This window comes from Zalophus californianus, chromosome 4 (assembly GCF_009762305.2).
Source record: "Zalophus californianus isolate mZalCal1 chromosome 4, mZalCal1.pri.v2, whole genome shotgun sequence".
NCBI classification, from domain to species: Eukaryota; Metazoa; Chordata; class Mammalia; order Carnivora; family Otariidae; genus Zalophus; species Zalophus californianus.
Window position 1 is genome coordinate 119,210,224 of NC_045598.1, and position 60,948 is coordinate 119,271,171.

Here is a 60,948-nt window from a genome sequence, read left to right on the forward strand (position 1 = left end):
TACACATGATAATACATTAAAACCAAAGTCAATTACAAAACAAGAAAACTAAACTCTACAACCTGAAAAGGATAATTTTCTGGGAAAACATAATTTATTACAACCGATCTCAGAATATAGCAAAAATATAAACTCACTATTTTTCATAGAAGAATAAAGGAAATTGTCAAAGGATTCCTCCCCATCAAAAAGCATCAGGTCCAGATGTGTTCACAAGAGAATTCTGCAAACCATATAGATAATTTTAACTGTTTAACTGAGTTTAAACTGTTCCTGCATATACTGTAAAGGGGACTTTCCCAATTATTTTAAGGAAAGTATTTTATTTAAACCTTGATACCCAAATTCATAAGAGACAATGCTGGAAAAGAAATCTAGAGATCAACCTCACTTAAAATGTTTATGAATGGGGCATGTGGGTGGCTCAGTCAGTTAAGCGTCTGCCTTCCGCCCAGGTCATGATCCCAGGGTCCTGGGATCGAGCCCAGCATCAAGCCCCATGTAGGGCTCCCTGCCCAGTGGAGAGTCTGCTTCCTCTCTCCCTCTGCCCCTCCCTGTTGCTTGTGCTCTCTCGAGTGTTCTCTCTCTCTCAGATAAATAAATAAAATCTTTAAAAATATATTTATGAAAAAATACTAATAAAATATATTTAACCAAAAGAATCCATGCATACTATAAAACAATATTGCATTCGATTAAGCAGGGTTTATGCTAGTAATACAGGGTTGGTTTAACATTAGGAATCACCCAAATAGATGCTGGCTATGAAAACATTTTGTAAAAAATTAATATCCATTTTTAATATTTTTTAAGTCTTAAGGTAAGTATAAGTGTAATTTTACTTAAGATGAATAAATGACTGTGTATACACACACGTCACAAAAGGTTTAGTGGAGAATAGTAGATACATTTCTATTACACCAGCAGCAAGACTGCAATGTCTACTCCTACCATTATTATTTAACAGTGCTAGTAGATACTAGCTAAAGCAATTAAAAAGAAAACAAATAAGATATATAAAACTGGAAAAGCATAAATAAAATTGTCATTATTGTAGATAATTTGGTTGTAAAACTGAAAAATACTTGAGAATAATTTTTAAATAATAACAAAAATAAAGTTTAGTAAGATGTCAGGGTACAACTTTAGTACCCTGGAAATTGGTACAATCTCCGTACATAGAAATTTGGTAATTGCTACTGAAATTTAAAATGTCGATGACTTTGGACCCAGAAATTTTGCCTCCCTGGAAATTTGTCCCTCAAATACACAAGGCATATATAAGGTCGTTCAATGACCAATTATTTATGATAGTAAAAGGTTGAAAATAACTTAAACATTCAACAACATGGGTTATTGAAACAACATCTGCATAGCTATAAAACATACTCCTTTAACAGCTCAAAAGAAAGAAATTGGTTTATTTATATATTTTTGTAATGGAACAATCCTCAAGATATATTGTTAAGTGAAAAAGAAAATGCAAACCATTCATGTAAGGTAAAAAGAATACGTTTTACATGCTTGTATAAGCATTGATTACCTCTTGATATGAAAGAAGTTGATAATCATGAGTGTATCTAGAGAGGGATCCTGGTGGCTGGTGTTATGAGAGATACTTTCTTTCTATGCTGTGAATTTTTAATGTCTGTACTATGAACATGTTGATAAATGTGTTGGTGGAATACAGGACCACTTATCTCAGTGGTAATAACCACAGTTGTTATGGTAACTACTCTTGGTTCATCCAACTGAATAACCGCAGAAAAAAAAAATCACTTAAACTGTGGGAGATAAAATTAAACTTCCCATGGGACTAATTTATGCAAATTTATACTAATTTTCATTTTTTGAAAATACTTTTTGAATTCTCTCACCAAGTGTACAAAACAAAAATATACTAAGAAAATACAAATCTTATTATCCAAAATAATTGTTAATGTAATAATGTTACCAGTTAATTTAATAAGAAGGATTTTTTAAGTAACTATTCAATTTTCAATAGAATTAAGTACTGCTAGTAGGTACTAACCCATGGCCTAATGGCCTTTATTTCCCAATTATACAGAAAAGTAGTTCATCTCTCCCAAATAAGAAACACAATCATAAAGAGACCACACAAAGACTCTGGGCTTTGACATATTCAAGGAAATATTTCCAAGTGTCTTATTAATCAGTTTGAAATGGATAACCTATTTGTTTCTATAGCCAAATAAACCTAATGAGACTGTTGCGTTACAACAGACTTTTACTAAGATTTCACATCTTACCATCTTATGGCCAGTGTATGAAACTTGCAGTTACCTGTGCTAGGTAACTGCTAAGCCCCCAAAACTTGGAGCCTCAGAGGTGGAAAAAGTGAGACAGAAAAAAAATGTTAACTTTTTTGTTTCATGAACAAGAGATGGATCTCAAATAATAATGTTCAGTTACAAAACTCAAACCTTGTGCAAACTACTTCTTCCCTCTGAGTCCTTCCTCATTAATGGTCTACTAATAACACAGCACTCACAGCTAGACCTTGGTGTTTTTCCTTTGAACAGCAACAACTTCACAGAACATTGACATCAGAGAAGGTCATTCTGTGACCATGATAAAGTAGTAAAAAAAACAAAAACACTTCATAATTTTATCTAAGGACAGACAAAAACAAGGTCACTGTGCAAACTACAAAACCACCACCCTCTCCTAATATAAGTGATGGCTACTTCTTTCCTAATGACAACATTGACCTCACTCAAGTCGCCCAGCTCTGTTGATAAGCTTTATTAAGATAGCCAGTCATAGGATTATCTCTGCTTCCAGACAGTTCCAATCCAGAGCAAAGATCCAGTTACTTACACCTTCCCCCAAATTACCAAACATCTTGCTGAAATGCCCACCATTCTCCATGGTGTGTGGTCTCCTCACTGTAATGAGCAACAAACCCAGCTTGCTCACAGTATATTCTTGGCGGTCTCTGGCTGGAGAAGCAAGAAAGAGTTGCCTCACCCAGTGACTTACATTATTCTTCAATTCTCTCTTAAATGCACACCAATCAGTCTTTCAACCATACCAAACCACTGAAACTGCTCTTCAGTGTCACCAGCGACTTCTAGGTGATCGGATCCAATGGTCAATTTCCAGTGCTCATGTTACTTGACCAATCAGTAGCATTTGCTGCAGATTACTTCCTCCTACTGGTAATCATTCGCTTGGCATCCATAACACTTGATTTTACTCCTCTTTGGCCTGCCACTCTTCATTACTCTTTTTTCTAGATTCTGCCTCATCTCTCCAACTCCTAAGCATGCTATACCAAGGGCTTAGGTCTCTGACTTCTATCTGTACTTATTCCCTTCACAACCTCTGGTCTCATGCTTGTGAATATCATTTATGCTGATGACTTGTGTGTGTGTGTGTTCATTACTCCATCCTAAAATACGTATATCCTGAAATACAGAAGTCTGACTAAACTGGAATAAATATGTATTCATTATATATTCATTCAGTTCAACTCCATTTACTCTGATCTCCACATAATGGCTCTCTGTATTCAGCATTTAAAAACATAAGTCAGATATCTCAAACCCCTGCAGTGGCTTTCATCTCACTGGTAGAAAAAGCCAAAGTCTATACAAGGATCTACATGATCCACTCCCCTCACACACATACACTGATCTACCTCTAAAGCACTGTTCAAGTTCTTCAAGGCAGAATTCAATTATTCAAATGCATTCAAAAGATTGCAATTCAAACACAAAGTTTTAGGACAAAAAAATTTTTTATTCAAATCAATGAGCACGATGTAGGATTTTTTATTTAGATGTTCTTATGAAGCTAGGATTAATGAATGACTGCCAGACATACTGGTAAGCTTAAAATATGTCAGGGCTCTTGGGATTATGGTGTCCTTCCCACTCCAGATGTTTGATGAATCATCTTCTTCCAGGATCCTGAGAGCCTCCCACAACCTACCCACTCCCCTTCTTCTTCCTCCGGCTACTCAGGTGTCATCTGATACACCTCTACCACACCTTCCCAGAAACAGATCAGCAAACCCTCACCAGGTTCACTTCCAGGGTTAATGTCTAACAGCTGCTTTGCACCGACTTAATCTAGCAAACGTGAAATGAAATTTCCCGAGCACAGCATTTTCTTTATTCAACAAAAAATATGTTAGTTAAAGCAACAAGAATGATAAAGGATCACAAAATGTTAGATCTACATTAGCTCTTAGATATGATCTAGCCCGGGGTTTTGTCTGTGAAGGGCCAGATAATAAATATTGTAGGCTTTGTGGCCCATGCAGCCTCTGCTATACTGACTCAGCACGGCCAGTGTAGAGCAAAAGTCACAGAAAACATGTAAACAAACGGCTGTGGCAATGTTCCAATAAAACTTTATTTACAAAGCTATACATCAGGCTGAATTGGGCCTTGGGGATATAGTTTACAGACTCCTGATTTAAACCAACTCGGTCATTTCATAAATATAGACAAAGTAATTTGACACAAAGAATAAGGGTGACCCCTGCTCCTATTGACAAGGATAATCTCAGTATGTGCTTGTTGTCTCGATATCATTATTAATATGCCCCTTATCACTCTCAAAAATCATTCTGGTTTGGATAATAAATTATACAGTCACCTTTTATAATATCATGTCCTTCAACTTATGTAAATCTCCATGTTTCTGGTGTATTACTAGTTCCTCAAAAATGATTTAAAACTGAGTAAACATATAGCACAGATAACACTGTTTAAAAAACCACTAAAGTTAGGTCGAGGGACTGCCCGCCTCACCTATTCCCGGCGCGGGCCGCGGCGCGGTGGGCCCCACAGCCAATGGGCGGGGGCGGGGGGAGCCCGCAGCCGTGGGACGCGGCGGGAGGAGGGGGCGGGCTCCCAATCCGGTTCCATCCGGTTCTCCCACCGCCCCTGCGGCGGGTCGCAGCAGCTCCGGCGGCGGGAGGAGCGGTAGCGGCCAGGCAGCCCAGCTTCGCGAAGGCTCTCGGCGCGCGGCGGCCCGCAGGCACCCGGCACGCGCCCGCCCCGCCGCCACTATGCCCAAGAGGAAGGTCAGCTCCGCCAAGGGGGCGGCGAAGGAGGAGCCCAAGAAGATGTCGGCGAGGTTGTCAGCTAACCCTGCTCTTGCAAAAGTGGAAACGAAGCCAAAAAAGGCGGCAGGAAAGGATAAATCTTCAGACGAAAAAGTGCAAACAAAGGGGAAAGGGGGAGCAAAGGGAAACCAGGCTGAAGTGGCCAACCAAGAAACGAAAGAAGATTTACCTGCAGAAAACGGAGAAACTAAAAATGAGGAGAGTCCAGCCTCCGATGAAGCAGGAGAGAAAGAAGCCAAGTCTGATTAATACCATAAACCATGTCTTATCAGTGGTCCCTGTCGTCCTTCTTGTACAATCCAGAGGGATATTTTTATCAACTATTTTGTAAATGCAAGTTTTTTAGTAGCTCTAGAAACATTTTTAAGAAGGAGGGAATCCCGCCTCATCCCATTTTTTTTAAGTGTAAATGCTTTTTTTTAAGAAATCATTTGCTGGTTGTTTATTTTTTGGTACAACCAGGAAATAGTGGGATATTGAATGTGGGAGGCTTTGATTGTCTTGGGTGTCAGCTCAACATTCCATAGATGGGGTAGTTTTTATATCCTATAATACTAAATGGTAATTTGGAGTCGGTCGTGCATTTACTATGTCTTGAATATTTTAAATTACTTCTATTCCCATGTTATTTTTGGTAGAATTGTTTCCGAAAGAAAACCACTCCTAGATCTTGGCTCTCCCGGTCAGAATTCTTGGGCACTCTGTAACATCTTGGTCGTGGTAGTACAGTTTTCCTAGTAACTCTGGTAATGTACTGTGCAAGATTGAGAATTTGAGTATGTAGTGTATGATATTAAATCGCGAAGTAATGGGACTTAACAATGTAACAGTGTATCAGCATTTGAAGATCTTGGTACTTGATATACTGTTAAGGAAAATTTGCCTCCAAATTTTAAGCTGGAAGGTCACTGGAATAACTTTTAGAAAAGAATCACAACTACATGGTTTTTTTTTAGATTTTCAGTACCTACGTTAAGAATTGTGTACAAATTGAAATGTTTGTACTGACCCTCAAAACAACCAATAAAAACTCAATTAAGGAAAAAAAACTACTAAAGTTAGTTGAAGAGGTCCAATTTTTAATAGCTCAATGGGAATCTATTTCTAAAACTCAATAAGTAATACTGGATAATAGAACGAAAGATTCAATATTTGTTATATGTTATTTAAAAATAATGTAATTATAACTATTCAAGAAAGTTTTAGTTTTCTTGGAAATGTACAAACCATCTTTCAAAATACTAATAGCATTAAATATTTAGAAAACTCTATGCCTGATATTTGCCAAGTTATCTTAAGTTATAACTTCAAATTCTACCCTTTGACATATTCCGTGAGTTTGCTTCTTCCTGTTGGACACTCTTCCTTGATGTTCTAACATGGCCTCAGAGTCAGGCATGGCCATGGATGGAAACACTTTCTAGTTTTGAATGCTAGAGCAAGGCAATCAGCTCTGAGAATTAAAGAGAAGCAGAAATTTTGTGGGATTGCATTTCTTTCCTGTGCCCCTGACTCTTCCACCAGCCTGATACAGGCTTTTAGATTGGGTCCAGAGTCTCAAAGACTCAACACAAGATGTGGTAAACCCATGATTATGGACTGAATGTTTGTATCTCCCCACCCCAAATTCATATGTTGAATCCTTAGCCCCAAATGTGATGGTATGTGAAGATGGGGCCTTTGGGTAAGAATTAGGTCTAGATGAGGTCATGAAGATGGGTCTTCATGATGAGATTAGAGCCTTTATAAGGAAATACCAGAGAACTCTTTCTCTCCCTCTCTCTCCCCCCCCCTCTCCCCCCCTTACCATGTGAGGATACAGCAAGAAGGAAGCCATCTGTAAGCCAGGAAGAGGATTCTCACCTGGAACAGAATCTGCTGGTACCTTGATCTTGGACTTCCTAACCTCCCAGACTGTAAGGAATAAATGTCTTTCACTTAAGCCCCAGGTCTATGGTATTGTTACAGTAGCCTGAGCTAAGATAGCCAGCTTTCCACCAACAGCATCTGTGAATGAGCTTACCACAACCCATTCTCTGGCAGATGTAGGATGGATTTTGTCCTTACTGATAAAGCATGCGGTTTGAGTTGGGACATTCAGTGATAACATACCTGTAGGCATTTTTTTAAGGTCCCAGAGGAATTACAGTTTTAAACAGTTTTGAAAAGTGTGCTGATTTATGTTTTTAGAAGAAATTGTGTTTTAGAAAGTGATTTTACTCCTAGATAAAATATTTTCTTTTCATAACAGAGATATATGGAATAAGCTCGGGGTATCATTCCAAATAAAATGATAAAAGTTTTTTTCACAGTTTAAAATATTGTCAACATTTTTAGCCTATCCTATTAAACTTGGGCCTGAGGCTTGCACATCATTCAGTTGTCATCTGCCCAAAATAAAATCTTATCTTTCAAGACATCTGTGTAAGTGGCTAAAATGCTGAAGGACATGCAGTTATTCATCGCTATTGTTCCCAAGTTTGAAGAGGAAGGGAGAAGCAAGATAGCCTCCTTTAAGATCATCAGGTAGGGGCAGATTATGTACTGTATAATTTCTAAAACAGGCTGTTTTTTCACATTTTCTAGAAACCACTCTTTTTTAATTCCATGCTAATTTCCATGCTAAGCTACTTGAGAGCAAGATCATATTTTGGATTAAAAGTTTATCAGTAGGGGCACCTGGGTGGCTCAATGAGTTAAGCATCTAATAACTCTTGGTTTTGGCTCAGGTCACGATATCACGGTCATGGGATCAAGCCCCGAGTGGGGCTCTGTGTTCAGTGCAGAGTCGGCTTCATAGTCTTTCTCCCTCTCCCTCTACCCCTCCCCGCTCCCAGGTGTGTGATAGTCTCTCTTTCTCGAATAAATAAATAAAATCTTTTTAAAAAGTAAAAAATAAAATAAGTAAAATTTGTCAGTAGCTCCCTAGTTATGCCAAGAATACTGGTTGGCAATGACTGCCTAGCATAATTCTCTGAAATTCTTTTTTTTTTTTTTTTAAAGATTTTATTTATTTGACAGAGAGAGACACAGCAAGAGCAGGAACACAAGCAGGGGGAGTGGGAGAGGGAGAAGCAGGCTTCCTGCGGAGCAGGGAGCCCAATGCTGGGCTCGATCCCAGGACCCTGAGATCATGACCTGAGCCGAAGGCAGATGCTTAACGACTGAGCCACCCAGGTGCCCCAATTCTCGGAAATTCTTAACTACCAAAGGTTTTATTTAAATTAGCCAGCTCTCAGTGAATCTGTTCAAGTGCATTAGAAGGTCAATGCACACTTCTTAGCTCCGCCAGGAATTTTCATACCTAACAAATATGCCACAACTTAATTGTGAGGGGATTTACTCAAGGCACTGGACATTTCTAGACCACATCTGTGTGGGTTAAGGGGAGAAAAATGAGAAAGGGCTAGCAGGTCTATCAAATATAACCTTTGCCCCTCTAACACTAGTCAGTGAAACAGAGCCATGACGTAGCAACAGCATCCTCTGGTTTACATCATCCCCAACCTGGGAGCAGTATGGAAACTACCTAAGATTCAAAGGGAGAAAAAGCAATCCTTTGTTTCCTCTCCCTACATTACTACTCTTGTATTTACTAAAGGGAGATTCAGAAGAGTTAATCAATGCTCAGGGAAAAGGACGGTGTTATGGAGTCAGTTGAGTGTCCAACCAAAATCTGTCTTGCTTTGAGCATATTTCCAGGCTATATTATACAGTCTTCTTTTCAGTTATGGGTGACGGTGTGGCTAGGTTCTCCACAATTCCACTAAAAAAGTGAGATATGCTATTTCTATGGAGTCTGAACCTTACTTCTTTTTCCTTTGTGAAAACTGGAAACTACTAGAAGGATTAATGTGAGTAGAAGAGGTAATCAACCCCAATCCCAGCCCATACACTTAGGACTTCTGCTTCTTCATGAGTTATTATAAAGGAAACCTCCATTCTTTCTCTACTTCTCACAGGTTTTTCCAAATGGAAGGGGAGTGATTCATCTGACTAGTCAAATTGAGCACAAGATTCACTCTCTATGTCTGGCCTGGTCTGGTGGCTCTTATTCTGGATACTGTGCTATCCTCAAAGTGTTAATTTTCTTTTTAGTTCCTTCTATTCCTAGCTAATAAATATACCTGGGTAAAGAGAATCAGCCTCCCTGGGAAGACCAGGAAGCCCATCTTTTTTGGCTTCTGCTTTCCTGGGCTTGATGAGTACAACATAGGCTACCACTTTCAGGGCAGCTATCTGGGTAAGTCCCCTTATAAACCACGCTCTTTAGACACAGCCCTTTCCAGTAGCAAGCCACCAGTACAGATTGGGAAGGAGCGGGGGAATCATTGAAAGTTCTTTTTTGACTTCAGACCCAAACACAGTCTCTGTTCAACTCATGGGATTTCCAATATTATGTTCACCAACTGATTTCTGGGTGTACTTCTCAATTTGTTTCAGAACTTTCAGAGAAAAAAAGGATGTAATTGTTTGGCACCTTTAAACCCCAAAACGAGAGGGCAACACCTCAAAGAAATATTACAAGGCCCAATAATTATTTATTTTATTACATTGCCTCTGTTGTGAGAAGTATGAATTTTGACTCATTAGGTACGTGAACAAAATCATTCTGGATGATTTTCTAGCATGATCTATGAACAGTATTAAAAATGTGCTATGGCTAAGAGAGCTACAGGTCCACCACAGATTCATGTGTCCCTTCACCTAGGGAGGAGTGACTAAGGTAGGCAGGGTCATTTCCAATCCCTCTACCATCTGAATGAGGCCATGGGACTCACTTTCACCAGTGGAACATAAGCGGGTGAGAGGAGCATCATTTCTTTGCCACACAGGTTAGGGGGTGTGCTTTCCCCATCTTTTATTTCTCCTTCCACTGGCTGGAGCAGACTTGTGCAATAACCCTAGAGGGCTTGTCTGGAAGATGGTGGAACTCAGTACCACCAGAGGAGAGAGGCACATCAACACCCACGTTGAGTACTGAGTAAGAAATAAACTGTATTTGAGCCATCACAAGTTTTTTAGTCTACTTACTACAGCAGGTAGCCCACTCTGAAAATGGTATTGAAGCCACAATTCTACCTACAGGCAGTGGACCAAGGAAATAATCACAGATGCACAAAAAAGTCATGTCCAACCATGTTACTACAGTATTTTATGATCATGAAGCCACTTGGAAGCAACCAAAAGGTCAAACAGAAGTCAGTAAGTAAATTTATTTATGATGGGATATTTTTATCATTTAATGTAAATTTTAATTTCAGGTCAAAGGATATAATAATAATAATTCTAAAAACAGCTGATTAATACCTATGAAGTAGTTGCCACATTTCAGGCACTGTTCTAACCATTTTAATCTTTACAAGAACCCTGCTGTGTGCTTTTTATGGATGAGAACACTGGGGCACATAGGCTAAATAATTTAACTCAGGTCACACAGCCAATACATGGGGGAGCTAAGAAATGCACATAAAATAATATGTGAAAATATTTATTGGATACGAAGATTAAGAGGCAGAGAACAAAATAGGTGTACATTCTTGACTATTTTGTATGAGTGGGTCAGGTGAGTTGGGGTCATTCATGTATTCATTCATTTATTCATTCATCCATCCATTCAAAAATATTTCTTGAGTGCTTGCTACTTGTCAGGCACTGCTCTTGAGCAGCACATGACACTGACTTCATAAGCCTTCCATTCAAGTAGGAGAAACATAAGAAACAAATAAATACGTAATAAAAATGTTGGCTTGAGAATCGCTGTGAAGTGAAGCCGGGAAAGGAGACTGATGGGTGAGCAGGACACTCTCTTTAGGAAGGGTGGTCAGAAAAGGCCTGAGAGAGAAGGAAGTAGGTCATGCAGAATTCTGGGGGACAATTCTGTTCTGGGCAGAAGGAAATGCAAAAACCCTAAGGACAGAACAAACCTGCAGTGTCTGAGGAAAACCAAGGGTGGCTGTAATGGAATGCATGGAAAGGACCAAATGGGAAGAGGAGGATGGAGTCAGGCAGGTCTAATCTGCACATGGTTTTGCCGGGAGGGAGTCTGAATGGGTTTTGAAATGGGAAGTATGGCAGGTTGAGTTCCCTGAAATAGACTCCGAGGTGGAAATGCATTGGGCAGGATGTTTCTGGGAAGGGATCTTAGGCATCTATAGCTACAGAAGAGTGAAAGAAGCAGGACTGGCAGAGGGAGAAGTCAAACTGTGATGTAGCCTATTCCACTGGGAGCTTGAAGCTAGAAAGGCTAAAAACACAGGCTCGGTATGCCTGCATCAACCATCAATGGACGCAGGTGGCCATGAGGGGGGCTTGGATGAGGTAACACTCTTCAGCAGAGCAATTCCTAAAGAGACCCAGCAGAGGGTTGTCAGCTGCCACCCATCCCAGAATCTGAGGAAATTAGTACTTCAATCCTGGGGAGGCGTATCTGGGCGGTGCAACAGAGCATCCACTCCAGGAAGCCATTGGAAGGTTTTGATTGGAATTATGTTTCTAAGGGTCACTCAGGCTGCTGTGAGAAATTATTGTGGGAGTAAGAGAAGAAGCATGGAGACCAGTTAAAAGGTAAGTGGCCACTTTGGGCATCTGGTCTTGCACATTCTAAAAAATAAACCAGGAAGCAGTATGAAGCCTAATAGGCATCCAGAGTAATTTTTTTTAAGAGCACTTTTTTTTTTGAGACTTATTTTTTCATCCTAGAAAGAGAGAGAATGCGCACACCAGTGTGGGCATGAGCCAGGGCAGGGCAGGCAGACAGAAAGGGCGAGAGAGAATCCTCAAGCAGACTCCCCACTGAGCATGGAGACAACACAGGGCTGGATCCCAGGACCCCGAGATCATGGCCTGAGCCAAAACCAAGAGTCCGCTGCTCCACCGACTGAGCCACCCAGGCATCCCAGCAGTTTCTTGATTAGTCATATCAGAGAATCAGAACATCCTTTGGAGAATTCCACTTATACTTTTGACATGAGCAACAAAGTCTGAAGAAAGTTACGTGGATCTCAGGAGGCAACAGCAGTCCCACTTCAGAGAGAGACAATGGCATAATCACTTTCTACAATTGTAATAATAAATTGGCTCAGAAAACTGATGATCTTAAAAAAGAAGGACCTGAACCATAAGGGTGACTTTGCTATATCCCATTAGGAAAGTTGGGAAATGGTGTGGCTGTTAACTGAAATTGACAATACAGACAAAACAGGAATTTCACACCCTGTGGAGGTGCCATCTCTTGTCCAAGCTACAGAAAACTTTACTGCAATAGGTATATATATGCAAAACTCCAGACCAAAAATTTATGTGAAATCATATGCTATATGAACTTATCAGATCATAGACTTAATTAGTCAATATTTTGCCAATTTGGATCTTAAAATATCTCTCATTAAGGGAGGAAAAAATGAATCAAAACAAAACTGGAGAGGGAGACAAACCATAAGAGACTCTTAATCTCAGGAAACAAACTGAGTGTTGCTGGAGTGGTGGGGGATGGGAGGGTTGGGGGGCTGGGTGATAGACATTGGGGAGGGTATGTGCTATGGTGAGCGCTGTGAATTGTGTCAGACTAATGAATCACAGACCTGTACCCCTGAAACAAATAATACATTATATGTTAGTTAAAAAAAATCTCATCAAGAAAATGGTCTGAAACTTTTCTGTGCCTGAGAGCCACCTCAGATGCTTGTTTAAAATACAAGCTCCAGGGGCACCTAGGTGGCTCAGTCCCCTAAGCATCTGCCTTTGAGTCCTGGGATCAAACCCCACATCGGGCTCCCTGCTCAGCGGGGAGTCTGCTTCTCCCTCTCCCTCTACACCACCCCCCACTTGTGTATGCTTTCTCTCATGCTCTGTTCTCCCTCTCAAATAAATAAATAATCTTTAAAAATAAAAATAAAAATAAGTAAAATGCAAGCTCCAGGCTTCAACCCTGAACACTTGATACAGGTCTAGGTGTGGCTCAAACACCCAGGATGATTTTGATGGAGGTGGTTGATGTGGTGTCTTCGAGAAACTGTCTAAGGGAACATTCACCAAAAACAGAGGGCAACTAGCATTCTAATGTGGTCAGGTTATCTTGGTAAGTAGAGCAATGATACACAGTTGTGAATGGATTTATGGCCATTGTCACCATAAATATCCTCTGCCCAACACAGTAGTATGTCACCTTTCAACATGCCTGAGTTTAAAATAGTCCTCAGCCACAAAATCCTGTAAACCCAAGTTCATAATGTTAGTGCCAGAAAATAGCTCAGCTGAAAGCCATTAGCCAAAGGAAGTGCCACAGACAAAATCACAGGAAGACAGGTAATCACTTGTACTTATCACTACATCTGCCACATTGCATAAGAAAGTTTTGGGTTCACACCCACAGTGAAAGAAAAACTTGAAATCCCATAAATAATACATTGAAGAGAGCAAAGTTGTTCTAATGCAGTGTCTGGAGAGGCCCTGCTAAGATAAAAGGCTCTGTTCAGTGTTTATCTTGCTGGCAGAGAACAAGGCAGGCAGTGAGGCAGACTTGTAATTGACCCAAAAGTGTATATGAGAAATGAACCAAGGAGAGTGTGGATTTCAAAGCTTCATAATAGAAAGAGTGCAGTAAGATAAAAGTCCAGCAAATCTGCAATTCAATGATATGAAAACACATTTCATTCAATATTCTGATGCACTGAATTTGTATGAAATTCGACCTTTCATCCTAGGGTATATGGCAAGGTACAAAAATAAATTTGAGGTTAAAGTTTTAGCATCCTTTTTCTCTGAGAGACACTAAAGGATACAATTAACCAGAACAGCTGGTTACAAGCTTTATTGGACCCTCTAGGAAGCCAGTACATTCCACTACTAAACCTAGAAGCTGAAATCTACAATAAATATTGAATTTGTAAGCCAAGATGCTTATTAATTCTGATCAACAGTCTTCTGATAAGACCATACTATTAGTGTTAGAGCATCTCTTTGATGATTCTTATATGAACAGATATTTAAATCTGCCTTATGACCAAAGTCCTATTATCAAACATAAAAAAAAGAAATTGTTATTTGATAAAAAGCCAGATATAGAAAACAACATTTAGTATAAGATAGTCAATTCTTTTTTTTTTTTTTTGGAGTTAGTACTTTTATATTCTACAAAACAACCACACAAGTATAAACTCTTATTTAATATACATGAGGGAAAATAATAGTCATTACGTGGAATGTGGTCTGAGCAAGGGAGTTCAGACTACAAGACTGGGATTTTTCCTAGATCTTCCCATGACAGTAAGGAGTGAGAGGAGAAGCATACAAATCCAACCATTGTCTTCAAGTTGGACAATTGGAGGTGTTTACACTCATGTGTTTTCTTTTTTCTTTTTTTTAATTTAATATTATTATGTTATGTTAATCACCACACATTACATCATTAGTTTTTGATGTAGTGTTCCATGGTTCATTGTTTGTGTATAACACCCAGTGCTCCATGCAGAACGTGCCCTCTTTCATACCCATCACCAGGCTAACCCATCCCCCCGCCCCCCTCCCCTCTAGAACCCTCAGTTTATTTCTCAGGGTCCATAGTCTCTCATGGTTCGTCTCCCCCTCCGATTTCCACCCCCTTCATTTTTCCTTTCCTACTATCTTTTTTTTTTTTAAACATATAATATATTATTTGTTTCAGAGGTACAGGTCTATGGTTCATCAGTCTTACACAATTCACAGCGCTCAACATAGCACATACCTCCCCCAATGTCTATCACCTAACCACCCATCCCTCCCACCCCCCCACCACTGCAGCAACCCTCAGTTTTTTTCCTGAGATTAAGAATTCCTCATATCAGTGAGATCATATGATACAGGTCTTTCTCTGATTAACATATTTCCGTTAGCATAATACCCTCTAGTTCCATCCACATCATTGCAAATGGCAAGATTTCGGGTTTTTTGATGGCTGCATAATATTCCATTGTATATATACACCACATCTTCTTTATCCATTCATCTGTTGATGGACACCTTGGCTCTTTCCATAGTTTGGCTATTGTGGACATTGCTGCTATAAATATCGGGGTGCACATACCCCTTCAGATCACTACATTTGTATCTTTGTGATAAATACCCAGTAGTACAATTGCTGGGTTGTAGGGTAGGTCTATTTTCAACTTTTTAAGGAACCTCAATACTGTTTTCCAGAGTGGCTGCACCAGCTCGCATTCCCACCAAGAGCGTAGGATGGTTCCCCTTTCTCTGCATCCTCACCAACATCTGTCCTTTCCTGACTTGTTAATTTTAGCCATTCTGACTGGTGTGAGGTGGTATCTCATTGAGGTTTTCATTTGGATTTCCCTGATGCCGAGCAATGTTGAGCACTTTTTCGTGTGTCTGTTGGCCATTTGGATGTCTTCTTTGGAAAAATGTCTGTTCATGTCTTCTGCCCATTTCTTTATTGGATTATTTGTTCTTTGGGTGTTGAGTTTGATAAGTTCTTTATAGATTTTTGGATACTAGCCCTTTATCTGAGATGTCATTTGCAAATATCTTCTCCCATTCTGTCAGTTGTATTTTGGCTTTGTTGACTGTTTCCTTTGCTGTGCTAAAGCTTTTTATCTTGATGAAGTCCCAATAGTTCATTTTTGCCCTTGCTTCCCTTGCCTTTGGCGATGTCTCTAGGAAGAAGTTGCTGCGGCTGAGGTCAAAGAGGTTGCTGCCTGTGTTCTCCTCTAGGATGTTGATGGACTCCTGTCTCACATTGAGGTCTTTCATCCATTTTGAGTCTATTTTTGTGTGTGGTGTAAGGAAATGGTCCAATTTCATTCTTCTGCATGTGGCTGTCCCATTTTCCCAGCACCATTTGTTGAAGAGACTGTCTTTTTTCCATTGGACATTCTTTCCTGCTTTGTTGAAGATTAGTTGACCATAGAGTTGAGGGTCCATGTCTGGGCTCTCTCTTCTGTTCCATTAATCTATGTGTCTGTTTTTGTGCCAGTACCATACGGTCTTGATGATTACAGCTTTGCAATAGAGCTTGAAGTCCGGAATTGGGATGCCACCAGCTTTGCTTTTCTTTTTCAACATTCCTCTGACTAACTGGGGTCTTTTCTGGTTCCATACAAAATTTTAGGATTATTTGTTCCATTTCTTTGAGAAAAGTTGATGGTATTTTGATGGGGATTGCGTTAAATGTGTAGATTGCTCTAGGTAGCATTGACATCTTCACAATATTTGTTCTTCTAATCCATGAGCATGGAACGTTTTTCCATTTCTTTGTGTCTTCCTCAATTTCTTTCATGAGTATTTTATGGTTTTCTGAGTACAGATTCTTTGCCTCTTTGGTTAGATTTATTCCTAGGTATCTTATGGGTTTGGGTGCAATTGTAAATGGGATTGACTCCTTAATTTCTCTTTCTTCTGTCTTGTTGTTGGTGTATAGAAATGCAACTGATTGTGTGCATTGATTTTTTTTTTTCCTGCCACTTTACTGAATTCCTGTATGAGTTCTAGCAGTTTTGGGGTGGAGTCTTTTGGGTTTTCCACATAAAATATCATATCATCTGCAAAGAGTGAGAGTTTGACTTCTTCTTTGCCGATTCAGATGACTTTTACTTCTTTTTGTTTTCTGATTGCTGTGGCTAGGACTTCTAATACTATGTTGAATAGCAGTGGTGATAGTGGACATCTCTGCCGCATTCCTGATGTTAGGGGGAAAGCTCTCAGTTTTTCCCCATTGAGAATGATATTTGCTGTGGATTTTTCATAGATGGCTTTTCTGATATTGAGGTATGTAGCCTCTATCCCTACACTCTGAAGAGTTTTAATCAAGAAAGGATGCTGTACTTTGTGAAATGCTTTTTCTGCATCTATTGAGAGTATCATATGGTTCTTGTTCTTTCCTTCTTTTATTACTGTGTTGTATCATATTGATTGATTTGCGGATGTTGAACCAAACTTGCCGCCCAGGGATAAATCCCACTTGGTTGTGGTGAATAATCTTTTTAATGTACTGTTGGATCTTATTGGCTAGTATTTTGGTGAGAATTTTTGCATCCATGTTCATCAGGGATATTGGTCTGTAATTCTCCTTTTTGATGGGGTCTTTGTCTGATTTTTGGATCGAGGTAATGCTGGCCTCATAAAATGAGTTTGGAAGTTTTCCTTCCATTTCTATTTTTTGGAACAGTTTCAGGAGAATAGGTATTAATTCTTCTTTAAATGTTTGGTAAAATTCCCCTGGGAAGCCATCTGGCCCTGAGCTCTTGTTTGTTGGGAGATTTTTTTTTTTTAAAGAATTTATTTATTTATTTGACAGAGAGAGACACAACGAGAGAGGGAACACAAGCAGGGGGAGTGGGAGAGGGAGAAGCAGGCTTTCCACAGAGCAAGGAGCCCAATGCGGGGCTTGATCCCAGGACCCCGGGATCACAACCTGAGCGGAAGGCAGACGCTTAACGACTGAGCCACACAGGCGCCCCTGTTGGGAGATTTTTGGTTACTGCTTCAATTTCCTTAGTGGTTATGGGTCTGTTCAGGTTTTCTATTTCTTCCTGGTTCAGTTTTGGTAGTTTATACATCTCTAGGAATGCATCCGTTTCTTCCAGATTATCTAATTTGCTGGTATATTGTTGCTCATAATATGTTCTTATAATTGTTTGTATTTCTTTGGTGTTGGTTGTGATCTCTGCTCTTTCATTCATGATTTTGTTGATTTGGGTCATTTCTCCTTTCTTTTTGATAAGTCTGGCCAGGGGTTTATCAATCTCATTAATTCTTTCACAGAACCAGCTCCTAGTTTCATTGATCTGTTCTACTGTTCTTTTGGTTTCTATTTCATTGATTTCTGCTCTGATCTTTATTATTTCTCTTCTCCTGCTGGATTAGGCTTTATTCGCTGTTCTTTCTCCAGCTCCTTTAGGTGTAGGTTTAGGATGTGTATTTGAGACCTTTCTTGTTTCTTGAGAAAGGCTTGTATTGCTACATACTTTCTTCTTAGTAAGATAGTCAATTCTTAATTATCTGCAAGAATCAAGAAATAAAACAAAGCAAAAATATTTAACACTTGACTCTAATATTTATAATATTGTATAGATTTATTTTATCAACTGTTTTCTCTTAGGAAGAAAATACTTCCTTTAAGATATGTTTTACTCTTCTATCCGGAGCACATTTACAATGACTAGGGATTGGCCCAGGGAAGAAGGCATTGGGATAAATCGTATTGAGATTTAAAGCTTACCCTTGATCATCTGGAATCAGAATACGGAAGTTAAATATAGAACTTCCACCTTGCATCTTTGACAGAGTAACTAGGAGATTTGCCCTCCCACAATAACAACCATAAACTGGACAAAATATATGAGGCAATTGCTTTCGGGTATTGAAAAATAGGTAGCACAGAACTATGATCCCTGTGAGAAGGAAGACACACAAAATAAGCTCCACAATAACCCAATTTTCTGCCTGGGGGTGAATTCCTTCTGGGGCAGAGAGGTGGAACCCAAGCAAAGCAGCAGTCTCAGTGAGCTGAGATGAGCAGAACAGACTAGACTGCTGAGACGGCTGGAATTTGCAGGACAGATTATTAGAGAAGCTCAGAGGGTCACTCCATACATCTGCAGAAATCTTGAGTCCTGGGCCCAGGGCTTTGCATCTGCAGGTATATCTGTGAAGCAAGGCTCCCGTGCCTTGGAGCTGCGACCCATATGATGACATCAGAGGTTCAGAGTGCTAAGAAACATTGGCACTCCAGTCCAATCAGAGTATAGTCTGCTTGCTGAGCAGCCACACACTCAAATAAGAGAGGTGCCTTAGGACGAAGTTCAAAACAAAAGAGAGTCTCCTAATAAAGAATATAAAAAAGATGCATAGGATGATAAGAACTCACCATTAATTCAACTTGCTACCAAAACAAAACTCAATACCCTTTAGAGGAAGGTAATGTAATCCAGACTCTATAGAACATATCCACACTATAAAATACACAACAGAAATGACAATTATAAAACAATAATAAATACAACAGATGTTTAAGTAAGCAGGAATGCATAGCTCATAATTAAAGTAAAAAAGAAATTCAAAGAAAGAGAGCCAGTCATGATCCAGATGTAGGGAAAGATGAATGAATGTACAATGGTGAAAAATAGCAGAGAAATGGGAACTATAAAAAAATCAAATGGATAGACAAAAATGAGCTATAAGGGGTTGTATACATCCCCCCTGCAATGCACCAGTGGGGGACGTGGCAAAGACCAGAGGTTCAAGCCTCAGTTTTCCATCCTGGGTGACTTCACATGGCTCTTTTTCTCTAGTCCTAAAGCTGAGAAATGTCTCTCCTAAATCTTCCTTTAGAACACAGTCCAAATTGAATTGGACTTGGGTAGACTACAAAATGTTTACTTCCCAAAATTTTTTACCTCAGTCTTGGAAGTTCAATTCCTCTGATTTTCCCCAGGGCCAGGGATTGCCCATCCTCCTCCCTCCCCCAGGATAAAATGACTAAGAGTCAGGAGCAAAGTGAAGGGAAGAAACATAATTATTAGGACCTTTCAAGAGGGAGGCAACCATGGCTATTTACTCTGAAGCTTTTCATTCTTCTAAAGAATAAGTGAAGGTCTCATATTTTAATATCCACACTTTCATTTGCCATTACATTATTATGATCCAATTAGAAACTGTATTTTCTAAATTTAAGTCTCGTTTAGAACAAATGTGAAAATTAACACGTATATACATCAAATGTTTTGGGAATGTAGTAATTTATATTGTTTTACTGATTATATAAAGGGTAACTGGTTGCTCATTTTATCATTCATCCTTATAGTTTCCCTTCTGAAGTTTTTCAACCAGGCACAAGTTACTGCAGAGTGGAAGGTCAAATGTAAGGACACACACACACACACACACACACACACACACACACACACACACACACACACAAGTGGAAATTATAAAATTGAAAAATACAATATCTGAAATCAAAAACTCACCATATGGTTTTAACAGCAGGTTGTAAGCAGCAAAAAGAAGTACTTAAACTTAAAGATAGATCAATAGAATTTTTACAATATGAGGATCAGAGATAAGAAAATCAGGAAAAGTAAATATCAATGCATGACCTGTGGGGCAACATAAAGCAGTCTAAATGCAATTGGAGTTCCAGAAACTCAGGGGTGGGGAAATGGAGCACAAAAATACTTGAAGAAATAAGAGTCAAAAATTACCTATATTTAATAAAAACAAAACAAAAACCAAAACCCAAAAACTCTCAGATCTAAGAAGCTAGGGAAAACCAAACAGAATAAAGAACAGCATACCTAGGCACATTGTAGTCAAAGTACTGAATGCAAAAGACAAATACAAAACCTTGAAAGTATTCAGAGGAAAAAACATAGCTTTCATAAGAAAAATAAAAATAAGAATGTACAGGGGCTTGTCTTCAGAAATCATAAAAGTCAGAAGACAATAAAATAATATCTAAAGTGCTTTGAAAATAAACCCCTGCTAATCTAGAACTCAATGCTCAGTGAAAATATCCCTCAAAAATGCAGACAAAATAACATTTTCAGGAATAAAATAGCTGAAAGAGTTCATCGTTAGCAGAGCTGCACTACAAGAATGGAATTGCTACCAAGAGGAACTTAGGATCATCACAAACAATGAAGAACACTGGAAGTGGTAAAAATGTGGGTAAATATAAACTAATTTTCTTTTCTTTCAATTTCTCTAAAAGATAATTGATTAATTAAATAATAATAATATAGCCTATATAACATATGTAGTAGAGTAGTATAATGTATGACAAAAATAGCAAAAAGCATACAATGGGTAAAAAATGCATAATGCACTGTAATGTATCACATTATATGTGACATGATATAATATACAAAGCTAGACGATAGTAAGTTAATGATGCTTATTGTAAGCCTTCGAGCAACCACTTGAAAAAATAAGAGAGGGGGGCGCCTGGGTGGCTCAGTCAGTTAAGCACCTGACTCTGGATTTCAGCTCAGGTGATGATCTTGAAGTCCTGGGATCAAGGCCCATGTCAGGCTCCCTGCTCAATGGGGAGTCGGCTTGCCTCCCTCTCCCTCTGCCCCTCTCCCTCTCTCTCTCTCTCTCTCTCTCTCTCAAATAAACAAATAAATCTTACAATAAATAAATAAATAAATTAGATATAGCTAATATGTCAATAGAGGAAATAAAATCCATTATTAGCAAGCACTGAATTAATCCAAAAGAAGATGGGAATAGAGAGAAAAACTCAAAGAACAAATAAAACAAATGGAAAACAAAATAGCAAGATGATAGGTATAAGTCTATCCACATGAATAATTAAAAGGCTTTAACACCCCAGTAACAAGGCAGATTGTTAGATTTTCCTTGCACCTCAAAAAAGGAAATTTGTCTAGGCAGAAAAATAATATGGCTGTGAAAGTTGTTCTACTTGTGCTTAAATTTAATCTTAGAAGTACTAGACTCCTCACCTTCTCTTCAGGTTGTTGCTCTTTTTGATCATCACCAAAAGTGTGCCATGAGGTAGGTTTAGTCTTCTGACATTACCATTAGTGCGCCTGTTGATACAGTCATTAAGACAGACACTACTAATCCAACATTACCAATGAAGAAACTGGAACTTAAGAAAAATTTATTTTGTACGTTCCCAGTGCTAGTTCTTAAAATAACCACTCCAATTTTTAAATATATACAACCATTAACCAAATTTCCAGAATTTGAGGTGTAGGCAAATCTTAAATAAACTATAAAGTTAAATACGATGGCCTGCTCAATGCTTTAGTGCTTCATTTCTTTATCACTGTTCTTACGATTTTAAAGTTTAGTGAAGGAAATATTTGCCCTGAAAAAACTTTGTCATCATGGATTTAAAATATGAAAAAATTAATGCCAATAACAGCCAACATTTACTGAACATTTACTCTCTGTGAGGCTCTATGCTAAGCATTCTACATATAATATCTTCTTTGTACTAAAAGAAAAAAAAGCAACCAATCTCCATTTTAAAGATGAGTCTTAGAGATATTAATTGACTTGCCCATGATCACCTGAGGTGATCACCAGAGGTGGAGCTTGAGTAGTTTTCAATGAAAAACAGCTGACATGAGAGCCTGTGTGGTTTATAGCTTTCTTCATTCTTACCTTTCCTCATGTGCCTCTTCCATCTTCGGAAAGGGTTCCTATGAATATGATCTGCCAAAATAAGCAAATTGTGAAACTAATCGTTAGGTTTCAGCCAAAAGGGAAAAAATTGTCACTTGGAGATTGAAATCAGGCTAAAAATTGAAGTATGGAAGCACTCTGTGTCATTCTAATGAGGGGTCTTCTGCAAATTAAACCACAGGTGACCACCCCAAACACCTTGGGAAGAAATGAGTCAGGGACACAGAAGTATAATTTGCTATACTACTGAGTTTTGGCAACTCAATCTCTAATGTGAACTCTGTGAATCAAAGAAGTCAATTCACTGAGACAGAAGTGTTTTCTGTCACTTGTGTGCTGACCAAGAGTCCATCAACCCTGTGTGCCAAACAGAATGCCTCTGGCAAGGTCATCAACAAAGTTGCCCTTAAGTGATTGGGCTCGGTTGATTATTACATAAACACTCATGGCTGACTGTAGAAATGTTGAAGGCTGGTGTATACTAAACAATCTGAGAGACTGGAATTTAGAAAATAATACCACATTTGTCCTGTTGAGCAATCATTTTATTGCAAAAAGAATATAGTTTATGACCAGCAGAATATAAAATATGCTTGGAAAAGACAAAAATTGCATAATTTCTTATCACTGACTAGACTTTGATGATTCCATCTCAGTGATCCAAACTAGTGATCACACAGCTGTACTCTGAATTGATACAGGTACAAAAGCACCACATTTCCTTTAGAGTTTCATGATTACTGTGCAGGCAAGTGAAACATAGATAATTAATTTGCAAACAATTGTGATTCCAGTTGAAGAATATTATTTGCTCATCATAAGAGAATTTGAGGTCTTTAAGCAAAAGTAATCATTCATATTATATCATTCACATATCACAAGTTGGAGAAGTATGATGGCATGGTGATTCCTCGGTATTTCAGCAGCTGACTGTGAGCTCGTTTAGGAAATGCTTGGCTGTATAACAAATACCACCTTTGAAAATTCACTTTAGTGAAGAAAAATGGTCTTTTGATATGATATGGCTCCATTATTCCAGCTCACTAACTTCTATTACTCAAGAGCATTCTGTATCTACTTATTCTTGGAGAGATATAGGAAGAGTCTAGGAATAAATAAATTAAGTTTTTTCCTTCTCCAAGTCAGGCTTTCCTAAAAGTAAAGTGAAACCATGGTGATTACTTATTAAACTGGGATCTTTTTTTATTTTGAAAAATTTTTTTGTTTAAATTCAATTAACATATAATGTATTATTAGTTTCAGAGGTAGAGGTCAGTGATTCATCAGTCTTATATAACACCCAGTGCTCATTACATCACGTGCCCTCCTTAATGTCCATCATCCAGTTACCCCATCCCCCCAACCCCTCCCCTCCAGCAACACTCAGTTTATTTCCTATTATTAAGAGTCTCTTATGGTTTGTCTCCCTCTCTGATTTTGTCTTGTTTTATTTTTTCCTATCTTCCCCTATGATCCTCTTTTTTGTTTCTTAAATTCCAAATGAGAGTGAAATCATATGATAATTATCTTTTTCTGATTGAATTATTTCACTTAGCACAATATCCTCTAGTTCCATTCACATCATTGCAAATGGCAAGATTTCAATTTTTTTGATGGCTGCATAGTATTCCAGTGTGTGTGTGTGTGTGTGTGTGTGTGTGTGTGTGTGTGTGTGTCTGTGTGTGTGTGTGTGTGTACACCATATCTTCTTTATCCAAATGGATAGAAGATGTCGATGGACATCTAGGCTCTTTCCATAGTTTGGCTATTGTGGACATTGCTGCTATAAACTTTGGGGTGCACGTGCCCCTTTGGATCACTACCTTCGTATTTTTGGGGTAAATACCTAGTAGTGCAATTGCTGCGTCGTAGGGTAGCTCTATTTTCAACTTTTTAAGGAACCTCCATACTGTTTCCCAGAGTGGCTACACCAGCTTGCATTCCCACCAACAGTGCAGGAGGGTTCTCCTTTCTCCGCATCCTCACCAACATCTGTCATTTCCTGACTTGTTAATTTTAACCATTCTGACTGGTGTCAGGTGGTATCTCATTGTGATTTTGATTTCTATTTCCCTGATGCCAAATGATGTTGAGCACTTTTTCATGTGTCTGCTGGCCATTTGGATATCTTCTTTGCAGAAATGTCTGTTCATGTCTTCTGCTCATTTCTTGATTAGATTATTTGTTCTTCAGGGGTTGAGTTTGATAAGATCTTTATAGATTTTGGATACTAGCCCTTTATCTGATAAGACATTTGTGAATATCTTCTCCCATTCTGTCGGTTGTCTTTTGGTTTTGTTGACTGTTTCCTTTGCTGTGCAAAAGCTTTTTATCTTGATGAAGTCCCAATAGTTCATTTTTGCCCTTGCTTCCCTTGCCTTTGGAGACATGTCTAGGAAGAAGTTGCTGTGGCTGAGGTCACAGAGGTTGCTGCCTGTGTTCTCCTCTAGGATTCGGATGGATTCCTGTCTCACATTTAGGTCTTTCATCCATTTTGAGTCTATTTTTGTGTATGGTATAAGGAAATGGTCCACTTTCACTCTTCTGCATGCGGCTGTCCAATTTTCCCAACACCATGTTTTGAGGAGACTGTCTAAACTGGGGTCTTTTAAAGACCAAAAGCTTTTACTGTTGATGAAGTCTTTCTTATTTATGGATTGTACTTTGGATATATAACTAAGATATCTTTACCTCATCCAAGGCCATAAAGATTTCCTCTTATATTTTTTCCTGGAATTATAGTTTTGGATCTCCCATTTAGGTCGAGGATTCATCTAAGTTAACTTTTGTGTGTGATGTGAGGATAAGAGTCTATGTTCGTTTTTTGGCATATATATATATCTCCAATTGTCAGAGATCCATTTGTTGAAAATACTATCTTTTCCTCATTAGAAATGTCTTTACACATTTCTCAAAAAACAATTGACCAGAACTAGAATAACTAGAACAACCTTAAAAAAAAAAAAGGATAAAATGGGAGGAATGTAACTCTCCATTATTAAGGCCTAGGATACAGCTGTAATAAGTAAGACACTGTGTATCAGCAAAGCCAGTAGAAAAATGCAAATTAAAACCACCATGAGATGCCATTACGTACCTTTCAAAATGGCTACAATAAAAAATGGTGATAATACCAAACATTGGCAGAGATGCAGAAAAATTGGATCACTCTTATGTTGCTAATGGGACTGTAAAATGGTACAGCTAATCCAGAAAGTAGTTTGCAGGGTTCTTTAAAAAATAAACTGCAACTATTATAAATCTGGCAGTTGGGACATTTATCCCAGAGAAATGAAAACTGTGTTTATTCAAAAACCTGTATACAGGGGCGCCTGGGTGGTGCAGTCAGTTAAGCATCCAACTTGGTTTCGGCTCAGGTCATGATCTCAAGGTCATGAGTCTGCACCCCACAATGGGCTCTGTGCCGGGCATGGAGCTTGCTTAAGATTCTCTCTCCTTCTCTCCCTGTCTCTCCCCCAAACTCATCCTCTCTCTTTCAAAACAAAACAAAACAAAAACTGTATACAATTCTTCTTAGCAAACTTTTTTTGTAAATAGCCAAAAATGGACACAACCAAAATGTCCTTTAACAGGTGATTGGTTACACAAATTGTTGGTAGATATATACATTGAATACTGCTCAGCAATAAAAAGAAAAAGAAAAATTCAGCAGTATAAAAAAGAAAAAGCTATTGATGTACCCAACAACTTGGATGAACCTCCAGAGAATGATGCCAGCTGAAAAATCCAGTTTCAAAATGTCATATATGTGATTTCATTTATATAGAATTTTTGAAATGACAAAACTATAGAAATGGAGAAGGGACTAGTCATTACCGTAGGTCAAGAATGAGAGGCGGGAAGAGAAGTGTGTGGGACTATAAAGGAAACAAGAGGAATTTTGTGGAGATGGAAATGTTCTCTGTCTTGACTATATCAATGTCGGTATCCTGGCCATGATATTATACTATAGTTTTGCAAGATGTTACCATTGGGGAAACTGAGTAAAGAATACATGAGATCTCTCTGTATTATGTATTACAACTACATGTGAATCTGCAATGATCTCAAAATAAAAATGTTTAATTATAAAATATTAATGACTATTAATGTAACAATTCATTTCTAGACTCTGAATTCTGCTTTTTGATTTACATATTTATGCAAATTCCACACACTCTTGATTCTGTGACTTTATAATAAATTTTTAAATTTGGCAATGTAAATGCTCTGACTTTGTTCTTGTTTTTCAAAAAATGTCTTGGCAATTCTAATTCCTTTGCATTTCCATATAAATTTTAGGATCATATAACCAATTTCTCCAAAAAAAATCTGCTGGGATTTTGATAAGGATTCTATGGAATCTATAGATCAACTTGGGGAGGATTGACATCCTCACTATTTTTTTCCAATCCATAAACATGGGATATTTCTCTACTTACTTATATCTTTTTAGATTCTCTCAATAATATTTTGTAGTCTTCAGTGCACAAGTCTTTTTCTTTTTGTTCAATTTATGCCTAAGTATTTATTCTTTTTGATACTCCTGTGAATGATATTGTTTTAATTTCATTTCCAGATTGTTTGCTGCTGGTATTTTGAAATTGATTTTGGTATCTTGATCTTGTATTCTGTAACTTTGCTAAATTCATTTATTAGTTTTAGTAATTTTTGTTGATTCCTTCGGATTCTCTATATACAAGATAATGTCATCTGACAATCAAAAAATAAAAACTGTTTTACTTCTTCCTTTCAAACCTGGGTGACCCTCCTTCCAACCTTCCTTCTCTTCCTCTCTTCTCTCTTCCCCTCCCCTTCTTCTTTCTCTTTTTCCTCTCTTTCCTTTCTTTGTTCTTTCTGCTTTTTTATTATTACATGTCTTAGAACCTCCAATACAATGTTGAGTACAAAAGGTGAGAATTAATGTCCTGTCTTGTTCCTGATTTTAAGACAAAAACATTCAGTCTTTTATGATGAAATATAATGTTATCTGTATGTTTTTCATAGATTCCATTTATCAGGTTAAGCAAGTTCATGTCTATCTTCATTATCTAATTGAACTCTTGGATATTTGTCATCAAATTTGGGGTGTTTGGTCCTATTTCTTCAAATATTCTCTCTGCTTCTCTGTTTTTGCCCTCTGAGACTCCCATTATTATGTTGGTAAATTTGATGTTGTCCTACTTATCTCTGAGGGTCTGTTAATTTTTCTTCTGTCTTTTCCTTGTCTGTTCTTTAAATTGGATAAATTTGGTCTATCTGCAAGAGCAGTGATCCTTTCTTCTGCTGTATTAACTTTGCTGTTGAATCTGTTTAGTGCATTTTTGATTTCAGTTAATATCTTTTAACTTTAGTTTTTCCATTTGTTTCTTTTTAAAAGTTTCTGTTTTATTGATATTTTATATTTATTGAGTCATTGTCAGATTTTCCTTTAATTCTTTAAACATGATTTCCTTTAGAACATATTTATAATAACTGGCTTTGACATCTTGGTCTGCTAAATACAACATCTAGGCCTACCATAAGCATTATAAGTTATAATGTTGGCTTTCTTCTCCCAGTGTGGGTCACACTCTCCTGCTTCTCTGCATGATTGCATAATATTTTGTAGAATACTGAGAATTTTAGGTAATGTATTATAATAGGCCTGGGTTCTGATTTTGTGTGTGTATGTAAGAGAGTTGTTGTTGTTGGAATTTTTTTGCCTGTTTTTTTTTTGTTTGTTTGTTTTTAGTAATTTTCTCTGGACTAAATCTGCCGTATCTGTAACCCCCATGATGTACAGTTGCTGATATCTCTGGTTATTTTTTATAATCTTATTTTTACATCCTAGTCTGACTTTCTAGAGTTTGCCTATGTGTCTGCATGGCTTAGTAGTCAGCTAATGATTGGTTAAAGACTGTGCTCAAATATCTGACGCCAATTAGGTTCAACCCTATGCAGATGTATCCATGCGTGGTTTGGAAACACATTTGAAGTTCAGGCATTTTCAAGTCTGATGGCTTCTGCTTTCTGCCAGGCCCTCTCACATCTTCCCTAAGCATGCATATAGCCTTCCAGTCAGTGTTTGGAAAGCAAGTCCTCTCTCTGGTCACTCCTGCACATGAATGCAGCCTCCCAGTCAGCCAGGAGGTAAGAAGACCTTATCTACCACATGGCTCATTGAGTTTTAGAGATCTCCCTGTTAAATTTCTGGACAGTCTATTAGTCCGCTGCTCCCTCGACCAGGGTTGCAACCTTAGATCTGCCCTATTCATATGTTTACAAGATTGTTACTTTTACTGGCAATGCCTCTGAGTGTGGATTTTTTTCCCCCTCCACTCTAAATCAAATCAGCCCCCACAGTAGAGCTGCTGGTTTTCGTCCTTGTAGAGGTGGGGTAGTGTTGGGCAAGGCAACCTCCCTGGACAAGAACACCACAGACTTTTACTGTTCATACCTGAAATTCAGAAGTTTATCTGTCAATAAATGTGTCTCAATTTATTATTTACTTGTGGTCAATTTTTAGAGCCCGAAATGTTTTTGACTATTCTGTTCAGTTTTATCATTAGTTTTGTAGAAAGGATTTGCCAACCTCTTCTGTCACATCTCTCACTCAAAATTTATTCTTTATTCTCTGGTTTACTATCTCATTATACCTGCCCTTATCAACCTTCCTATTTCTCAGCTTTTGTTTTCTGAATCTTTTCTAGCCTCTCAGCTTTTGCTTTCAGTTTTTTACTGTATTCCATTGGAAAGCCTGGAATGGAGAGAAAAGCATCATCTATGGATAGTGTACTATAATTATAATGACACAAAATGCATGTTAAGATAGAAAGAGATGTACAAAAATGTTAAAATGATCATTAAAGGGTGTGAGATTGTGGGTAATTCCTTCCTATTTTTATTAATCTTATTATATTACTATTCTTTATAAATGATGGCTACTGGGATACTATTTTCCTCCAAGAACTTGGGAATAAGGAGCATCAGGCCACCACTCAGGAATTAAGTTTATAATCAATGTGTAGTGGGTCAGAGAAAAGATATGTAAAGGTAGCTATAAATGAGGGGATGGCTCCCAGGCCACCTAGTTTGATGGTAACTAAAAGGATGTGCTAATGTCTCCAGGGGCAGTTTGTAAGGGATCAGCCCTGGAGGCATAGAGAGGTAATGCTAGCAGTATCAATCCAAGCACTATCCTGCAAGAGGGTGTTCTGGTGCACGGACATGATATAGCTAGTCTAAGTAATACATTTATCTTTCTTATGGAGGTCAATGTATCCAGCTAACTTCTCTTCATATCATTAGACAGCTCAATTCTATAATTAATTCCCCTGTTCTGATGCCATATACACCAATCATCCTTCTGATTACAATTTGGCTTCCCATTATCTTGCCTTCGAGAAGCAAATCAGCTGACCACAGCACAGGTATCCCCTTGACAGAGAGTTTTCTCCTTTTAAATTAGAATGTTGGCATCCTGGTGAAATGGAGCATTAAGATAGTGTGGGATAAATTTGAATCTCTGGAGAAGGTCTGAAATTCGGGAGATGAGGCAGACAACAATGGCAGCAGTTGTGATATGAAGTCAAAATGACCTTAACAGAGACAATTGCAGTCAAGTAGAAAGAGAGAGAGAGAGAAATACAAGAGACATTATGCAGAGAGAATTGACAGGAGAGTGTCCCATTGGACATGGGATAGAAAAGAGGTAGGACTCAAGAGTGACTCTGAGATTTGAAATCCAGGTGAATGACAAAATGAGAGGCATGAATAGAAACCAGAGTCCTAAGAAAAGCCAGTCTGACAATGAAGTTCAATTACTGAATTCACTCAGACATGTTGAATTTGAGCAACAGGGAAGATGGAGGAAATATCCACTAGGTTGATGAAAAAGCAGAAGCGAAGTCTGGGAAACACAATAATAAGAAAGATTCGGGTTCTGGATATGGATCAGAGATTGGATCATGAAACAGGGGCCTTACTTATCTGGGTGATTTCTAGGTGGTCTCTTTGGAAGAAAGCGGGAAAGAAGAGAGCAAGACTGGAAGAGTGTAATGTAGGGAGTATCCACATTAGGTAGAGGAGACAGATGGGGAAACATCAGAGTTACAAGTCACGCAGCCCAGAGTGACCTAATTTGCCTGATGTTCAGAGTCATCTATGTGGTTTATTAAAATTACAGACTACCTGGTCCCAGCCCAGACATATTGTACCAGAAACTTCCAAAGATGGACTCAGGAATTGACACTGCAACAGGCTCCTTTTTTGATTCTTTGGAGTGGGCAAGCTTCACCAAAAAATATCTAGCACCGGATTAGGCAAGTTTCTGAAAACCACTGAAGGAGAATAGAGTGAGCAGAGAGGAAGAAAAGAAGAGGGAACTAGGGCATTAGAAATAAGACCAAAAACAAAAAAAACAAAAAAAACACAAAAAACCCTTTTTTTAAATTTAAATGGGAAAACATTTAAAACAAAAGAGGACTTAAAAAAGAAGTAGAAATGGAAATGTTAGGTATAGGGTGGGTGATGTCGGGAGAGTAATGTGCTGAGCAAAACTAGGATCTCCATGAGAGTAGGACCAAGCTGACTTGTTCACATTGGTCCCCAGCTCTCTTGCAAATGCATGGCATGCTGTCGGCTCTTCATAAATAACTAATGCAAAGATGATTCCAACATGGGGATCAGTTAATAGTTAGAAGGGTTAACGGTACCTAGGAAAATGAGTTTGTCACTTTCATGCTTCAGGAAAGGATGAAAAGATGTGTGCACATAGTTTAAGGGACAGGAACAAAACAAAGCTGATCTTTAATGGACAAGATTTTTCCAGTTAACTAAAGAGAGGGCCGTGCATTGAGAAAGACACGGGGGAAACACGATAATACAACCATAGAGAAATGTATACACTTGTATTCCTTTTAAATGCTGCTCTCTCTTCTGCACTGTTTATATTTTTCTGATGGTCTGTCTAAGTGGTCACTATCTTACAAACAAAACACCTTGTCCAATCAGCAAAGGATTTTAAAATCACAAATCAAAGATCAAGATATTCTAAACTCTGGTTTCTCTTGAGAGAGGGCAGAAGTAACAGTAACTTGACTCCAAAGCAATGGCTTGGCTGAGTGCCGTGGAAACAGAAGCAAATTCTGGCAGTGATTAGGGGGAAGATATTACGGAGTTAGATCAGATTCTCCACATTTCCTTTTCTAACTAAAAAGAAAACCAACAGGGGGAAGTTGTCCTGGGTTTTGCCCGTTGTAGTGTGAACAGAAGGCAGGACAAACAAGACTGCTACCTAATGGTGGGTTCCTGCTAGCATTTATTTCAAGACGGGATGCCCACGGAGAGCAGGAGCAGTGTGGTGTTTCATGAAAGACTGAGCAAACTGAGGACAGTAATGCTGAGCAACTCCGGCTTCCAGGACGCTGAGTTAAAACAGACAGATGATCCCTGCTGACAGAGCTGCAGATGTCGCTGGGGCAGATGTGGAACCTCAGTGCACATCCGAAAGGAGCCAGCAGCTCGGATCTCCGAAAGGAGTACCATCCCAGCCTGACTACCTCACAAGGGCGTTTTGATCTGGGAGAAGACAGAGGGGAAAAAAATCCTAACATCTAAGGATGAAAGTACATTGGAAGCCTAGCCTCAAGGGTAGATAGGTTGCAATTTGAGATTTCATACTGGTTACCAGTTCAAATGGGTTATCCATAGGTAATGAATTTTTTTGTGAGCTTATGTGATTATATTCTACCATCAGATCATTTTATTTGCTCATGACTGAATTGTACCACTCATGAAAAGAGAAGCCAGTCACAGCTGACTCATCTTCTGAGGAATCAGGAAGGATCTGGAAAACTGAAACAACTCAAAAGAAAAACAGTAAGGTATATTCTAAATATGTCACTCATAAGCACTTTCAGGTAATCTCAGATAATATTACATTTTAGGTATATAGTAATTAAGGATATTATGGGGGGGGGGTAAGTACCCATAACACTGCCAAACAATAGTGAGCCGTCTTGCGAGAGTATAATAAAAGAAGTATGTTGGATAAAAAAGTAGATTGATCAGTACAAACTTCCCCACCACTGCTGTTTGAAACTCAAAGAATATGCCATTTTGATTGGGGATCATTTTTTATCCCAAAAGACAGTTTATTCTAATTAATTATCCCCAAACTCTCTGAGTGACTGGATACAATCTTCCACTTCATCCCAGAATCTTCCACTTTAGATGAGAGAACAGAAAATTCATTCATTCTACAATAAAAAATAACCAAGCATTCTATTTAGTGTAATACAGATTTAACCACACTATATATGTTAAAGCAGACTTCATTTACCACTCAACCTAAATAATGATGATGATGATGATGATGATGATGATGATTTTTAAAAGATATAATAGAAATGTACTATTTCGCAGAGTATATTGCTGAAAATTTTCGTGTAAGTTAAAGTCTTATTAATCAAACTGTGTTTAAATTACATGAGAATTTTATGATAAATTCTTTTGTAAGTGAAAATTGCTTTTGAAGAAGAATAATTCCCTTATCTGTCTTTTATAAATTTGGAAATTGTATGGATATTGTCTTTAAAATCAGGGAAACACACACTTTTGCTTATGTCATTTTATTTCCTGAAGCCTTATCCAGTATAGCCCCCACCATCTCTGCCAGAGGAGAGTGATTTTCCTTGGCAGCCAGGAGGTGCTGAAATAAGGGGGTGAGTGTGAGACACAGTCGGATGGGAGGGAGGGACTTCAAGCATCAGGGATAAGAACAAGTACAAACTACAATGAGGAAAAAGGCAAAGGGTTCGGATGGAAGGAGCCCTGAGATGTCTGGGAACGAAAGCACAGACAGGTCAAGCAAACCATTCCACATATAGACTATGACCTACGTGAGAAAGAGAGAGAGAGAGAGAGAGTGTGTGTGTGTGTGTGTGTGCACGCATATATGGTGGCCATTGTGAAGAAGACAGTGCACATTTAAGTCATGTACCAACTCTAGGCCATAAAAGCAGAGTGGCTTATAACACACAGAGCTGAAACAGAGACTGAACATTCTGACATATTCCTGGAGGTTGAAAATGACCATTGTAGACAGGCTTGACAGGTGTCTCATATCAAACACCAATCAGTACCACACGTCAGGACCTGGTGTGCTAAAGCAAGAAAGCCAGAGGTCTAGCACAATCCTAAAATGTTTGACAGAAACATTATGATTGTTTCCAGCCTATAGTTAGGATGACTTTATCACCAATAAAAATTATGTCCATATAAACTTCTTGGAACACAGGGAAAATAAACGTAACCTTCTATCTAGATAGAGCATGTTCAAAATAAAAATGAGGGCTGGAAAATCACAAAGCATCTCTGAACAACCATAGGAAAAGGTGAGAAACGTGCTGTGGGATGCAGGCACGGGAGCCCTAACTGCGGAGAAACAGTGTGAGAACAAGGTCCAGAGTTCCTGCGGGCTTCCTCCCAAGGCGAAGAAAGAATGTTGGAACAGCCTCATTCTCTCCCAAGGAAGCTGGTGCTGTGCACTGGTATGACTCTGCATCCACCCAGGACCAACTCACCCACCAGAGCAAAAGGGAATTACTTCTTCCTATTTGGGGAAAATTCATGACAAGCATACTTGGATTTGAAGTCTGTCCTGATGAACCCCACTGTTGTCCCCACTCCATTCCCTAGCATAGTCCCCTCTTTAATTATCTGTAGGACTAACTGAAAATATGGGTTTGTTTTGTAGTCTTATTACCTATGTCCCTGTAGATGACATTTGTTTTGAAATGTCTTCACCGGCTACACATTCAGCATTTTCTCATAGTCCTTACTTCACATGCTGTTTGTGGGGAGCTCCCCACTTAAAGCGAAGTCCTGTGAGGGTAGGATCTTAGGACTTGTTCACCCATGAAATCCTCAGCCTGGCATTTACTTGGTGCTCAACAAATAGCTGACAGATGAATGAATTCTATCAATGTTTGGCGGGGTTTCTCATAGTAGGATTCTATTTTTCTATGCCCTCTTTCAAAAGTTTAAAAGACTTTCTGTTTGTTTTGTTATTTTTTCAAATAAAAGAAAAAGATCAAATAGAACAAGAATAAAAGCACTCTATTCTAGCAGTTAGAGGATGACATAACAGGAAATGATCAATAGTCATTTATTTTAGTAGAACCTATTATACTGTTGACTTCATGTTTGAACAAAAGACTCAACAGTAGACAGACAAGTTCAGGGTCAGAAGGGATGTTTGAAGTGATACGATAGAGCAAAGGATTTGAAATTTCCTTGCATCTTGATGGAAAATGGGCTAAATTTTAAAACTTTATCCCACAAGTAAAATATCTAAACTTCTTAAGCCATTCCATGCTTTCTAAAGCAGAAAGGGGAGCTCTAGACAAAGCAAGTGGAGGAAACACAACTTAGTCACTGTGCAGAGCTCACCGGCTAGAGAGGTTCAACTTTTGGGGATCTTTTCCACAAGATGTTGCATATCCATCGACATCTGCCCTCCCAAACCCACACATTAGGATCAGAAGCTATTAAATGTATACTGTAAACAAGTTAGCATGATATTTTTCTTACAAAAGACTTATTTGGTTATTGTATTATGACTATATTATTGCTGAAAGGGAGAAATGAAACTCATAATTTACTGATTTGCGTTTCAACCCTGCCTCCAAATTAAAATCGACCCGGTATTTTTTTTTTTATTGAAGTATAGTTGACATGCAATATTATATTAGTTTCAGCTGTACAATATAGTGACTCAGTAATTACATACATTACAAAAACAATTGAGTCTTTTTAAAAATTGTACATACCATGGCTCTAATCCAGACATTCTGTCTAATTGTTCTGGGGTGGGGCTCAGCAACTATGTTGTCAAGGCTGAGACCCATGCTCTCCACCATTACTAATTCCATCTAGAACACATAGGAACTCTTCTGTCTCTGCTTGAACATCACTAATAATAGCAAACTTACATGTTGCATTTACCCCATTTTTCAGACAACTCGTCCCTAGAAAACTCTGTCTTCTATGTAACCACAATCTTCCTGCCTATGTGTACATTGGTTGGTCTTGTCCCACCTTTTGTTGCACACTCATACTCTCCTCTGTAAGAGACAAGGATTCACACTCCGCTGATTCTGGAGAGCCTCTGCCCTTCCCTGGTATTTTTGCAATGATGAAACTCATCAGGCTATTGTCTGCTTCAGCGCTTCAGTCCAGTTCCTTGGAGCTCTCAGGCTTCAACCCACTTTGCTTTCTAGCGTCATGGCCTGCACTCTTCTTCCTTCTTCCTAAATTCTCTTCCTTCTCCAGGCCACTCAAGTATCATCGTCCTTTGTTCTGAAATTGCCTTCTTCCGCTGGCAAATCCCTACTTATCCTTAAAGTCCATGAAGGACAGCTTCTCCCTCCCCCTCCTTCTCATTCTGGAGTTGGCCTCCCTGGTCTGAGCACCACAGTACCATCTTCACATCTTTAAGAAGCAGTTTCCAAGCTCATGCTCATTCCTGTGTATCTCACTGCCTCCCCACTAGAATTTGACATCCTCATGACAAAATATGTATCTTACTCCCCATTCAATCTTGAACTCATAGCCCAGTGCCTGGCTTAACTTAGAAACTTAAGAAATCCTTGTGGATGGGCGCCTGGGTGGCTCAGTCGGTTAAGCCTCTGACTTTTGGTTTCAGCTGAGGTTGTGATCTCTGGGTCGTGAGATCAAGCCCTGCATCAGACTCTGTGCTCAAGATGGAGTCTACTTGAGATTATCTCTCTCCCTCTCCCTCTGTCCCTTCCCCCACTTGTGTTCTCTCTCTAAAATAAATAAAATCTTAAAAAAAAAGAAATGCTTGTGAAGTGAATGAATGAATGCTATATATTTTCTAAAACAATCACATAACTTCCCAAGCTTCCATTTTCTAGCCTAAATGGTATTTGTTCTTCAACTCTTCCCAAAGTGTCATGGTTTTCAGGCCTTTAACCAACCGTGGTTGCTCTTCTCTTAAAAATAAAATTAAAACTAAAAGCTAAAAACTGAAAAAACCCTCCCATTCCTGAAATCCTTCTTAAAATATAAGATTTCAAACTGAACACAATACACAAGACATGATTTCATGATGCAGGACACAGCAGAAATAGTCCCTCCCTCACTGTCCAGAATTAGCTTACAAAGGAAACTTTATGTACAATTGTCTTGTTTCTGGCAATCTAATCACCATCATACTGAACCTGCAGTCAGCTAAACCGCCAGAGTAAATCTCACATGTGCTGATGTCTAGTTAACCTCTGTGATGAATTTAGTTTGTTTTAATGGTCAAAGGAATTTTTTAACATGGTAAAATATAGATAACATAAAATCGACCATCTTAGCTATTTTTAAGTGTTGTGTTTACTGGCATTAAGTACATTCGTATTGTGCTACCATCACCATCATCTTTCTCCAGAACCTGTTCATCTTTCCCAACTGAAGCTCTGTACCCTTTAACAGCTACCCACTACCTGCTCCCACCAGCCCCTTAAAACCACCATTCTACCTTCTGTGTATGAATTTAACTACTCTAAGTACCTCATATAAGTGGAATCATACAATATTTGTCCTTTTGTGATGGGCCTATTTCTCTTAACATAATGTCCTCATGGTTGATCCATGCTGTAACATGGATTAGAATTGTGGCACCTGGGTGACTCATTTGGTTAAGTGTCTGCCTTCAGCTCAGGTCATGATCCCAGGGTCCTGGGATGGAGCCCAGCATCGGACTCTCTGCTCAGTGGGAAATCTTCTTCTCCCTCTCCTTCTGCTTACTGCTTTGCCTCCTTGTGCTCACTTTCTCTCTCTCTGTCAAATAAATAAGCAAAATCTTAAAAAAAAAAAGACATGGATTAGAATTTCCTTCCTTTTTAAGGCTGAAGAATAGTCCATTGTATGTATATGCCACACTTTGTTTACCCATTCACCCATTGATGGACACTTGCATTGCTTCCAATAACTTTTATTATATCAGGCCATTTATTCCACCCCCTAGACCTACATCTAGATCCTGACTCTGTAACCCCAAACATGTCGGTATGTGTGCGGCTTCTATTCACTTTGGAGGTGTCCTCAACCCCTTTATCAAGTCACAGTGCTGCTCCTAGAGGACTTTGCAAGCCCTCAGCATGCTACTTCCTTCCCAGCCTTGAATGTTGACCATGGCTTTGGTCTTTCTCACATTTAAGGACCCTATTCAAACATCAGCTTCTCTCTGAAACTATCTCTCTTCCCAAGACCACACTGAGGTTCCGGAAGTCCTTTCTGTTCTGCAACAGCGCCAGTTGTGATAAATTGCAAGTATTTTAATTATGTGTGCTTCCTCCTCTCTACCATAGGCTCACACTAAATATATCTTTAAACCTCCAAGGCTTAGTTCAGTAGATGGTACATCCTTGGTACTCAGTAAATGTTTTTTTAATGAAGGAATAAAAACATGACTCCTCACTGCTTTCCAAAATTGAAAAAGTAAATTGAAAACCATATATTGTGTGAGTAATTTTCATCCTCTGTCCTCTAAAATGGCCATGTTGTTTTTAGTTTTTCCTACATTACAGCATAAAGCTGTCAGTTAACATGATATAGAATCCCAAGTAAAGATTTGATTATTTAACAGAAGAAAGATTTGAAAGAGACATAAAAGGAGAAATAACAATGACAGACTAACATAGCAACATTGTCTTCTCGTAACACTGTCTTTCTTCTGTCATTTTACCCGGCACCTGGGTACAAGTCTTCAACTCAGAGAACTGTAATGACTAGATCTTTATGCATAGCTGGTCCACCCTGAGAGTGTGTAACTTACTTTGTTGACTTCCAACTCCCAATAGCTTCAGATACAAATAAGATGGAGCTGACATGATAACACAGAGGTGCAGCCCATCAAGAAATGGCTCTGTCAAGCAGCAAGTAAATGGTACACTTTCAACTGCATAAAAATGCTACAATTTATTTTGTGGTCAGGCCATGGTAGCAATGTATAATGAAGATTAAATAAGCCTTCCAGCCTGTCAGTTACTGTAGATACTCCTTCAAAGTTTCAGTTGCTGTTTGGAAATATTGCTAATGTGGACCCAATTTGCCATAGCTCGCAAGAATCCAACATTAGAAGTGTTTAAATTACAAGAGAGATGCACTGACATAAATGTATGGAGAAAGGGCATACAAGGTCGGATTCGCCGTATCTAGTTTTCAGTCAATAATTTTCATGTTCTTAGTGACCAAATTTACCCAGATATTGAAAAAAAAATCATCTTTATCCATTAACCCTAAACTTCAATATGTCCTTGAATATATGCATACACATCTGCTACTATTAAAAGAAAGACTATAGCTTTTACGTGGTTATGAAAGTTAGGTGGTTACATGGTTACGTGGGTTTTGTGGAAGTGTCTTGGTTGCCATAAGCTGCAGGAGAAGAGGGTGTGAGAGGCTCTAACTCGTGGAACCTCACTCAGTACAGCAAGTTCATTTTAGTTGCTTCACACATTGGTTATCTGCAAAAGAGAGCCTATGACTTCAAAAAACCTGAAAATCACTATACTAAAAAAAAATAATATTTTAAGGCAGCAGAATCTTATGAAAAGGACCCAGGGCTCAGATTTAGGAGAGCTGAGATCCAGCACTAATCAGATCAATGACAGAAACTGTCTGGGTCTCGATTTCCTCATCTGAAAACTGATGCAATGAGTAAGAATCTGTAGTCCGTTTCAGCTCAAAGATTCTGAAATGCCAATGAAAATCGTTGAATGATATTAAGGATCACTTGTGGGTAGGTAAACACACTCTCTGTTTCAGATGTTTTAAAATAAATTTTATTTTTTAATGCAATGGCATTCTGTATAATAAATGTAATGTGTGGGAGTCATCTATCTTTAGATGGTGTTTCTCTTAATTGGTGCTTAATCTCAATGCTTCCTTAAAATTCTGTCCCTGTTGTTTTTGGTTGCCTGATTGAAAACTGCAACCGTCTGAACCAGGCCTCCTATTCAGTTTGCTCAACTTATTAATTATTTAAATTATGTGGTTCAATTAAACTGAAGTGGAGATCCCTAGCTCCCCAAGGTGATGAAGGAAATATGAGATCTAATTCATAGTTCAAAAATTATACGATTGAACCCAGGAGCTCAAGGCCATTCCATATGTCACAGCAAGTATTTCTCTCTGTTGCTAATAAAATCTTGAATATACTGCTAAGTAATAATATATTTGACTTCCTTGGGTATATCACCTAAGATAAGCAAGCATTAAAAACCACACACACACACACACACACACACACACACTCATACATATATATGTATCCATACATATATACATATGCACATACCTGCAGGATTTTCAGACATCTTTTATAATTTTCACAACAACCCTATGAAATGATGTGTGCATGTGTGTGTGTATAATTAAGAAATTATCAAAGAAATTAATTACACTGCCCAAGGTCACATCTAGTAAGAATCAGAGATCCAGAATTAAGCACAGGTTTTGAGATCCCATTCATTGTTCTATCCACTTCATCATCATCTTGACAACAGAATTTTCTAGGGTAGTGGCAACTCTTAAGCATCTATTAAGTGTAATCAGTGTAAGGGCATCACGGGGGATGTCCTTACCTGTGGTGCTCTTGCCATCAAGTTGACAGGCAAAGCACAGAGGAGGCACCATATGACAAAGGCAGCATTATTGAAATGGCCAATGATCAGTATGACCTCACCGGGGCTGTGAGAACTCAGGAAAAGGGAAATTATGGGCTGCAGTGAAGAAAAGCATAATGCAGGAGATAGGACCTGACCAAAGTTTTGAAGGGACATGGAGGAGCACCGGAGGCATTCCAGGCAGGGGCAGAGGACATGAGCCAAAGCTTGAGAAGCAAGAATGAAAAAACATAACACAGGTGGACACAGTGGTAATGCCCTGGCCCAAAGTTGGGGGGGAGAAGGAGAATCATAGTGTTCATGTTATTGCTATACTTCAAAACAGACACACATATGTTATATATATTCTTTTGCATACAATTGTTATACAATAAAACTTAAGCAGATTTAGCAAAGTATTTTCAGGGAACAATTAATAGAACCTTCTGGGGATACAGGGCCTATAATTTGAGGAGAGGAAAAGGAGATTTGACAGATGCATTGAGGTCAAAATGAGAACTGACTTGAATACAACAAGAAAACAATTAAGAGTTAAGGACAATGAATTCCATTGGGAAGCATTAAAAGTTCCATGTAATGAAGTTATTATAATATCTTTGCAACTATGAAAACACTCTTTTGTTCACTGATTGCAGCAAATTATATTTAATTAATAACCCTGGATAATCTTACATATTTCCTTGGTTCTTGTCCACACAGTGGTTGCTGGCAGTACCCATTGAATAGCGCTTAAAGCAGACACTCTACTCATGTGCTAGGACATATGTATGTGCCCTCAATCTTCTTATCTCCAACATGCCAGATACATAAATCTTATAGACATGGAACCATCTAATAAACAAAATGATTTATGGGGCACCTGGGTGGCTCAGTCAGTTAAGTGTCTGACTCTTGGTTTCAGCTCAGGTCATGATCTCAGGGTCATGATCTTGGGGTCATGGGATCGAGCCCCCCATTGGGCTCCACGCTCAGTGTGGAGTCTGCTTCAGATTCTTTCTCCCTCTCCCCCCCCCCAGTGCATCCCCACTCTCTCTCTCTCTCAAATAAATAAATAAAATCTTTTTTTAAAAAGTGATTTAAACTAGTTGGTGTTCTAGAAGCCAGAGATGATCTTTGTCTACCTCACTGTTACATCCCTAGAGCTAGGATTTTAATTCCTATAGTCAATTAATACTTACTGAATACACAGATGAAAAAGAGGAAAAGGGTGGGAAGGAAGGAAAAACCACTTACCCTCCATTTCCTTTTCTCAAGTACATTTTTTATTTTCTTTCAACAAGTATTTATTGAGTGCCTTTTACGGGCTAGTCACTGTTCTACATGTTGGGGTATTAGCAGTGATCAAAATGGACAAAAACTGCCTGCCCTCATGGAATACTTTCTAATATTTACACTCAGAAATAAGTTCTTTTTCATTGCTGCAGAATGTGATTTCCTGTAATGAGCCTTTTTTAATTAAGCAATGTGTATGTGTGTGCGTGTGCATGTGCCCATGTGCGTGTGTGTATCAAAGGATTTTACTAGTTTTCAGATAAGAAATACTAAAACATTTTTTTCCAGTTAATCAGATCTTCCTCAACTTTTGCAGTTAAAAGCTGCCACACATAGATAATATTGGTCTGTTGTTGGAATGGTGTGTTTAGGAAAAGGAATAAAGAAATCCATTTTGTTATTATAATGGTATTTTCACATTTTATAAGGTTCTAGTACAGAAATGACACCATAACTCTTTATAATAATTGGAAAGGAGCTAAAATAGTTTCAGCCTAACAAGGTCACATGAAAACTAAGCTACAGCCTTCATTCCATATTTCTGAATATGGTGAGTCGCACAGACCTCTGGTTTCTTTTCAGCAGATCAACGAGGAGGGAGCTATTGGAGGTATACTCAGTAATGTGACTCAGTCTTTCTGCAATCACAGGCAAACTCTTGTCTTATTGATTAAAAAAAAGGGATTCTTGGATAGAATGATTCAAAGTTATACATGCTAATGTGAGCTGGACTCCCAACGAATTTCTCATGAATATACCAAACGCGATTCAGAACTTTGGTTACAGATATATTTTACTTAACTCTAGTGCCAAGATACCATTTCCTTAATCTTACTTCCTTCTCCACTGTAAGGGATCACTGTGTTGTGATGGAGGACCATCTGCATGCAAGATCAAACCTACGAAGCAGTACCATGAGCTAAATACCATGAGCATCCTATAATTTTCAAGCATCTCTTTATCCCACTAAGACACACATGGATACACACGCTTCACCACTGGAGCCCCATAGCTTAACTAGGGGTTGTTAACAAAATTGCTTTCTTCAAAATCTTAACTGAATTTTCATTTCTGGCTTTGTTTTCCTTTTGTTAAATTACAAAGAAGAAAATAATTTGCCACTATATTTGTCTTAATTCCTAAAATAATTTTATTAATAGGGACACCTGGGTGGCTCAGTCAATTAAGCATATGCCTTCAGCTCAGGTCATGATCCCAGAGTCCTGGGATAGAGTCCCACATGGGGCTCTCTGCTCACCAGAGAACCTGCTTCTCCCTCTGCTTGCCACTCCCCCGGCTTATGCTCTCTCTCTCTCTGACAAATAAATAAATAAAATCTTAAAAAAAATAATTTCATTAATAATCTAATAGATGGTTTTCAGTTCAAACAAAAAGCACCCAGATAGGACCTCCGTATGACTGTACGATATCTTGTACTTCGAATTCCTGCTGTCCTGTATTGGAGAATTCTTCCTAGAGGCACAAAGGATGAATGTTTAAAAGCTCATTAACTCCTAGGCAAAATAAATCCTTGAAAAATGTATCTTAATCATGTGGAAGGTCCAAATGGCTTTTGAACCAAAAACATCTTGGACTCCTCCATCATCTTATTAATCACACATTAAAGTTTGTAAATTGTCCGACCCCACTCCAGGAGACTATAAACTCTATGATGGCAGGCAACGTGCCTATGTTAATTCCAGGCCCCAAACCTCACCAATGTGGGCCATATAGTAGCTGCTGAGTAAATGTATGCCCCAAGATGAACATTTTCCTAATTTATATTGAAAGCATAATTTTGAGTAAAGGATATATGAATACATAAATATAAATATATATACTACTTTATATATAAATGCAAATTTACACATGTATTATGGAAGACAGAATGGCTGTTATTGTTCTGCTAAGAAAAGCAAATGACAATCTCACAATTTTGAAACCTTTCACTGTTTTGCAAGGCTGTGCAAGTTTCTCGGGCATCCAGAAAGAACAGATTATTTCATTAAAGGTAGAATGATTAGCAGAGAGAAATTCTGACATATCAGAGCAGGGAAGAAACATAGAGCAAGCAAAAGCCAATGTTTTCTAGAACTCGGTTGGCATAAGAACTTTCTACATCAAGGATGAAGAAGAAGACACAGATGGTTTTGTCTTTCCTACCATCTTTCATCAGGGGACGACAGGGATTTCTCCCTCAAACCTCTTTGTTTTGCCAATTAAGCATACCAGTGTTATCGTTGATGCAGGGAGAGGGGTAAGTCCCTAACTTAAGATAGCCAGATTTGGCAAATAACAGTAGGAGATGCCTGGATAAATTTGAATTTTAGATAAACAAGGAATAATTTCAAAGTAAATGTCCCAACTGTTCTATTTGAGAGTCCTGTATTTTCTCTGGCAATCCTTCCCCAATAGCAGATACATTTGAATTTCAGACAAGCAAGGAATAATTCTAAAATATATGTCCCAGCTGTCCATTTAGGAATCTAGCAATCCTACCCTACTTCCACCATGCTTCTCAAGAAGGACATTTCCAATCGTATGCTTCCTAGAGTCCATTTCTTTCTTTATATGGTATACCCGTCACATTTTGACTCTCTAAGGGCTGAATGATTAACCACATTGGAGATTTTTAAGCATTTTCTCGGGATATCGTATCCATGTCATGACGACTTCTCAGTTTTTCCAGAGAAAAAGAGTCCTCTCACCGACCTGTGAGCATCTTCCTCTTGTGAGCTCTCTATAGTAGCGTCAACTTCCCAAATATTGGCATAAAGGGAAACCCTGTTAACACATTTTTTCAGACTTGATCAAACAGACTTCCTCCCCTAAAAGAAGTCTGCATAGTTTTGTTGCCTTTTGGCTTAGAGTGTAGAAAGAAGAAAGGAGGCTAGTCTTCAGGAAACGTGGACTTCACTTCTGGATCTTGCAGTGACTTTCTTTTTTTTTTTTTTAAGATTTTATTTATTTATTTGAGAGAGAGAGAGAATGAGAGATAGAAAGCACGAGAGGGAAGAGGGTCAGAGCGAGAAGCAGACTCCCTGCTGAGCAGGGAGCCTGATGCGGGACTCGATCCCGAGACTCCAGGATCATGACCTGAGTGGAAGGCAGTCGCTTAACCAACTGAGCCACCCAGGTGCCCTTGCAGTGACTTTCTGTGTAGACATCAGGCAAGTCATTTCAAGATTGTTATGGCCTCCCAGCATTTCATCACTTGGGGGCTGATCCTCCCAGCATCTCCTACCTGAAAAGAGTACTACAAGACTAAGATGAAAATTCTTTGAAAAAAGTGAAATTTTGTGGGACAACGTAACATCACTTGTTTTAGAAAATGCCTGCTTCTCGGGAAGGTCTCAGGACGGCATAAACTATGTTTAAATATGAACCCTCTTTTAAAATAAGATGATGTCTCATTTCCCTGGCTTTTTCGGAGAGTGCTCCATAGTAAGTCAAGATTTCAAAAGGATATGTCTAAATCTTGCATCTCTGAGCATACTGGGGGAAAAAAGAAATTCTCATTTTCTTGATGATTCGAGGGCAACATTAAAAACATTGGTTAGTGTGCTGCGCTAAGTGAAACAAGTAAACAAGGAACAAACACGTGAATCAATTTTGTACGTCTGAGAGCTTCCAGAGCCGCTGTGACATGGAGGATCATTTGCCCTTGTGCTAAACGGCCCGGTTTGCTGGGTTTTACAGAGCTGTCTCTCAGCTGCAGACATGTCTCCCATGGCTGTCATGAGCCATCATTTCTCCATGCCATTTCTCATCTCTTCCTTACTTTGCCTGCGGTTTTATTGGAAGAGGCATACATCCTATAACAAAGCACGTGGAATTTGCCACTTAGAGGCTACTTCTGTTTTGCTGCCTATAGTCCAAGTGGTGGAGATCGGCAGTTTCTGAAGGACTCTGTTATATATCTTCATGTCACCCCTGGGTCCTGTGGTCCTGTGTACATAAAATATATTTAACAATCATTGATCTTTATCTCAAATGTTGCATAGTTAATATACCTCCCGATACATGAACAACTCCCGTATTGTTTTTTGAAATCGTCCTTTACCAAAAAGCAATGAAATTTTATGCCTGACAGCTGCTAAACCAGTCAGCTGAATTACCATATTCCTTCATGTTGAGCACGCCTGAATAAACATTTTACTATTTCTTAAATTGAGAAATATGTACAATTGGTGTGTGTATTTAATCTGATAATGTTACTTTGGTTCCAGAAAAGCTGCTATTAAGAATAATACATCTTCAACTAACAAAGTCATAGATGAAAGAAATAGGAAACTTTTTAGAGATTTTCCACACAAGTTCAAAGAGGTGAGTAATACCATGAGAGAAGAAGTAATATTACAAATAGTACTAGTACAGCTTTTATTCATCATCACATCTTATCTCTATATCATTATTTGCCCCCCACCCAAAGGCATGTATAATTTTGAAATATAGGCTTCCATTCCATTTTTCTATTTTGGTGTGTAGCCTCTCATTCCATATATAATATAAATTATCTATGCTTATTGTATGTGTTTTATATTACAGAATGATATAACATCGTCATGTAATTTGTGTGTATCATTTCACATTATGTTTTGAGAACTTATCAATATGTGTACAGTTCTATAGGAATATATGCAGAAATAGTTCATCACTTTTAACTGAAGTATGACTTTCCTGTAACTTAACATGGTTTATAAACTCATTCTTCTATTGATTGATATTTAGTTTGCTTTACATTTTTAGCACTACCATCAATCTTCATGATGGTAGTGTCTTTTGTGCTCACGTGCCAGAATGTCTCACAGTGGGAAGCTAGACACATGGGACACTCAGGTGACCCATGAGAGCAGAAGAGAGTACATCCCTTTCCTGCTCTGCCTGCAGTGATGTTACATTGGTAGCTTGAATATGACGATGAGAGCATTTACGCCATGAAAAACGGCAAGCCTACAAACCAAACTCTCCATCTCCTAGACAGAAAGCCAGTGAAACATTTACCAGCAAACCATTGGCATTTTCTAGCCCAGCACTAGATGTATATTCCCTGGAACAGAATTGCTAAATATTAGAGTAAGCTTGTTTGCATTTTTTCCAGACGCAACCAAAGTTGCTTTTCCACCTAGTACTACCACTAGACAGTGTATGAAAGTACTGCCTTTGACATATCTTTACAAAGGCCCGATGTTGCAAGATTAATTTGTGCCTACATGATAGATAGAAATTGGCATCCGACTACTGGCTGCATTTACAGTTTCCCACTAACCAATGAAATGGAGCATATTTTCCCATGCATAGCAGATATTTGCATTTCCTTGCCTTTAAATTGCTTTGTGCGTCTTTAAATTGGCCAATCTTTTTCTTATTGAATTACAGGCGTTCTTTGCATAATCTGGAAAATTAATCTCTTTCTGTTAAACAATTTACAAATATCTTTTGTCAATTTGATGCTTGTCTTTTAACCTTGTTTATGGTGTTTGTTGCATACCAGTTATGTGACTTTGAGAAAGTTACTTAGTATCTGTATATCTCATATTTCTTTTTTTTTTTAAGATTTTTTTCTTCTTTATTCATTTGGGACAGAGAGATACAGAGAGAGAGAGCATGAGCAGGGGGAGGCGCAGAGGGAGAAGCAGATTCCCCGCTGAGCAGGGACCCGATGTGGGACTCGATCCCAGGACCCCGGGATCATGACATGAGCCGAAGGCAGAAGCTTAACCATCTGGGCCACCCAGGAGCCCCTACATCTCATCTTTCTCACCTATCAAATGAACAGTCATTGAACCCACCTTGTTGGTTGTGTCGATACATGCATATAGGTGTATCAGTAACTAGAGATTCTTGTTGTTATTACATTGCTCTATGGAAGTTCTTGGTTTTGAGGTAGGCTTTTTTAATGGTTGCTTGTTGAGGAAGTAGTTCCCAAATACAAAAGGTGGGGAGATAGACAACTCTATTTTATTTTTGTAGTTTTAGAATTTTTCACATTTAAGTCACTTATACCTTTGACTCTGCTTTTCCCTTCCCTTTATTCTGAGTACCTAGCCAAAAGTCCTGGAGCCAGTAGGTACTCAATAAGTGTTTACAGAAGGAGGAAAGGAAGGGAAGGAGAGAGGAACTAGCACCAATTTTTATATGTGGTCCTGATTAGAAACCCAAGGGCGGCGGGGGGGGGAGAGATGAAGGAAGAGCTGGTAGCATGAGTTACTATTAACCGTACTTAACAACCTATTAAAATGGAAATCCTTTACTCCCTTGTCATATTTATGTCAAATCTTCTAGAAGCTTTAAGAATTGATAACTTCCAAGACAACCAAGGGCACTTGGTATTCTTGCCTTGAGATGTTTTGTCCTGTACGTAATAATGAGCTCTTTCTTTATGTCCCCCTCCCAGATAATATTTAATTCTTGTACCCTAAACTATCTCTCCCTGAATCATGGTTTTCTCTACGAATTCTTGGGATTTGGGGTGAATTCAATTTAAATTTACAGTCAAAATGTAGGATGGGAGAATATACTGACTGTCAGGCCTCTCTTCCCCCCACCAAGGCCCTACCCAGGGAGCACAATCCATATGGATGGGCCAGAAGACGAGTACACAAAACCAACAAATCTACTACATCTTATACCAACTGAAAAGTTAATGGTACCATCACTATAGCAGCTAGGCAGTTCTCATACTCAACAGTTTGGGAGCTACCAAACTAAATGACAAGTACCAGGAAAGATGGATTTTCAAGTGCTTCCCTAGATTTGAGAATTTCAAATTCATGTCAAATGGGAAATTCACAAAGTTCACTGTCAGGTGATTTTAGCTTACTGACACGTTCTGTGTGCATACCTGCTTTTATTCTATCAACCAACTAATTTGCTCAAATGCTAAATTCTTTTGGATTAGGGATCTTATTATTTTTCTAATAATCTTCCCCATTCCCATGAGTTAGGTACATTTCTAATGTCCAGCTTACCACGTTGTACCAAATTAAAACGATCTGGCTTATAGGCAGCCCTTGACTTCAAACTACTAGCCTCTCTTACAACCAGAATTTTTGTGATCAAATATCATGGCATCTAGGGCACTTTTTTGTAACCCATGGGAGTTTTCATACGTCAGTTCCTAAATGCATACATAATTCACAGTGCAGTGCAGGGTATCTCAGGCAACGTATGCACTTGGGCACAATTCCCACCTTGATCAGTCAGCAGTCCGGGATGCAAATGCTAGAATCTTGCATTAAAGTTTATAAAAATAGGTGAAAGTGGAAAAAATAAGAGTGTTGATACTAAGGAAAAGATCAATGTGACAGGAGTGAAATTGCTATCACACTAAAATTAAAACATTTAACACTCAATCAGATGTTCCTTTGTCTTCAGGTGGCCCTTTACTCATTCAGTTCCTAATGGAAAGACTAATATGAATGTGTAGAAAATGTTAGAAATATATAGAGGGAAGTGTGTCCAAGGGGTGATCTGGAATTGCAGATCTGAAGAAAGTATTATGTCTACAACTGGAAGATGGTGTTCTGAAGACATTTGTCCCCTGCTCCTCAGGAGAGGAAGTCCGTTTAATTGGTCTTCAACCCCAACACCAAGCACAGTGCTATCTCCTGATAGGCGCTCAAGAGACGTGTGTTGAGCCAACTTGTTTAATTGTGTACAAGCCTTTATTTCTATTCACCCCAGATATCCAAGACCACTCTCATTATATAAAAATGTGAAGTACTTCTTAGCACCTAGAGTTTTCCTTTGTTTCTGTTCACCCACAAGAAAGCATTTCCCTCTCGGCTCCATGGCTAACCCTCAACCAAGATGCACCTGTTCACATAGTCTAAATAGATGCTGAGGGGCGCCTCGGTGGCTCAGTCGGTTAAGTGTCTGCCTTCAGCTCAAGTCGTGATCCCAGGGTCCTGGGATCGAGCCCCGCAGCGGGCTCTTTGCTCACAGAGAGGCTGCCTCTCCCTTTCCCTCTTCCTGCCGCTCCCCCTGCTTGTGCTCTCTCTCTCTCACTATCTCTCTCTCTGTGTGTGTCAAATAAATAAATAACATCTTTAAAAAAACAAATAAATAAACAGATGCTGACTCCTCTGTAAATGCCAAAATTCAGCTTCACACAGCTCCTACTTCTTATATGTCTCTTATTTCACTCACCAGCCATCTTAGTGACAAAATTAGCGGATGCAATTTTTACATATGTACAAAACGACTCCATTTAAATGAATCCCAGTCCTTCTGCATCTTTTGTGTAAGCTTTCACTGGTGCCAGTGAGAGCTTGGCTAGAGAAAGCCTGAAGGGATGGGTCTGTTACTGGAGAATGGAGAGGAAGGAGCGTTTTATGAAAGTGGGGTCATTATAATGCTTCCCATTAAAACATTTTTAGTGCTCGCATTTCAAGCTTAATGCAGTCGACCCTGTAAATTGGCCAGAGCCCAGACCAAGAACCAATAAGCTCCTCGATGCTTCCTGAGGCTTCTCAAGCAGTGAAGCAGACAGCTCTTTCTCTATTCTGATCACCATCAAAAGAATAAATTACTAAACAATAGACGATCCTGCTTCATTTAAAACATATGAAGCACTTCACAATAGTATTGCCGTCTTTTTTTTTTTTGGTCAAATGGAACAGCTGTTTTAAAGCCATAGCATTAGACCTTAAAAATTATTAATCTAACTTAGAATGATTTCATCCACTAAAATACACACTTCACACTAAATACAGGCCGTCGATTTCAAGGAAGTTACAAAACTGCCTTACAAAAGTGGTCTTGGACAAATCTGTTTCTTTGAGATGTTGTGATAAGATCTTTCTTTCAGAATGTCCAAGACCTTGCTAAATAATTGGATTTTTTTAAAGCAAACAGATCTTTGTTTTTTAAATAACAATGAATAGAAACTCTCCATAAACATAACCCTACTCTGCGTGCGTAAGGCCTTGGTCTGACCTGCAAAGTTTTTCTCTGCTGTGAAGTTATGCATTCAATCATAGGCTCGGTTAACCGTCTTTATTACCTGTGTATTTTGCTAATATCACCGGGTTGAGAAATTTCTGTCGGTCAGTACAAGATGAGCCAATTGATCTTTTGTTTCTGAAGTTTCATTTATTCTGCGACCTCAAAAAAACAAATGACGAATTTAGCTTTACTCTTGTGACTAAGCTAGCGGTTAGCAATCTCTAACAACTTAAAAAGCGGTTGGAACCAATGGTTTCAAATTCAGATTAATATACGGCTATTTAAGCCACAAAGGAAATAACGACATCGAATCAGGATATTCTTGAAGTCAGTAGGGCTGCCTGCTTTCAATCAGTAATCCCGTACGCCAAAATATTTTCTGAGAAGTATGTGTATAGATGTATTTTTGAACTTCCTGTGTATCTTTCTATGAGAAGAAAAACATCCCTAAAAGTATAATCCTGCAAAACAGAAAAAAGGCAAGAGACCTGAGAGCTGCCCACATTGCTATTCATGACCCTCTGAGACTTCCTTTTAGGTGGCAGTTAGCAATATCGTGTCACATGTTATCTACCAAAACAGGGAGTCACGAAATCTACTGTGTTAGCAAAGACATCTGACAAGAAGGATTTTGTGTGTGTGTGTGTGTGTGTGTGTGTGAAAGAGAGAACATAAATGGATAAATTTTTATATTAAGAAATTCTACTGTCAAAAGCTACTGACTAAATTTCAAACAATATTTTTGAACACCCACTTCATGTGGTGAAGAACTGATCTAGGCCCCTTAAGACATATGGGAGAAGACACTTATGAGGGACCCACCTTCAAGGAGCTTATCACTTAGTTGGACCAAAGAGACCAAAACACAGAAAGATGACAACTCTAAGAGGCAGAAGGTTAACTGACCAAGAAGCAACAGAGACAGTCAATGCTATGCCTTGAGGGATCACTTCAGGCCAGGGAGGTCAGTAAATATTTCCCTCAAAAAGGAAGATAGAAGTGACCCAAGCCTTGTCAGTCAGAAGCTAATCCTTCACATTTTAGTATTGACCTTTGGGTGAATTCTTTGATCATGAATATGATTCTTTAAAAAAATCAATTAATACAGCACTCTCTTCACATGACTTCAGTGCCCATCCCCCAACTTTTGCAAGGGCCAAGTGAAAACCCCATTCAATAAAATACAGTGTCGATACTTCTGAACAGATGTTGAAATAATCATTGCCATGCCTATTCTAGGCTAGATCTAACAAATTATAATAAAAGTAACAAAATTTGAGTTGAACAAAATCAAATAAAAAACAGCAACAACAAGTTCTCATTAAAATGTTTGCCTCCCTGAGGTCAAGAGCAAAAGCTCGGGAAGTGAGTAAAGATACTCTAGTTAGTAGAGTAGTACTTAAGATATACTAGCACAACCAAGTCGACTTTCTGCTAAATGACACAAGCCAGTGATGCCACATCTTGGTGGCAATGAGAGGGAGAGATTGAGAGAGGAAAATAATAGAAATACGAGAGAGATGAAGCTAGCAATACTAAAATAATACTCAAAGAAATAAAGAGAATACTAGAAGAACCACCAATTTCTACAAAAATAGTTCAGGCCTTGAGAAAACAGATGACATCAACAATTAGCAGCACATAATTCTAAAAACAAACAAATAAAGCAAGGCCAATGAACAAAAAACAAAATCACTGGCAATGAAATGTATAGAGAATTAGATCCAAATGTAGCATCATATACCATAATAAATTCTAAATGAGTTAAAGAGTAAAACACACACTGAAAACTACTTAGAAGTCAGAAAAAAATTTAAAAACACATTTATAAAATGACATGAATATTTTAACAAGAAAGCAACGAAATTCCCAAACTGACAACATCACTAAAAAGTTTCATATTCTGACTATATAAAGAACTAATACAAATAACATCAATAGTCACATTCCCCTGGAGATAGGAAAGAAATATAAAATAAATTTCAGTTGGGAGCACCTGGGTGGCTCAGTCAGTTAAGCATCTGCCTTCCGCTCAGGTCATGATCCCAGGGTCCTGGGATCAAGCCCCACGTCCAACTCCCTGCTCAGTGGAGCATCTGCTTCTCCCTCTCCTCCCTGCTTGTGCTCTCTCTTGTTATTTCTTTCACTGTCTCTGTCACTATCTCTGTCCCTCAAATAAATAAATAAAAATCTCATAAAAATTAAATAAATAAATAAATAAACAAACAAATAAATTTCAGTCGCCATTACACATCTATGGAACCAACCATAATAAATACAAATGATGGGAGCCAATGTGAAAGACAAAGTCTGCAGGAAAGCAAAGGCGCCTGGGTGACTCAGTCAGCTAAGCATCTGACTCTTGGTTTTGGCTCAGGTCGTGATCTCAGGGTCCTGAAATCGAGCCCCACATGGGGCTCCATGATCAGTGGGGAGTGTGCTTGAGAATTTCTCTCCCTCTCCCTCTGCCCTCCCCCACTCACATTCTCTCTCTCTCTAAAATAAATAGATAAATCTTTAAAAATTAAAAAAAAATGCTGCAGGAAAGGAAAGGGATTCCCATTAAACTACCTGACACTGTCAAACAATATTTACAAAATCCGTAACAACATGGAATGTCTACTGCAATAGCCATGGGAGAATATGGGGGGCCAGTGTGAGGGGGTCAAAAAAAGCTTAGTGGATGCAGTAGTTCACTTCTAAAATTTATAACTAAAGAAATAGCAATCTAAGTATTAAAAAAATAATATGGATCTAATTACCTTAAGAAACAAAAGTGAGATGCCTGGGTGGCTCAATCAGTTAAACACCTGCTTTCTTTGGTCATAATCCCAGAGTCCTAAGATTGAGTCCCACATTGGGCTCTCTGCGCAGTGGGGAGTCTGCTTCTCCCTCTGCCTGCCACTCCCTCTGCTTGTACCCTCTCTGACAAATAAATAAATAAAATCTTTAAAAATATTAAAAAGAACAAGAAACAGACAAAAAAATTTGAAAGCCATGGCTCTGGAGGCCAGACTGGTGAAGGAGAAATGGTGAAGTGGAAGACTGCTGTTTATAATAAGCCTTGGAGTATTATTCAGTTTTGTGATAATGCTTGCTTTGAATTTTTTTCTAGCACAACTAATTAATTCATTAATTTGAGAACAATCTGAGCATAATGCAAATTTTCTATTTCCTTATGTGCAAATTTGTCTGCAAGAAACACTAGCAATATTGCACCCAGCTGAACTGCTTGGAAGATACAACACACACACACACACACACACACACACACACACACACACCCCTCAGATATGTACCAGCTTCCTCCAAGCACCACACTGAGCCACTCCCATCCACAGACCCTATAATGCATCTCTATTACTCATAAAGATGAGCAGTAATAAATAAGTATGACTGTTTCTTCTTAGTCACACCAGCATTGACAATTTTAGTTTTTTTAAATTTTGCTCTTAACTAAAGTATTTATATTTTTTTATTATTATTTTAAAGATTTTATTTATTGGGGCGCCTGGGTGGCTCATCCGTTAGGTGGCTGCCTTCGGCTCAGGTCATGATCCCAGGGTCCTGGGATCCAGCCCCACATGGGGCTCCCTGCTCAGCGGGAAGCCTGCTTCTCCCTCTCCCACTTCCCCTGCTTGTAGTTCCTTCTCTTGCTGTCCCTCTCTCTGTTAAGTAAATAAAATAAAATCTTAAAAAAATTAAAAAAAGATTTTATTTATTTATTTGACAGAGAGAGAGAGGGCACAAGCAGGGGGAGGGGCAGAGGGAGAAGCAGGCTCCCCGCTGAGCAGAGAGCCTGATGCGGGGCTCCATCGCAGGACCCAGGATCATGACCTGAGCCGAAAGGAGACGCTTAACTGACTGAGCCACCCAGGCGCCCTTTAACTTAAGTATTTTTAAAATATTATTTCTTTTCTGATCACTATGTGTCAGGTCAATTTCTGTCACTGATGAAGTGTTTGAGTATCATGCCCTTAACTCCATTTTGCTCTGTGGTCTTTGTTTGTTGTTTGTTTGTTTGTTTTTAATTAATAGACATTTTTAGAGCAGTTTTACGTTTATAGAAAAATTGAATGGGAAGCACAGAATCCCCCAAAACAGTTTCCTCTGTTATTATCATTTTTAAAGATTTTATTTATTTATTTGAGAGAGAGAGAATGAGAGCGAGAGAGCATGAGAGGGAAGAGGGTCAGAGGGAGAAGCAGACCCCCCGCTGAGCAGGGAGCCCCATGTGGGACTCGATCACCAGGACTCCAGGATCATGACCTGAGCCGAGGGCAGTCTTTTAACCAACTGAGCCACCCAGGTGCCCCTGTTTCCTCTATTATTAACATCTTGTACTAGTGGGGTACATTTGTTACAATTGATGAGCCAATATTGATACATTATTAACTAAAATCCATAGTTCAGCCTTCGTGTTTTACATTCCCCGGGTTCTGACACATGTATAATGACATGTATCCACCACTACAGCCTCTTATACAATAGTTTCACTGCTCTAAAAATCCCCTGTGCTCCACCTACTCATTCCTCCCACCCCACTAACACCTGGCAACTGCTAATTTTTTTACTCTTCATAGGTTTGCATTTTACTAAATATCATATGATTGTAATCAGACAGTATTTAGCTTTTTCGGACTGACTTCTGTCACTTAGTAATATATTTAAGATTCTACAATGTGTTTTTTGTGACTTGGTGGCTCATTTCATTTTATTGCTGAATAATATCCCATTGTTCGGATGTACCATCGTTTATTTATCCATTCATCTCCTGAAAGACACCTTAGGGGCTTCCAAGTCTTGGCAATTATGAATGAAGTTGCTATAAATATTTGTGTGCTGGTTTTTGAGTGGACATAAATTTTCAAGTCATTTAAGGGCAGTTAAGTTTTTAATTCAAAGAGCACAGTTGCTGCATCATCATGGTTAAGAGTATGCTTAATTTTGTATAAAACTGCCAAACTGTCTTCCAAAGTGGCTGTAACAGTTTGCATTCCTACCAGCAATAAATGAGACCTCCAGTTGCTCCACATCCTCACCAGCATTGGATGTTGTCAGTGTTTTGGATGTTAGGCATTGTAATAGGGGTGTAGTAGTACCTCATTCCTTTAATTGCAATTCCTTAATGACATATGATGTTGAGCATCTTTTCACACGCTTACTTTCCATCTGTATATCTTATTTGGTAAGGTGTCTCCAGATTTTTGCCCATTTTTTTAATTGGGTTCTTTTCTTACTGTTGAGTTTTAAGAATTTCTTGTATATTTTGGATACCAGTTCTTTATCAAATATGTGTTTTGCAAAGATTTTCTTAAAATCTGGCTTGTCTTCTTATTTTCTAAACAGTGTCTTTCACAGAGCAGAAGTTTTTAATTTCAGTGAAGACCAACTTACCATTTTTTCTTTCATGGGTCATGTTTTTTAGTGCACAATTTTGCACAACTCAGTGATTTTTAGGAATCTGTAGAGTATGTAAGAGCCACTGACCACATTTCCTTTTCAACCATTCATTTATTTGACCAGATAATTCCATTTTGAATAAAGTCCCCAAAACAATTGGTGCAGAGGTACTGAGCAGCACAACTTATGGTGAAAAATTGGAAACCTAATGCCAAACAGATGAGAATGAATAAGTAATAATAGAGAATATTAACAATGTAAAATACTAGGGGTGCCTGGGTGGCTCAGTTGGTTAAGCATCTGCCTCTTGATTTCAGCTCAGGTTATGATCTCGGGGTTGTGGGATCCAGCCCTATGTCCGGCTCCAAGCTGGGCATGGAGTGTGCTTAATATTCTTTCTCACCCTCTCCCTTTGCCCCCCCCCATGCTCTCTCGCTTGCACCCTCTCTCTCTCAAAATTAATTAATTAATTAGAATACCAATATGCTGTTAAAGATTATTAGCATGTCAACATTCTTTGCATACAAATATGAGTTCATGGAAATGTTAAGTGAAGAAAGTAGCACATAAAATATTATTCATACATTAACTTCAACTAAGGCAGAAATGTAAGAAAAGTTTAATTTTTGTTCATGCAAAACTAAATACAAACATTTCAGGTAGACATCAGCTAAGGGACCCAGGCTCCTTCCATCTGTGGCTCTACCGTCTCCTGGGCTGTGGAGCCCTCAGCCATTCCTTCCTCTGCATTTGGCTGGGAGATGGAGGAAGAGTTTGAAGGATCACACAGGAGGCTTTTATGGATCTGGTTTAGAAGACTGAGCTAACTTGCACACACGTGGCTACACCTACCTTGAAGGCAGGCTGGGAGAAGTGGTTTAGCTGTGTACCCGTAGAGATAGAAGAATGCTTTTGTGCCTACATAACACTGCACTTGACAAAAGTGACTGCTGGTTTTCTTAGATTCCTTTCTCTTTTCAATTCTGCTTAACTCTGTAGTAATATAAACATATCCCTTGGGGTGCCTGGGTGGCTCAGTCGTTAGGTGTCTGCCTTCAGCTCAGGTCATGATCCCAGGGTCCTGGGATCGAGCCCTGCATCAGGCTCCCTGCTCTGCAGAAAGCCTGCTTCTCCCTCTCCCACTCCCCCTGCTTGTGTTCCCTCTCTCACTATCTCTCTGTCAAATAAATAAATAAAATCCTAAAAAAGAAAAAGAAGTATCTGTTATTATCTTAATCTATTTAGTTCCTGAGTCCAGTTTATGAGAGTTTAGATACCACTTATACCACTTATCCAAGTCTATTTGGTTCCTGTGTTCAGACAGGAAGAGTTTTGATAGCTAAGATGTATTCATTCTTTCCTTAAAAAAAAGAAAATTGAAATTTGCAGCCTCTCTGAATTCATCCCTAGCCTTCATTTCAGACAATACCTCCTAAATCAACTCAGAGTATTTGTCGTATTTAAAAATTTTGTCCTATTTAAAAATTTTGAAGCAGATTGCATGTCTTGCCAAGGAAACAATGTGTAAAAATTTTTTCTGTGGTTCTTTATTCCTAACCTACATTATTTTGTTTTATAAGATAAACGAAAATTTCTAAGATTTTCTTCTCTGCATCTAAAGAACTGGCGCTTGGTTATGCACTGATAACATTCATCAGGGTTAATTCTTGTAGAAATGTTTCATGTTAACATAGGTTTGTAATATGATAAAAAGACCTGTAAACATGCTATATTTGGGGAGTAGAACATCTTTGTATAATAATCCATTTCTAAATGTTTTTCTATTTCTATGACCACCTTTAATATTATTCTCCAGTTACCTTTTAATTTTAACAAGAGTTTTGCAAAATGTCTTTTATACAGTAAGTTGATTATTAGTATCTTAAAAAATTATTTTATGTACTTCCTGAATTTTGCAGATTTTTACTATTAACTTGCCAGTTTATGTAAAATGTTCTATACAGGCTCTTAACATATATTTATATTTTATCTATGTTTACCTTAAATGGTATTTTCATGTGCAGTGTATTTAATTCTGTAATTATGAGTGTCTTCCTTTATTTTTCCTACTAAAGTTTTTTAATATTCTGTTAATATATATTTTATGTTCCAAGATAAATCACTATCTATTTATGCAAGGCTTTTGTTGCTATGTCATTACATTTTTTTGAATTTTATCTTCTAACTACGTGTCATTAATGTAAATGTGCAATTGATTTTTTGACAATTATATTAAAATCTTTCTATTCTGTGAACTAATTTTTTGGTTGCTATTCTTGTATAATTATACAATTAGCAGACGTTGACTTTCTAACTAGATATCCAGAGACCTTATTTGAGGTTTTCCTTTAACTATCTTCTTTTTATTTTATTTATTTTATTTTTTATTAATTTTATTTTATTATGTTAGTCACAATACATTACATCATTAGTTTTTGATGTAGTGTTTCATGATTCATTTCCTTTAACTATCTTCTTATGCAATATTTAAAAATTTTCTTTTCTTTTTTAAAAAGAAAAATCTTTTAAGATTTTATTTATTCATTTAGAGAGTGAGTGGGGGGAAGGGCAGAGGGGGACAGAGAGAGAGAGAATCTCAAGCAGGCTCCACACTTAGCCCAGGGCCCACTGTGGGGCTCAATCCCACGACCCTGAGATCATGACCTGAGCCAAAATCAAGAGGTGGATGCTTAGCTGACTGAGCCACCCAGGTACCCCTAAAGTTTTATTAAGATATACAAAGCTCAATCTGTATCCACTCTTAGTCTTCTAATTGAGTAAATCAATTAATTAAAACCAAATAAATCAATTAATTAAAACCAAAATATTTATAAAATCAACTGAATTAAAGAAATCGTGGCAGATTGGAAATCACATCATCTGAAGTAATTGGATTTGGAATTCTATTTCTATAGACATTAAAGGAACAAATTAACAATCCATTGATATCCTAAGTGAGTATATTACGTGTAAGATAAAAAATTTTACAAATGCACTTTTTGTATAGTATTAAGTGTAACATAATACATTTTTTAAATGCACTTTTTGTGTAAAATTAAAATTCTACTACAATGGCAAAGAATATTTCTGAAATGAAATCTGAGAGGAGAATTGCAGTCAGTTAGATCAGGAACTGTTTTGAGTGTTGTGATATCACCACCTACTGGAGAATTAGAATTGGAAGATTTTCATTTTGGAAATCCTCATTAAATGGCAATATTTACTGAATTTAGACCTTCCTAGATTCATAACATTTGTTAAGATGTTGAGGTCTTAACCCCTTACTTTACACACATGTGAAAATAGACACAGAAGGGCTAACCATTCAATGATCTGTTGAAAATCACTACTAATTATGTATAAGAGTATTAAATGTATAATTTAAGATGAATTATATATAAGACTCTACTCCATTTCTACTAGTCCTCAGTCCCATGGTCTGTGTTCTGTAACTTGCCTTGTAGGGCAACAGTCGCCATGTTCATTGTCAGTGTCCATTATAATAAAGGCTAAAAACACTCTTGAAGTAAAAGCAAAGTTGTTTTCCTACCAAAGTTGTTTATTATAATTTCCCATTATTCTTCTACTGCCTCAGAATAATTAAGAGCTAAATTTTTACTAAGTTCTTAGGTTTTCTCCTACAGATGACTGCTGATCAAATTATTTAGGATGAGCATCCAGTTTCTCATAATCCCCCTTTTATTTTCTCACCCATAATCAAAGAAAAAAAAGAAGATAGCACTTTCCAACTCTCTGACTACAAATTAAAAGACTGTTGGAAACTGTATGGGAAAACAGGCTCCCTCTCAAACTGGGAGAGAATAAGTTGGTGTTAAAGTTTGTTAGTAATTTCACAATATCTATCAAAAGTTTAAATCTCATCTCCTTTGACACTACAGTTCTGCCTCTAAGAATTTATCCCACAGATATTTTTGCCCAAATATTCATCACAGTATTATTGCTCATAGCATAAACAAAACAAATCTGGAAACAACCTAAATGTTCTAAAAGGATACTGATAAATTACAGAACATTGACACAGCCATACTATATGGAGTACTGTTCAACCATTTTTTTTTAAAGGCATGGTTCTGTGCATACTTATAAGAAAAGAAGACTAAACTTTATACTTAAAGAGAAAGAGTCAGTTTTTGCATCATATGTGTATTATCATTCCACCTGTGTAAAAATACAGAATTGTAGGGGTGCCTGGGTGGCTCAGTCAGTTAAGTGTCTGACTCTTGATTTCGGCTCAGGTCATGATCTCAGGGTCCTGAGATGGAACCCCACATTGGGCTCTGCACTCATCAGGGAGTCTGTTTTCCCTTTCCCTTCCCCTCTGCCCCTCCCTCCACTCGTGCACTTTCTCTCTTTCTCTTTCTCTCTCTCTCGAATAAATAAATAAAATCTTTATTTTCAAGATAGAAAATCCATCAGACTCAGCACTTCCCCAGCACTCCACAGCCTGCACCAATCCAGCTCCCCTGCATACAAACCGTTCAAGGAAACCACCTGTGAGGCGAACACTTGGAAAACAATGCAGGAAAATAAGATCTTCATCTCATTCCTGCTACAGTGTGGCAAAATGTCATCAAGTAAAGGATGAAGAAAACTATCAGCCTTCTTCCGAGAAAGCAGTATCTCCAACCAAAGAAAACTGCTGGAATATCCAGAAAATTTTAAACACACAAACAGTGAATTTGATGAAAGGACATATCTGAAAAACACCTTCAAGAATATCCACGCATGTGTATCTTAGTCACTTGATACTAGGACATGCAGCGGCCCCCAAAAGGATTTTGCAAAAGAGAATCTTCTCAAACAAGGATTAAATGAAGAAAAAGCGAAATTGGCGAAGCCTGTTCAAACCCATTCAGGAAAAAGAAGACCTTCTTCAGAGGTTAAAACTAGTCAAATTGTATGGCTCAGACCGTGACCAGGTTACAGCTGTTAATAAGGAACTGGAGAAGCTTTAGGAAGCTGCTGCTTTATGATGTGCAGTCAACTGTGTCTGAGGAGAACAAGAATGCAGCTTCCCTCAGCTGATGGGACACTGTGGGTTAGACAGTAAGATGCCACATTATATAACCAATGAAGAAGAAATATAGGTGTTTCATTCATATTGTTTTTCTCCAAATGTCTTTGGGAATGACAACTTAAAAGATACTTATACATTTGAAAAAGAAGATATAAACCATTAGGACTTAGAGAAAGGTATCCTGGTGAACATCATTTATGTAAATATAAACTAGGCTCTAAAATGTAAATTTAGTATGTGGGGTAAATTTGCCAAAGAAAATTAATTATCAAAATTATTTTTTTTAATTTTTATTTAAAAAATAAATTCTAGAAGCCAATTTTAATATATCGTTTGCTCATGGCAAAAAG

The 60,948-nt window shown here is 38.3% G+C and overlaps 1 protein-coding gene and 1 pseudogene across 1 annotated transcript; both read left to right on the forward strand.

The window, feature by feature from the left end:
• Window positions 1-4,959: 4,959 nt before the first annotated feature.
• LOC113913673 (non-histone chromosomal protein HMG-14-like) lies at window positions 4,960-5,841 on the forward strand. The gene has a single exon (XM_035727367.1). The coding sequence runs from the start codon at window positions 5,045-5,047 to the stop codon at window positions 5,348-5,350; it is 306 nt and encodes a 101-aa protein (XP_035583260.1). The 5' UTR covers window positions 4,960-5,044; the 3' UTR covers window positions 5,351-5,841.
• A 24,257-nt stretch (window positions 5,842-30,098) lies between these two features.
• On the forward strand, window positions 30,099-60,668 carry LOC113925864 (annotated as a pseudogene).
• The last annotated feature ends 280 nt before the right edge of the window (window positions 60,669-60,948 follow it).

Coding starts and splice junctions, on each gene's coding strand:
- LOC113913673 (XM_035727367.1), top strand. CDS start 5,045: ATGCCCAAGAGGAAGGTCAGCTCCGCCAAGGGGGCGGCGAAGGAGGAG.